This window comes from Ursus maritimus, unplaced genomic scaffold, assembly GCF_017311325.1.
Source record: "Ursus maritimus isolate PB19 unplaced genomic scaffold, ASM1731132v1 scaffold_19, whole genome shotgun sequence".
Taxonomy (NCBI): domain Eukaryota; kingdom Metazoa; phylum Chordata; class Mammalia; order Carnivora; family Ursidae; genus Ursus; species Ursus maritimus.
This window is the reverse complement of record NW_024424341.1, coordinates 3,322,249-3,391,962: the sequence shown is the minus strand read 5'-3', so window position 1 is coordinate 3,391,962 and position 69,714 is coordinate 3,322,249. Positions and strand designations below refer to the sequence as shown.

The 69,714-nt window shown below is 51.4% G+C and overlaps 2 protein-coding genes across 3 annotated transcripts; one reads left to right on the top strand and one right to left on the bottom strand.

Annotated features, from left to right (window-relative positions):
* Positions 1–23,417: 23,417 nt before the first annotated feature.
* EMC8 (ER membrane protein complex subunit 8) lies at positions 23,418–40,299 on the bottom strand. Its single transcript, XM_008702784.2, has 5 exons — positions 39,843–40,299; positions 32,230–32,306; positions 25,274–25,343; positions 24,453–24,547; positions 23,418–23,953 (listed from the first exon to the last, which is right to left on the bottom strand). Exons 1-5 carry the CDS (start codon positions 40,071–40,073, stop codon positions 23,794–23,796), a joined length of 633 nt encoding a protein of 210 aa, XP_008701006.2. The 5' UTR covers positions 40,074–40,299; the 3' UTR covers positions 23,418–23,793.
* Positions 39,770–49,019, top strand: LOC103673835. Of its 2 annotated transcripts, none has more exons than XM_040633225.1 (5): positions 39,770–39,846; positions 41,887–41,960; positions 46,783–46,950; positions 47,775–47,906; positions 48,763–49,019. In XM_040633225.1, the coding sequence occupies exons 2-5, from the start codon at positions 41,888–41,890 to the stop codon at positions 48,897–48,899; spliced, it is 510 nt and encodes a 169-aa protein (XP_040489159.1). In that variant the 5' UTR covers positions 39,770–39,846; position 41,887; the 3' UTR covers positions 48,900–49,019. The 2 variants fall into 2 exon arrangements, with proteins under 2 accessions (XP_040489159.1, XP_040489157.1); XM_040633223.1 differs by lacking the exon at positions 39,770–39,846 and adding an exon at positions 40,401–40,533.
* The last annotated feature ends 20,695 nt before the right edge of the window (positions 49,020–69,714 follow it).

The window sequence follows — 69,714 nt, the reverse complement described above, 5'->3', positions numbered from 1 at the left end:
CTCCCCCTCTGTACCTCCCCCCGCATGCGCCCTCTCTCAAATAAATAAAGTTAATTAATTAATCTATAAATTAAAAACTCCCTGATGACATTAACTGGCTGTTCCCATGGAGAACCTCGAATCTAGCGTCAGAACCCACGTGGAAGCCAGAGACTCAGGGGGCAAATCAGCCAAGTGAAGTGTATGAAGTGTGTCCAGATCCTGATTAGAACAAATCCACTGTAAAAACGTATGTGTGAGGTAGTAGTGCAAAATGGACCACAGTCTGGGTATTAGATGATATTAAGAAATTATTACGAATTTGAATGGATGTGACAGTGGTATCATTGTGCTTTTAGAAGACTTTCTCTGGGGGTGCCTGGGTGGCTCAGTTGGTTAAGCATCTGCCTTCGGCTCAAGTCATGATCTCAGGGTCCTGGGATTGAGTCCTGCATTGGGCTCCCTGCTCGGCAGACAGCCTGCTTCTTCCCTCCCTTCTGCCCCTGCTTGTGTGGTCACTCTCTATCTCAAATAAATAAATAAAATCTTTTATAAAATAATAAAAAAGAAAAGCTCTTCTCTGTTAGTGATACATATGGAAATGTATTATGAGTGAATTAGTATGAAGACTGATTTGCTCTAAAAGTGTCCGGGGAAAGGGGCGTCTGGGTGGCTCAGTTGGTTCAGTGTCTGCCTTTGGCTTGGGTTTGATTCCAGGGGTTGGGCTCCTGCTCAGCGGGGAGTCTGGTTCTCCCTCTCCCTTTGCCTCTCCCCCTGCTTGTGCACTCACTCTCTCTCCCCCTCTCAAATAAATAAGTAAAATATTTTTTAAAAAAGTGACCAGGAAAATAAAAAGATGGAAGAGAGAGGGGGGAGAGAGACAACACAATGATGGGAAATGTTGATAACTGTTGACGTTATGTGGAGACTCATTATGCTACTCTCTCTACTACTGTGTGTGTTTGCAATTTTCCAAAATAGGGGCGCCTGGCTGGCTCAGTTGGTGGATCTTGGGGTCATGAGTTCAAACTCCACATTGGGGGTAGAGATTACTTATATAAATAAATCTTGGAAAAAAAGTTATTTTTCTAAAACAAAAAGAACAAAAACAAAAACTTGGTTTTAAAAAAAGAGAGAGAGCCCACTTGGACACGGTTTTCCTGGCAGCCAGGTGAGGTGACCACTTCCAGGAACTTGGTCTAGGGTTGGGGGTGGGGGCAGGTAACGGGAAGCTGGTGGTGGGGACCTTGTGGGTTCTGGGAGGAGAGGCAGGCTCAGTGGGCTCACCTTGCACCCCCACCTGGCAGCAGCCATCACTGAAGGGGGTGGTGGACAGCCGTGAACCCGCAGACCCTGGAGACCAAGCCAGGGCAGTGGCCGCTCACCTGCCTGTGATCAGAATCACCTGGGGCTTTGGGAAAAAGCAGGTGCTGCAGCGCAGGTGTGGATTCCTTAGGTGCGGGCCTGGCGGGGCGGCTGTGAAGTCAGGCCCCCAACACCTGTCCCCCAAAGCCCTTCCTTCTCAGCCCAGAACCCCTTGGTCCGCAGAGGAAGTAGAAGAATGGCCACAACAATTTCTCCCCACTCCTCCCCTCGGGATGATTGCATGGACAGCTTCCTGGGCAGGATTCAACAAGAACTCTCAACACGGACTGCGTGCCCACCATTTGCCACGCGTGGCTCTAGGCTCTAGCGAGTGACCGAGATAGTCGAAAGCCCTCGCCCCCACGGATGTTAGAGTCTGTGTGCTGAGCGGAAACCTAAGACAGGAGGAGGCTGTGAAGGGTGGGGCTGGGGAGCTAAAACTTTGGAGAAGGTGGACAAGAAAAGGCTCTTGGAGTAAGCCCCTGGGGAGGCATCAGGAGGAAACACTTCCTGGGGATTCTGGGTTCAGCGTATGGCCCGAGGAGGGCAGAAAAGGGACGAGAGTTGTAGGACAACTTCCGCCTCCTGAAATGTCTTCTTCTCCCCTGTCCTGGCCCGGAGTGACCTCTCCCAACTTTCAGAGCCCCAAGCAAGTGTCCCTTTGCCGTCTGGAACTGCAGTCTGCCCTCGGCCCGCTGGCGAGCTTGCTGAAGGCCTATCTGTCACTAGCAGGTGAGACCCAAGAGGGCAGGAACCAGGTCCGCTTAGCTGACCGTCATATCCCCGGCCCAGTGCGACGCTCTGTACTTCAGAACCAATGAGGTTCGAATGACTGAGTGAGGAACCCCAAGTCTTCAGTAAAGAAGTAGATGCTGGAGCCCATTCCCAAAGGGAGCCATCTGCCAAAATGCCAAACCAGCACAGCTGCCTGGGGGAGCTGCAGGGGGCAGTGTCTCTTTGAGGGAGCTGTGTCCAGATACGGGGAGGAGGCTGGTTCTGTCTCCGTGGCCTGGTTCGCTGGTGCCGCTCCTCAGTGTCATGAAGAGGCAGCTCAGATGAGGGTGGCAGTGGTGACATCGGGCTGCATCAGGAGACGGGGCCAGAGGCAGTGAAGAGGAGAGCAGGTGTGGTGGCTGTCTTGGACACTTTCTGAGCCGGAAGGACATCAGGGCAGGCCTGAGGCTCAGCCGGGGGTGGGTATGGAGATCACCCCCGCTCAGGACAGCCTGTGATGTGGCAGCAGGGTGGGACGGTGGGGGCTCCTGCAGATGTGCCTCCTAGGAGACTCCACACTTGGGCCTTCCCAGTCACTGTGGCACAACCGCTCTGCATGCTGGGAGCACCACCCAGTCACAGATGGCTTTGCAGGGATCTGGGTCATCCGGCATAGGCAAGTCCGCATCAGGGGACAGCAGTCCCCGCCAGAGTCATGAGCTGCCCAAGAACCACCTGGTCAAGCCCAGGCATCCCACAGAACTGGGAGGAAATATAACGTGGCTGTTGTTTTAAGCCATTTAGTTTTGGGACATTGTGTTACACGGCAAGAGAGCCAAGAGAAGTTTCTACTGAGTGATAGACGTATCTGCATTACCGCTTTCTGTAAGCCTGGCTTTAGCCTGCTGCAGTTAGATTTATGAATTATTTCAAATGTCCAAAAAAGCATACAGCCTGAGAAAATGTACACCTACAACTTGCTATATTTGCTTAAGTTTCTGTTGCTGTTGCTACAGATATTCGAAGCCCTGTGTCCCTCTCCCCACTCTTGTTCTCTTCCCTGCCTGCCTGCAGCTGACCCTCCCTGCTGTGTGTCCTGCCTTGCAGCCCATCTCGGCGGGGGGCTTGCCTCTGGAGACACCTTGCCAGCATGGGGCACTGACGTCCCACTTTACAGATGTGGAAATGGGGCTCCGAGAGGTGGGCGGGGGCCTCTCGCATCAGGACCCTCCAGGGCAGAGTGGACGGCAGGCAGCTCTGTGTCTGGAGGAGCTTCTGTGTGCGTGTGTGTGCTCGCAGGGTGTGGCGGGATGTTGGAAATGGGAGCTCCAGGAGCGGACTGATGCCCTGGAGTTCACTCAGTGGATGGGAGAGTAGATGAGAGCCCCCTGACGAGGCCATGGGACGGGTTGTGCTATCCTCTCTCTCCCTTTTTTTTTTAAATGACAATTTTCCCTTTTATTCATTTTATATATTAAGCTAAATGCATTCTCCTTCACACAGGACACAGTGAGTGTTCTAGATATAAATAAGCACTGGCTCGACACATTCCTGCCAATTCGCGTCTTACAACGATAATTTAGTTTTCCTCAACCATCTTGAAAATTCTCTGAATAAAAGTTAAAAAAGAAACTCAGGCCCTGGGGAGACAGGCCCCAGGAGACGGGAGCTGGCGGCTGCGCGGTGGGACATCCCCATCAGTGCTGGGCTGTCTGCCCCACAGGGTCCCGCGAGAGCCCTTGCAGCTCCCAGGCTGTCAGAAGGAGCTGCAGGGGGGTTAGCCCATGGTGGGGAAGGCTGAGATGCCCCCTCCCCCACGCTCCCCCAATGCCCAGGGTCCTCCAGCCCTGATGACCAGGCTCTGTGTCACAGCTTCGTCTCCCTCGGGGGCTGACGGCTGAGGGCTGGGCTGGGAGCAGCAGTGACCGGGTCTCATCCCGGCATCCACGTGGGCATGGGGCCTTGGGGACTTGGGGAATGAGTCTCGAGCCTTCTAGGAGTTGCTGTTGGGAGCAGGGAGCAAAGTAGCGGGTCTGCAGTCCGCAAGCCCCTCCAGGCTGTGAGGCCCTATGCAGGTAGGTCACTCAGCCTTTCCCCGAAGATGGGGGGAGGAGCGCTAGCTCCCAGGTCTGCGGGAGGGTCAAACATGAGGGTGCACGTAAGCCCACTATAAACTTCAGAGAACCAGACAAGTGAGAGCTAACGCGGGCTTGGCGCTGGCTGGGTGCTGGGCACCGTGGTAAGTGGAATGACCTTCTGACGCAGACACTATAATCCCTCCTCATATGGGCAAGGGGCTGAGACCGGGAGCCGTGCCTCACTCCCCCCAGGTCTTGGGCCAGGGGTGGCAGAGCCCGGGTTTCTGCCTGGCAGTCAGGTGTCAGTCTGCTGCCCTCGGTGCACACTGTGGACCAGAGTCATCATGAGAGCGCAGGTGTCCCCGTCCCCCCCCCCCCGCCAGGGACGTTTGGGGCTGCCCGTGGGGGAAGGGCAGAAAGCCGCCCCACGAGAGCCCAGACCACCACAGCCCGCAGGCAAAGCAGCATCTGCCAACAGACAGAAAGTCACGAGATTTGATGGCCGCATCCCCAAAATCAAAACCTTCAAGAGACACCATTATAGAAATCAGCAGACTAGCCACTAACTGGAAGAACGTATTTGCAAATCGCGTACCTGAGAAAGGACTGAACACAGAAAGAAGCCTTTGGACTCGATGACAAGAAGCCAAGTAACACAATTAAGAACTTAAATTTAAGTTTAAAAATTAAATTTAAAAAAGATTTGAATACAGTCCACCAAAGATACACATATGGTCGGGAAGCACCGGAAAAAAAGCTCAAGGTCATTAGTTGTTAGGGAAATGCAAGTCAAACCCATGGTGAGATGCGGCCAGGGTGGCCTTAATAATATTAACGGGAAATAGCAGATGTCAGGTGAGGACGTGCAGCAGGTCTGACATGACCACGGGGAACGCAAGAGGTCACGGCCACGCTGGAAGATGGCTGGGAAGATTCTTAAAAACTGAAATATTCATCTACCATAGAACCTACCGATTTCACGGGAGAGGTGGAATGAAAGCCTGTGTCCACAGAGACCCGCGCACACGTGTTCACAGTGGCTTTCTTCACAACCACCCAGTGGGCGCACACACGGGGCTCCGTCCGCACAGTGGGGCGTTCCTCAGGTGCGGGGAGGAAGGAAGGAAGGAGGCACCCACTCGTGCCACAACATGGATGAACTTCAAAATCGCTATGCCGGGTGCGAGAAGCCAGATGGGAAAGGGCTCAGATCACACGCGTCTATTCACCTGAATCTTGCCAAACGGGCATGACGCAGACTGGCCGTTGCCAGGGCTGGGCCGAGAATGAGGAGGGCTGCAGACGGGCAGGTGGGGGCTGGACACTTTCTAAAGGCTATTGAACTGCACGTTGGAAGAGGTGACTTTTATGGTATGTAAAGGACACCTCATTACCTGTAATGCAACAGGGACACAGAAACACCTCGGAAGAGGCAGCACCCCCTTCCCTCCCCTGGGAACGTGGGGCCTGGAATGACCAGGCGGCCAGCAGATGCGTGAACAGGGGTCCGGCTCTGGGGCTTTTGAAAGAGTTCTGCAGGAAGTAGAGGGGAGGCTGGGGACCCTCACACCGGCAGAGAGGAGGCAAGAGGGCAAAAGGCGGGCCCTTAGAACAGCCAGGAGGGTGGGGAGAGCAGAAGGGGAATGGAAGGACGGAGAGGTGGAGGACTGTGGCCAGGAGGCAGAAGGAATCTTGCCTGGCACCTCGGGGGGTCTGCGGACAGTCACTCTGACCGGAACTCGGGCGTTAGGGGTGCTTGTGGGATTTGGCATCAAGTCCTCTGTTTCCCAGCCCGCACCTGGGCCAGCACCTCACAAGTGGCTGTCCTCTGACAGATGCTTGCGGTTTGGAGAACCAGCAAGCCCCTTGCCTCACGGAGACCGTGGGCCGGTGAGGCAGAGCTCTGCCATCATGGTGGCTCGCATGATGGGGGGCGTGGAAGCCAAGTTCAGGGGAGGAGCAGCAGATGGCAGAGTCCAGGGACAAGGCAAGGAGGTGTCTGGAGGGATGATGGCAGGAAGAGAGTGACAGCCCCACCTCGAAGGCCCTCGGGAGGCCCAGCAGAGAAGCTGAGGGGCTGAGGGAGGGGGAGCTGTGGCCGGAGGTCAGAGGGGCCAGACCCCGTGGGGCCCTGGGGGCGTGTTCTGGAGGTTGGCTTCCTGACAATGGGGAAAGGGTGATGGGTGTCCAGCAGGTGAGCAGACAGCTCAAAGAGGCGTGCTGGGGTGGGGGCCTGTGAAGTGGGTCCGGGGCTGCAGGAAAGGACAATAAACAACAAATACAATTGCTCTGCTGCAGTAGGAGAGACCAGCTCTTCATTTCCTGAGACAGAGAGCTCTCCAGGTGCAGAGGAGCAAGGACGCCCCGTCCTTTCACTCACAAGGGAGGAGGACGCGGCTCTGCACGTGTCTGCCTGAGCTCCAGGCACTTGGAGGGTCTACAGAGACCAGGTTTGCTGGCAGCCTGCGTGCAGCCGGGTGGGGGCCTGGACCATCTCCACTTCATATTCTTTGTCTCTTTGGAAACTGAATGCGGAGAATGGATGACTCAGTCCAGAGGTTAAATGTAAAAGAAAAAAAAATCCATAGGTTCTAACATACAGACAAAGCTGCAAAATAGAAGGTAATAAAAGTTCACTTAGGACATGGAAATGTGGGCGCTTGGGTGGCTCAGTCCGTGAAGCGTCTGCCTTCGCTCAGGTCATGATCCCAGGGCCCAGGAATCTAGCCCCACGTTGGGCTCCCTGCTCAGCAGGGAGTCTGCTTCTCCCTCTGCCCCTCACCCTGCTCTCGGGCTCTCTCTCACTCTCTCAAATAAATAAATAAAATCTTAAAAAAAAAAATCTCTGGAGCCAATAGTGTTTGATGGTGGGTGTGGGTGAGATTTTCATCAGTGTACTGGGTTCTGGGGTGGAACCTCGTAAGGCAGGAGATTTGGAGGCCCCAACCCGGGCCGGAGCTGAGGTCCTGAGTGTGGAGAGACAGACAGGGTGAGTCCCTGGGTAGGGGGGCAGGGACGAGATCTGTGGCCAGTGGATGGGGAGACAGAGCAGGAATCCCTGGGGGGGCAGGGATGGGATCTGTGGCCAGTGGATAGGGGAGACAGAGGAGGAATCCCTGGGGGGGACAGGGACGGGATCTGTGGCCAGTAGATGGGGTGGGGACAGGAGGAATCAAGGACCGCTCCCAGTCTTGTGCCTCCTTCAGCCCACAGGTGAGTCTGCTTTGTTGAATTAATTTCGATCTTGCCAAATTCAGGCAAACAGCAGATCTTAGAACCATCTTGAAGACAAAAAGACTGGTACTTTGTGATCTGCAGGGAATTGTGGCTCTTGATAGACATTCTCGTGCACATATCAGTATGTGCTTATAAGGACAGTAATGCCATTCATTTGAGGGCATGTCTGGGGACCTCACCTGTCCAAACCCCGAAGCCCTGTGCCAAAGACGCCCAGGGGTCAGAGGTAAGACCCAGTCCATAGGTGACACACATTTGAGTAAGTGTGGCTATTCCAGCTCAACTTGCTAGGGGTCACTTCAGAGGGGATCTAGGTGGGCGGGGGGACAGTGAGGTCAGGGAAGGACGCAGACAGCAGATGCCCTGATGCAGCAGGAGCCAATGAAAACTCCAGTATCGGAGGAGGAGAACGAAGAACTAGGAAAAGCAAGCTGGGGGCCCAGAAATGTGGCCACTGGGGACAACAGAAAGACTGGGGTCTGAGGGTGTCACCATTCAACTGTCCAGCCTCGGACCTAATGGTTACCATTTATCACAGAGAAAAGGGTAAACGTCATTGGTAAACATTTCCCGCCTAAACCTATTAAAATGTGTAAGCACTGTGTCTACTGGGGTAACATTCAGTCCCCCGAAACTTCAAGTGACACAGATTTCTTCCCAAAGCTTCCATATGGGTGAGGTTTCTGCCCATCTTTGGAAGGAGAGGGGAACCCCCCGACAATTCAGACCAGGCCCCCCATTGCTCAGGGGTAACTCTGCAGGGAGCCCAGGGCTAGAAACCTTAGGGCTCTTTGTTCCAGCCCCGCCTGGCTCAGCTGCTCTGCTGGCAGCTTCAAAGGTAACCTTTCTCAGGGCATCAAAGTGGCCCCATGGAGTGCAGGGCCTGGGCACCGTGCCCAGGGGCATTCTTCTTCCGTGAGGCCTTGGGCAGGCACAGCAGCTGGCTCACAACCCTCTACAGTGTGGCCCTGGCCTCCCGTGGGCTCGGGGACAGTGCCAGCAGGGTAGAGCGGTCACATGCCCCGGCTGGGAGGGGGATAATGGTGTTCACCGGACCCCAAAGGGACCTGAGCTGTTCTTTGGGACAGTACCTCCCTATCAGCGTGGGGCTTTTAGGGAGGCCCTGCTCAGGGGAGGCTGGCCCGGCAGAGCCCAGCCTTCTCTCCCAGCCGGTCTCCCGCAGCCCACCCTTCACTTCCTGGGGGCAGGAGGGGCAGGGAGGAAGGGAAGGGTGTCAGGGCTCTCAGGTAAGGTGGGTACCATCTGAGGAACCAGGGGTGGGGCCCGGGGGGTGGGGGGCTCGGCTACACCTCGGATGTTCCCGTCCTAAGTATCTGATTTCGTTCACTCATTCATCAGACTTGCCCTGGGCGCCTGCCACAAGGGCCGGCCAGGCATTGTGTAGGGCTGCGCTGTCCCTCAGAAATCTAATTCACGCCACAAGTGCCATCTACAGGTTTCCTAGCGCCTTGTTAAGAGAAGTAAAAAGAGGCAAAATTCGTTTTAATGGCATATTTCATTTAACCCAATTTATCAGAAAATGACCCTTTCATCACATCAATATAAAAATTATTAATAAGGGAGTTTATATTCTTTCTTTCTGTACTCAGTCTTTCAAAGGCAGAATGTATGTTACACTTAGAGGGCATCTCCGTTCAGAACAGCCACATTTTGGGGACACCAGGGTGGCTCAGTGGGTTAAGCATCTGACCCTTGATCCCAGCTCAGGTCTTGATCTCAGGGTCATGAGTTCAAACCCCTTGCTGGGCTCCATGCCAAGCACGGAGCCTACTTAAAAAAAAAAGAACAGCCACATTTTAAGTCCTCGGGAGCCACACGTGGCTGCCAGCTGCTGTGTCGGGCAGCACAGATCTAGAGATACCAAAAATAGTGACACCCGGACTTGCCCTGGAGGAGCCCACGGCCCAGTAGCACTATGGGTGGGGGGCCCGGTAGTACCGTCGGGGGCAGGTATGTAAACAGCCCATTAGGTAAATCAGAGCTGGGGGGGGGGGTGCTACAGGATGCAAGGGCAGAGGTGGTCGGTCCAGAGTCTCCTAGTGGGCTCAGGAGACGGGGTTTCTGGTCCTTGCTTTATTCCTTGGTAATGACGCCCAGTCCCTGGAGAGCTGTAGGTGCTGACCAGCATTTAAAGCCTGGATCATGAGGCAAAGCCACTGCACGCCTGCCCAACGGATGACTTGAAAGTGCTGGTTCTGGCTGGAGTGCTGAGAATTCTTCCCTGCTCATGCAATGGAAGGACCCAGGCAGTATCTGGGGAGCTTGTCCCCTGCTGCCCAGCCCCAGCACTGGGGGGCCTGTGTCCCCTGGGAGACCCACACAAGCCAGCGGGAGCAGGCAGGCGTGAGGGTGTTCACTTAGCATCACAGGTGAAACTGCGAACTAGGGACTGCTGTTTGTCAGAAGAACGGATGGACAGTCTGTAGCACGTTATGGTCATTCATGAACGACCTATTTATTTGATGGGAGATCGCACCGCAGCCAAGGGAAAAAACCAGACCTATGGGCGTCCACCCAGGAAACAAGCAAAGGCTTACTGAGCGGGGAAACATAAACTTAGACGGTATGATGTTGATGGGAACACTTTGGAAAGACAAAGCGGCATACAAGTTCACATGGCGATGCTAGTGGGCTCTAGGGAAGGGTGCCTACCAGCCTCAGATGAGTGGTTGACTCCCACAGGGGAGAGGAGGACAGAGGGGGTCTTAGCTCAACATTCAAACTCTTTTTTTTTTAAATTTTATTTATTTATTTGTCAGAGAGAGAGAATACAAGCGGGGTGAGGAGCAGAAAGAGAAGCAGATTCCCTGCTGAGCAGGAAGCCTGATGATATGGGTCCAGATCCCAGGACCCCAGGATCATGACCTGAGCCGAAGACAGACGCTTTACCAACTGAGCCACCCAGGTGTCCCTCAACATTTGAACTCTTAACAAATTCAGCAACGACAGCAAGACGCTCCTCGGTGTTGAATACAAGAGGGCATGAGAAGGTATTGTACTTGAGGTATTTCATAATAACAAATTAAAGCCCCTCTGAATTAAAAGGTGAATTAAAGAATGGCCTTGTGAAGGTCACCTGACCTCCGTGCCCTTTGGTTTCCACATCTCAAAGAGGGGATAAGAGTCCCTATGTCCCTGAGCTGATGTGGAACAAGAGTGTGGCCATACGTGACCAGTGTCTGGTAAGAGCCGCCCTGAACCCACAGAAGTTGTGAATGTTTGTTGAACGCTTACTATGCGCCCGACACTAATGAACCAGCCTAGGGGCGCCTGACGGGCTCAGTCGGTTAAGCGGCCGACTTGATTTCGGCTCAGGTCATGATCTCAGGGTCCTGGGATTGAGCCCTGTGTTGGGCTCCGTGCTTGGCGGGGAGTCTGCTTAGGCTTCTCTCCCTCTGCTCCTCCCTGTGCTCATGCTCACACACACGCTCTCTAATGAATAAATCTTGAAAAAAAAAAAAGAACTGGTCTAAGGACAAGAACATTTTACAGGTGAGGACACTGAGGCAGGGTAGCTGAGTAAGTTGCCCAGCATTACCAGCTCGTTCATGATGGAACCGGGATTTGAGCTCAGCCAGCCATTTTCAGGACTGGCATTTTCACCCCTTTCATATACTGCCTCTGATCAGTGCTGGTTTGCTTTCCTTTTCCAGAGATTGAAATCATTTTTCAAGTCCGCAGGTGCCCAGTCGCGCCCTATGCTTGGGTCCCTGGCTAATCCCTGGAGAGGCAGGTGGTGCCCGCTCTGGCTGCAGATGGCTCTCCCCGGATTGGACAAATCCACCTGGACACCGAAGAGTCACCCACCGACTTCAGCGGCCCTCCAAGCACACCGCGTTCAAAGGTGTGCACCAAGTTAACGCCAAGTTAAACGCTGCTGAGGACGTGGCCACCAGCAGCTCCACCTTTATGTTTTCCAGCTATAAAAATATTCAGCGGGATGGGGGTCCACATAGAAGGGGGGTTCTGAGTCCTAGGTCCACCTGCAAGGTGCCCTGGGGCCCCGGAGAGCAGCTCACTCCCCTGGAAGGCCTGCCCGCCTTCGCTGGAGACGGAAGGGAGTCACCACTCCCTGCTGCCTAGAGACGAAACTCCGAAGGCTTGGAGGTTCTCTGCTGGGCAGCGGGCTCTCCTACCAGCAAGCTGCTGTGCAAACAGATGAGCATCGTCTTCCTCCCGGGGCACAGCCAGCCGACAGGAGAAGAAACGAACTTTCTCTCCTGCCTGCCTCTGAATTCCTATCTCCTTCAATTTAAATTGGGACGACTCCCACTGAACTGTGGACTGGGGAGGTGAGAGGAGACACACTGGGGCTTCTTTCTCTGCTGTAACTTTCTGTAATCTTTTATTTTTTTTAAAAGATTTTATTTATTTATTCGACAGGATAGAGACAGCCAGCTAGAGAGGGGACACAAGCAGGGGGAGTGGGAGAGGAAGAAGCAGGCTCATAGCGGAGGAGCCTGACGTGGGGCTCGATCCCATAACACCGGGATCACGCCCTGAGCCGAAGGCAGACGCTTAACCGCTGTATCACCCAGGCGCCCCTGTAATCTTTACTTTAAAAAACCCCAGGGGTATATATGGCTTCTGCTCTAAGAAAATAAACACACAGATTTAAAAATTCACGAGAAGAGGTCCAGGAAAGTGCCTGGCACACCGCTGGGCACCCAGAAGGTGGTGTTAAATACTGACGGGAAGTTGCAGAGTGAGGACAAAAAGAGGGTTCCTCCCCGAAACTTGGAGAGGTCTGGAGATGGGGCAGGGGGACGAGGCTGCGTTTCCCTGCAAGCCCTGCGCTGAAGCCCCTAGCAAGGCCCCCAGCAGCACCCCCTTACCTCTAGGAGAAGAGATCAGTGGCCGTCTTGCGTCTCAGGCTGGGGATAGTAGCTCGCCCTTCTGGGATGGCCATCTGGGCTCTGGCTGCTCCCTGTCCCCTGCTGGCCTGGCCCTCTCCTGACTCTGCTCATTTGGACTAAATGCCTGGCCTTTGCAGAGAACGGAAATTATCTTTAAGCTCAGTCCTTCCAATGGCCCCCGTGACTTTCGGAAGCTTACTCTGTGCAATTAATCCCTGGCTCATATCCCCAGTTCCTGGCTTTGAGGATAGAGGGATGGGCCAATGGGAGATACAACCCACGTGGCGAAGGGAATCAAACCACGATGGGCGCCGGGGGTGGGGTGTGTTGTGGAGAGGTGGAGGACATCACCATTTCTGAAAGGCTCTCCAGGGAAGGTGGCTGTGGGACGCTTGTGGGGCTCTGGGGGCTGGCACTGGGGTCAGAAGGGGACTGGTTTATGTATAACAGAAGGGGAAATTTCTGGCAATCAGAACTGGGGTGAGCTGCCTCAAGACCCAGTGAGTGCCAGAGTCTGGGTATATCAGGCATGCTGTCACCTCGCTGGTTCACGACGGTTGACCTGATGACTTGCCAGCCTGGGAGGGAGGGTTTGCCCTTGTGAGCGGGTTGCCTGTGGCCCAGACACCAGAGCAGGCAGAGCTCAGGGAGAACGAGCAGAACACAGCCTGTGGCAGGAGGGGCATCCACACGTGGGGTGGGAGATGGTGGAGTGCTCCAAGGACGGCCACCAGAGACGCCAGAAAAGCCAGGGCGAGAAAGCAACCTGATCCCAGCCTGGGGGCTTCAACCTGAAACAGGCCTGGGTAGAGGGCAGATGAGCGCGTGGACACACAGAGACACAAGGACTTCACACGTGGCCAAGAGCTGTGGTCGGTGGTAGTGAGACCAGCCTGGCTGACAGAGCAGGGATTTCCAGGAAGCCATGGCCAAGGACAAGCCAAAGATGTTTGTTCAGGCCTGTGAGGCCCACCCGAATCCACCTGCCACTCCAGTTCTGGGAAGGCAGTGAGCAGATGGGTCTCTTTTCCTATTGTGCTCCCCAGGGCGCCACTTAGCTTCGGAGCCTTTTGGAGTGTGAATGGAAGCATCGCCACAAGGCTCTGAGCCCTTAGGAGTAGAATGTAGAGTGTTCCCAGAATTAAAGCCGCTATGGAGCCTGGAGCCCAAGGCAGTGGAGTGGCTCAGGGGGTGGGGGGCTGGGGGGGGCGGTATGCTCAGTGCTCAGCAGCCCAGGGCCCAGACCCCACCCCTACGCTGAGAAACACAGCCGTAACCAGATGCAGATCGCAGATCGGGCTGGAAGGGGCCAGACAGAGGGTCTTCTGGTCCCCACGGGAAGTCTCAGTGTTCAAGGACCTGTAACTCAGTCCAGGCAGGCCCTAAGGGGGCCCTGGGATGCCCTGGTGACTTTCCCTTCCTGCAGTTCCTTTAGGGGCCCTACAATCCCGATGCTTTAGCAAATGGCGTGCTGGGTTGTGCATCCTTGGGTAGAAATATTGCTGATGGCCGAGCTCGGCCTCTGCTCATTTTCCACGCTCCCCACTATACTTCAGATAGCATTGGTCATAACAGAGCTGATCTAGAGGACAGAAGCTGATGCAGAGTTGAACCCAAGGCCTCTGGGGTAAGCGAGGGAGCCTCGAGGCGCCTCTGGAAGCAGGAGGGAAACAGCCATGGGGCAGTTTTCCAGGCTGGTCCAGACTTTTGGAATTCTGGTGTCTCCAGGACGTTCCCAGCGCCTGCTCCGGGACAACAGACTCGGTAAGGCCTGGAGGGTCACCCAACCTAGCCTCCACCTCCTCAGCCCTTGTGACCTCAGCTGGGGTCAAAGTCCCCGTCTCAGGTGCCCTGGCTGGCAGGGGTGGTGGTGGCGGCGGCGGCAGCAGCAGCAGAGGCCAGGCCAACACCGACCCAGCTTGCTAACTGGCGACCTTATACTTCCTGCCACTGGTGCGCTGCAGGAAGGAGGCCCTGCGTCTGGGGCTTTCATATCCTCTCAGAGCCTGGGTTGCTGGGTGGCCAGGCCTGTTGAGCGGGGTGGGGCAGATCCCCAGGAAAGGCCCCGCGGCTGCACTTCCTCTTTTTAGTTGACTGGGGAGGTTTTGCCTGCCCTGGCGCAATGGAACTTTCTGCCTATTGAAAGCTCAGTGTGCCACCTCTAAAACAGTTCTCCTGGTCCTGGGAAGGCGGGGGGCGGGGGGTGCTGGCAGATCCATCCGTCAGAGGGTGGAGGTGAGCCGTGATGTGCCTGTCAGCCTGTGGCGCTCCATCCCCAGTGACTCAGCAGAACAGAGCCTGGGCTGAACTGTTTGGGGTGCTGGGGAGGTCTTGCCCCAGCTGACGGCTCTGGGGGAGTGGGGACAATAAATGACAAATTTATTCAGCTCCAGGCTTAGCCTGTGAGCCTCAATCTCCTACCCAAATTAACCCAAGGACAGTGAGACAGAAAGCCAGGCTCTATTAGGGGAGCTTGTCAGAGATGCATGTTTCCAGGCCTCTTCCCTGCAGCGTGTTTCTGGGGGTCTGGAGTGGGTCTGAGTGCCCCTGGGGGTTCAGCAAGCTGGAGCAGCTGCTGGCAGTTTCTTGGGAGAACTAGGCCATGTGGGAGGGGGCAGGAAGGGATCCCACATTTTCTCTTACGACAGGGAGCTTCTTGGTCACCAGCACGGAGGGAAACTGCACAAAAGAACGCTTCCTTTTCCTGAGGCTCTGGAATAGTCCCTCCCTGCCCCACCTCACGGAGCCTGTATAGGCAGTGTCCACACTTCCTCCATGGGGTGATGGCCAGATACCAGCTAGTCAGCTGGAACCCCGACCCCCAGGCCCAAGCCCCTTGGCTGAGGGTTCTGGCATCCACCACCAGCCTCCTCTGGCACCGACGCCCTGCTTCTCCGTGCCCACCCCAGCTCCCCCACCCAAACTCCTGGTCCTGGCTCGGTCCTGCCTCTCTGACTGCTCAGGTGGGCATCCCTCAGGGACGTCTTTCTGCCCCCGGCTTCCATCTTCTCCAGAGGGACGGCTCTTGCCTTCGAACTCAGCCCCTTCTGTCTGGGTCCACAGAAGGGTACCTGAGGCCCTGGCTGGTTGGGGCCTAAGTGGTGCGCTGCTTGGGAGACACATTTGGGAAGGGAGCCAAGGGACCCCTTGCTGAAAAGGGGAAAATATGCAGGTAAGTCCTAACTTACTTTTGGGGTCCTGGGTTTCTCCCCATCTGCTTTGCTCTCCTGGTTCCCCAACCAAAACACACTCTCCTCTTCTCTGCGACCAGCCTCCCCACTCGCCTGGGAGAAGCCCTGCCTCAGTTTCCCTCTGCCAAGGCACAAGTGGTGGCACAGCACGTGGCTGGGTCTGCAGGTGCGTCAGCCCACCTGGATCACCACGCTCCTGTAATTATGGAGAACACCCCCCCGCCCCTTCCTGGGGCTCCAGCCAGCACAGAGCCAGCTCATAAAGGCGCCCCAGGTCTCCGGGACTGAGGAGTCGTTGTGGAAACTACCTCTTAGCACAGAAGTAATTTAGCGGAGAGCTTGACCACGGGGCAGCCATTTTACCAGCAGGATCTGCAAATGACTTTGAGCTCCTCAGAAGGCAGGAGCTGAGTAAATTCCAGGCATTATGGATGATTAAGAGAACAATTCCACTCTGGAAAGACTAGCTCAGAGCTGCAGGGCAGGACGGGGAGGAGGCTGGGATGGCGGGGCGGCAGGCCACGGGAGTCATCTTCCTTGAAGATCTGCAGAGGTCAACGCCCTATGTCGGCGAGGAGAAACCCAGCTGAAGCCTGCACCCTGTAACTGCTGCTCCCCGTTTGCCTGGGCCAGGTATTGAAGCGGAGTCTCGGGCACACATGACCCCAGGACCGAAGAAGATGGAGGTGGCTGTGTCTTTGGAGGAGATCTGGCCCCAAGTCACAGCTGTGTGACGGTGTCTGGGGACGGCCAGGGTATTTGAGCTGGGCACTCGTAGAGGATTCTGCTTCCTGACACTTCCTTCCCGTTAAGAAACGGACTCCTGTGCTTTCAGTTTGCTTCTGGGTGATACTAGTTGAGCACATTTTCATATGTTTATTGGCCATCTCGGTATCTTCTTTTGGGAAATGCCCAATCAGTTGGGTTGTCAAACTATTCTGAAAAAGTGATCTGTAATTTTTAGTGTATTTGGATGGATATATCGAAGTTTTTTGTGCAGTGACTGTGTTATAAGTATCTTCTCCTGCCCTGGGCCACCCTGATTATGATTTTTGAGGAACAGAAGTTCTTGATTTCAATGTAGTACAATCGATTCATACATCCTATTTAAACATGTTTGCCAAGCCCAGGTCATGAGTATATTCTTGTGTGACTTTCTGGAAGCTGTGTCATTTTGCTTTTCATATTAAGACCAATAATCCATGAGACACCAGTGTACACCACAGAAATGTCTACAATTAAAGACCCACAACACCCAGTGTCGGTGAAACGGGACAGCTCACACGCTGACAATACGTCCCTAAAACCTGCACACACGCACCGACAGCAGGTTCACCGCTACACGTAATCCTGAGACAAACATGCACGAAAGGGCCCGAACAAGAGTGTGAATGGCAGCGCTGTCTGTGTCAGCCCACATGTCCACCAACAGTGACAGGTACCCACAGTGGGGTTCTTTGATACTGTTATTTACACAGGAATGGAAAAACTGCTACACACGACGATGTGAATGAGTCTCAGACACAATTAGGGTGTGTACTGTAAACCTGCATTTCTGCCACGCTCAGAAGTCAGGCAGTCCTAATCCAGGGCGTGAGCACGAGGGACTCTGGGGCGTCGGTAGTGTTCTGAAAAGTCTCTCTCTCCCTCTCTCTCTATTTATACCTAAAAGTTTTATTTATATGACAGAGAGCACAAGCAGGGGGAGCAGCAGGCAGAGGGAGAGGGAGAGGCAGGCTCCCCACTGAGCGAGGAGCTGGAAGGTGGACTCGGTCCCAGGACCCTGGGATCATGACCTGAGCTGAAGACAGACACTTCACTGACTGAGCCACCAGAGGCCCTACATATATATATAGGGGCCTGAGCAGAGGGAGAGGGATAAGCAGACTCGTCGCTGAGCGCAGAGCCCAACGTGGGGTTCGATCCTACCACCCTGAGATCATGACCTGGACCAGAGCCGAAATCAGATGCTCAATTGACCGAGCCACCCGGGCGCCCCTAAGAGTCTATGTTTTGAGACAGGAGCCTGTCTACTTCGTTCACTTTGTGAAGATGCACTGAGCTACACATTTGTGATTTGTACTCTTTTCCGTATACGTTGTACTTCAATAAATACCTTTCATTAAAACAAAAAAACTCTTGCCAAATATGTCTCAGATGGGGATACAGAGAATTTAGGACATGAATGTAAGTGGGCAATGTATGGGTTCCAGAAATAATGAATTACAATCCTATAAAAGTGTTTCATGGCACATCTCTTTCAAAAAATTTAAATCTAGGACTTCAGAATTCCAAAATACAGAGCTCTGACATTTAGGGAGAAGTGATCAGAAAGATATTCAGAAAATGGCGAGACTTCAGACAATTTTGCTTTTTCGGTTTGTGCCTTTTCTATAGGTCTCTGTGTGCGTGTCCTGATATGCAGGGACAAGGACGGGGCTCCTGGGACACGAGAGTCTCACTATTGAGGCGGGAACAGAAAGCAAACTGAGGACAAAGCAGAAGCTGACACCCCACAACCCCCCCCCCCATATATGTGATTGATATTCCTCAGGCACTCCTGGCTGCCCTAAAGCTAAGGAAAGGAAAAACAAACAATTAACTAAGAGATCACAATCCTGCAAGACCTGAGTCTCCCTCAGTTTACACATGTCCTAGTGATTTATAAGGAAGAAGCTTTCTTATCAATTCCTAACTTCCAGAGATCCATAATTCATGAAGACCTAACATCATCCTTCCCTCCATAAAACTGAGGGAGGCTGAGGCAGAAGGAAATATAAATAAAATTGAATTTCCTTACTATCTACAGCCCATGGACAAGTCCTTGAAACAGGCAGTGACATTCCTCTAGGGACTCAATTGCCTGGATGTCAATACTTTGCTAAGGGCAAAAGGCAGTCCTAGCCTGAGGACCCCCCTTCCTGTAAGTCTAATGTATAAAAATTCCTTTGGAAACTTCCTTTATCTCTAAACCCCCCAAGATACGTGTTGGCCATCATCCCCCAAGCATATGGCCCACCCAGATACATGTGAAGGGTCTCATGATTCAGGCTTTATCAAATGATAATTTAATACCATTTCCCAACAAAAGCTAAAGGTCCTGGAAATTTTGCTTCCAAAATTCCTTCGAGACTGACGCTATCCCAAAACCCCTCCCAACTTGAAAGTATATAATGGGCCACTCCTCATGACCCTGGTGCAGCTCCTTCTGCCCACGGGTCCCATCCCCGTGCTTTAACAAACCACCATTTTGCACCAAAGACTCCTCAACAATTCCTTCTTGGTTGTTGGCTCCAGACTCCACCCCACTAACCTCACCTATATTCAAAACTACATCACTATGAAGTTGCCTCCTAGAAGTGGGAAGCACAGGACTGGAGATCAAACTTGAAAATTAAAGACGTGTGAGACCCCTCAGAAGGCAGAAGTGTAAGACAGTGACCTTGCTCTACCATCCTGGGTCTAAGGTTCTGAGATGGTTCCAAAGCTGGGAGTCGGCCTCAGTCTTCTTGTACTGCCCAGATGGGAAGCACACATGTCATGCATCCTGTGTGCAATCCATTTTAAAAGAGAAATCAATCAAAGAGCCTCCTGCTGCGACGGAGTTCGCGCAGGAGCCCGGGTTCTGCCAGCCTGAGCCCATGCAGCCGCGGAGCTCGCAGCGGCTGCCTTTCGCATTTAGCAGTTGCAGAGAGGTCAGCGGGATGGTCCAGTGCCTCAGGCCCTGGCTGTCTGGGTACCACTGGATGAATCGCTGGATTTCTGTGGATCTGAAATTCCTCGTGGTAAAGCACAGGTTTCGGTCAGAGACTAGGGTTTTTAAAACTGTGGCTTGAATCTACTGACTAAAATGTCAACTTCCGGGCCCAGAATCGCAATGAATTAGAATGCTTGGGGTTCGGGCCGCTTGGGTGGCTCAGTGGGTGAAGCGTCTGCCTTAGGCTCAGGTCATGATCCTGGGGTGCTGGGATCTGGACCCATATCATCGGGCTTCCTGCTCAGCAGGAGTCTGCTTCTCCCTCTCCCTCTCCCTCCCCCCTCCTCCCTGCTTGTGCTGGCTCTCTTTCTCAAATAAGCTCTTAAGAATACTTGGGGTCTGGGCCCAGGGATCTGCACACATTTCCTAATATTTTACTTGCATTTACACCTTCTACCTCTTAAAAGCTCTTCCAAGTTCTTTTCATCTCAATATCCAGAACATTAAAGGTGCCCAGGTGATCCCTGCAGATCTGACTGCTTTCTACCTTGTCTTTGTGGAGGAGGGGCAGGAGAATGGTGGAAAGGAGTGACTACGTTTCTTCCTGATTTTCTGCTGTGAGCATACACTGACGTCACAGTAAGGAGGAAAATGTGTTAGCACCAGGGTGGGGGCAGGAAGTCCAGGGGGAGTGGGAAAGAGGTCTCCCAGGAGAGGGGCTGCACCTGAAGCCCTCGCCTCCCCTTCCCTTCTCCTCTGGTCTGTCTCAGGCAGATGCGCGTGAGCACCTGGGCCCTGGTTCCCACTGGTAAAATGCAGATGACACCCTGAAGCATCACAGGGTAGCTGGGCAGGTGAATGTAAAGGAAAGGTGTTGTGGAGATGTGAGGTGTGGTTATCTTTTGAGACGGGAGGCTTTCATTCATTCACCCAGTCATTCGATGACCGCACACGGACGTCTACTACAAGTAAGTACTTAGTTCCTTCTCGGTCTGGCCTGGAAGGGTTAAAACATTAGCAGTGAAGAACTCCCTTCAATGGAGACCTAACGTGCTCCTCGAAGTGCTAGCACATACACTCTTCCCTCTGGTCTTCATGACACTCTTGCAGACAGGCATTATCACCTCAGGTTTCAGACAAGACACGAGAGACAACGTGCTCACAGCCGCAGAGCTGAGGCGGTGAGGCTGGGATTCACACCTGGCCCTCGGACGACTTACTACCACACACCTCCTCCCATCAGCGGGGATCAGACGCTGCTGCATTTTGGAGTTACTGAGGAAGCGGGGAGTGAGGTGCTGCCGGAGGCAACAGGAAGATTCTCCTTTCTGAGAAAATCCAGTGCTGAGAAATGAGCAACTTGTCCTTAGTAACGAGGCCAATGAGGAGAAGGGGACCTGGAGGGTACCGAATCCTGCCCACCTTAGGCTTCACTTTGTCCGAGGTGCCCGAGGTGCACCCAGGGTCCTTGGCAAACTGGCCAGTGTCCTGCTTTGGGACAGACTCCCCAGCGACTGTGGGCCGTGCCAGGCCAGGAGGCTTGCCCACGGAACTTCACAATTATTCTGAAATGCAATTATTTACAGGTTTGTTAATGGTATCTGGAACGTTTGTTTGGACAGCACTAAATATAGTTTACATTATTCTGCTTTGCAAGGCAACACAAGTTTGGGCCAAAAGTTTCCTCCAGTCAAATTCAAGTGGATGCTTTGCTGGCACTCGTCACACTGCTTTAAAAGCAAAAGACTAAGAACACAATTCTTGGCAGTTCTAAAGCTGGATGAGGTCTCATATTCTAAAGAAAAATCTTCAGATCACAGTAAGGAAATGTCCACCCCAAGATGTTAATCCGTAAGGAAAAAAAACAGATCCTTGGAAGAACAGCAATTTACTCTAAGAAATAGCAAAGTTGATCAGATTTTGCATCCCATTCAAAGATGATCTTAGGCATTTTAAGAAGACACAAGTAAAAATTATGAGGATAAAAATAGTTGAGTCACCCCCTGGATTCTGAAGCACACGGAAGTGAAGTCAGATTACTATGGCGCCTACCTGAGAGTTGGCAGGGGGAACACAAACCAACATTTTCTGCCAGGCCTTCTAAATTGGAGAAAAAAATCCAATGTTTACAAAGCACTGAGTTGATGGAAAGCCTCAAGGAATGTCAATTAGTAAAACGGAAGTCAACCTTTATACTCAGCTCTCTTCACTAAAATGGCTAAAAACGCCCGCAGGGTATGGAGATGGAACCTGGTGGCTATTTTTCTTGCATCGACCTTCCTTGATGTCATGAAGTGGGTAAGACGGATACAATACCACAAAGGGGCAGTTTCAGAAGCAAGTATTTTTCCTTAATAGCTAGGAATCACTATATGCAGGAATAATAGGTTTTCCAAGTATATTTGAGAAATAAGCTGTTCAAAATTACACAAGGACTTTTTACACTAAGGTGGCTTAAAAATACCAGATCCTGGGAAAACAGACTTGAAAATCTAAATTGCTCAAGATTTCTAAGTTGTTTTCCATTCTAAATCAACCTAATTTAATTAGAATTAGCAAGGCCAATTTCCCCCTACAAGCGTGCTGCTTTTGTTAGGTGGGAAGTTCCTGACTACTTTCCAGGTTCAGTGTCCTCAGTTCTTAAAGGTGACCGTGGTTAGAAATAGAAATGACATTTTTATCTGTTGATAATTTATCTGTCCCGCTCATTTCTTACTGGATGGGTGCCACAGAAGAGACAAGGTCCACCAGAATGATTCTGAGCATGTGGCTGGCTCTGAGGGGCAGCTCCACACACACCCCTATGCCCCCTGATCCCTTTGATTCAAGTGAGAAAGAACTATTTAGGAACATTTTGATGGACAAAGATTTTTTCAGTATACAAATATACTTTGTGTCAGTTCTTTAAGTCTTTTCTATAAAACGGCAGAGTATGACTAGGAATGTGCAGCTACCTGGCAGGTTCTCACTTTCATCCCCGGGAGGGAAACAGGAAGCTGGTTCTCAGGACCAGGAAACCTGCAGCCCAGAGACCACACAGTGAAGCCTGGAGGCAAGAGGCAGGGGAGAATAGTACAGGCTTCTGCTGTTTTACATGGACATAGGAGCTGCCACCTGCACTTTGGAAATGCTTTAATTTTTTTAAAGATACATTCTTCCTTTTGGAATATTTAACATGCATTCTTCTGAAAACATTAAGCCTGACTCAGCCATAGAAAGGGAACCTGGTTCTAGGCCGAAATCGGAACTGGAAGGTGGCACAACGTTCCTGGGAAGCCGGTGGGAAAAACAAGTACAGGAATTCCAGAGAGAGGTGAAAATGAGGGAAAACGAGTTGGTCTTTAAAATGCCTCCCAAACTAGCCTTAGCCACACCTTCATTCTGAATAGCTCTGCCAGCTGCCCTTGACCTTGGGCTGCAGGTAGCACACGCTCATTTTAATCCCAGGAAAAGCGCATTTCTTTGTGGTAAATGCTGGAGGTGATCCTTCTCCCTTTCTGAAGCACACAAAAGCCCAGTGGGGGCGAGACTGCTCATTGCACTCCATCTGTGACGGGCTGGGCGTCTGAGGTGAGAGAGGGGAGGAAGACGGAGCACGCTGACCCATCACCCCTCCATCCGTGTCCTGACACCAAGTAACACCAGCTTCAAAAATTACAGGGAAGATGTGTTTGAAGAAAGGGCAGAGAAAAGGACTCATCTAGGAAAGAAAGCAGTGCAGCAGAACCACAAAGTCTCCCCATCATCTCCCAGGACTGCGTTAAAAAGCCTGACCCAGTGTTCCAACTATACACATTACACAGTACTCTGTAAAACCTGGGAAGTCTAAGTTTTACTTGGCTTTTGTTGCTTCAAATACAAAAGAAACAATTGTTTTGAGGACACAGATTAGAACCATTTAAGATAATCATGAAGTGAGTTAGGAGTTGGGACTGATTTTTGCTTTTTAAAGATCTTAACGCAGTTCCATTTTCCCTGTTCGGATTCCGTAGGTTTGCGAGCTTTCTGGTTGCTTGAGAAGCATTACACTATTCTCCCATCCAAGTCCCCGTTACGAGTGGCGTCTGTTTTTACCCTTAACGATGGAGGTTTCTCAGGCAACAGTGGCATTATTCCCACTGTGTAGTCGCGGCAGCTACGTGAGCCCGACCGGCGTGGGGCAGCGCTGTTCACAGCCACAGCCTCCCGACACTGAACGGCGGCTCGCAGCGCGCGCCTGCTCCCGGGACTGGACGACAGGAACCCAAACAGGATGAAAACTCACAAACACTCATGCAAGTATAATATCTGGGCTTTTTTCTTTTTTTCTTTTAAAGGTAGTTCACAAACCTTAAAAAGTATTCTCTCCAGATTATAAAAGGTTAAAACTGTTTAATAGGAACAATCTGGGACAAGCAGAAACAGCTTTGACTTGGAGGATTAGAGCAACATAGAACTGGGAAGGACTCCACAGGGACGGTCAGATTGGGACAGTCTGCACCTCTTCTAGAGTAGAAAGATGGCTGATGGACATTCTGCCCTCTGTCAGGGCACATGCCATCTTGGAAAACTGTCAGCTTTCCAGACAGGCTAGCAGAGATCTTATTTACATTTAAAAATAGCTTTCTTCTTCAGTGTAGTGGAAATGCCCAGAGACCAGTCACTAAAAGCCCTCCCTAGCACAGATGCAGAACAGCTTTATTGATCTCTGGGTTTGTCCAGTCATTCCGAATGTCATCCAGGTGGTTATCGAAATCCACAAGTGTTTCGTAGGACCGGCTGTCCAGGAGTGACGCTGAGATCCTCTGGGCCTCTGGCCAGTCTTCACAGTAATCACTATGAGGTGAAATAGGAGAGATCAGCCTCTCAGCGAAAAACAGATGGCTTTCCAACAGAGTAAAGAGAAAACTGGCCACACAAACAGTGGTATAAAGGAAAACAATTGTGAATGCTAGCAAACACGCATGTTTCAAACACACAGAGACGTGCATAAAGAATATGCAGCATGGTTAAGAAATGAAAGAGACCCCCTCCAAATGAAAATCTGAAGAAGCTAGAGGGGGATGGTGGAGGCCTTCCGAGTGATTATAAATGACCAAAGCAAACGCCTGAGAGTGGCGCCCTGGGGCGGGGGGCAGAAGACTCGAGCGTAACACTCAGGCTGTCTCAGGAGCCAGGAAGCATGCATGATTTCTGTATGAGGTTTGTACACTGCCCTGGAGAATATGTCAACTTAAAAACAGAAGGCCGGGGCCAGTGTCCCTGTGGGCGCTGGGTGCCTGGGAACAGCCCCCAGCATACTGCACAGAGGTCATCGCAAGAGCATGGCACTCACTAGTGTGGGTCCCTGCACCGCCATCTGTTTTCATGGTGTTCGTACACGTGGATCGTAGGCACCACACAGTCCATCGTAAACTTAGTGTTGTCTACCTGCGCACAAGACAAAGGATGCACTCGTGAACAGAGCTAACAAAGAGCTGACAACCGGCACGTTTCTGGAAATCCTCAGGTACTTCCTCGTGGCGCAGACAGAAATCCGCCTCATAGTGCGCAGACACTGCAAATCCGACGCGTGCAATCACACCTCAAGTGTGGTCTAAGGTTCCCTGTGTGTTATGCAGAATAAATGCTAAGTACCACAATTTTTCCAAGTGGAACTTCTGAATATTACTTCTTCCCTCCCTGTTAGAATTCTGTCTGAACTGAGCCTGTGTAATAAGGCTTTTGATGTTTGCTACTGTCTACCTGACTTCTTCCTTCCCTGTGGGCTGTTGGCTAATTCAGCGGCTTTCACACTTGAGCGTGCGTCAGAATCAGCCTGAAGCTTATTAAAGCAGCCTGCTGGGCCCTGAGAATCTGCACTTCTGACAAGTTCCCAAGTGGTGCGGATGCTGCTGGCACAGAACCCCACTTTGAGAACCGCTGAGCGGAGCCCCCACTCCCTACCCGCCATGGAGACGTGGCGCGTGCCGTGGCTGCCGTGGCATTCACACTGCGCCTGTGATTCAGCAACTCTGAGTCTGCAGCCGGGAGGAGACCACAGAGGGCAGCACTGGCCTGCTGGAGCGTCTGCAGAAACCACTCATGGGATAAAGCTCCATGTCAGCGAGAGATGCTCGGCAACAGAAAGCACGACGGCACCCAAGAGGGACTCACCATGATGAGAGCCGTATCGCTGAAGCCCTCGGCGATTCTGGAAGCCACTTTCTCGGCGACCTGGTTTGGACTGCAAAAGACGCGGCAGTGAGTTGACTGCAAACCAGCTTCTGCCATCTTGCACGGTCTCCCTACAGAAGGGCTAACAAGCACTGATACAAAGGGGAGCGCCAATAACCTGTGTGCTCCTCATGCTTGTTAGAGCGGCTCTGGGTCACTGCAGTGGGCTCCAAGGACTTGTGCCAAGGACAGGGAATGCCGTGAGGGCAACAGGGAGCACAGTGCAAAGCAGGTCTGTGCGTTCTGTAAGAGGCATCTTCTAAACAGAAAGGCTCCCTGGAACCCCACAGAGAGCACCCCTTGAGGCCGCAGATCCCCACTGCGCGCACCCACCCACCCTCTGAGCTCCAAGCTAGACGCCTCTTGGGCCAGCTGCTCCATCGCACACTTGCAAAGGGACTCTGTCTACCTCTTAGCTGCTGGCAATCGACCCATTTGACTTTTAATTTTGAAAATCCCTAGGCCATTCCAAATCTTCTCCATGCTTGCCAGGCTTCAATCATGGGCTCTGGCCCATCCCAACCTTGATAAATGACGACTTGCAAACCAGAGAGACTCCCACATCATCCCTGTGCTACCCCCCACCCCCAGCTATTTTTTGATCCTATCTCAGGCAGAGGCCTCCTCGCGTCCACAGGCCCCTCACGTACGCCTCCTCCTCGGGGGCCTCCTTTATGTTCTCTCCTCCCAGTGGCCCCTGCTCTGGTGCCAAATTTGAGCCAGTCTCTCCCTTCTTAGGAAAAGCATTACTTAACTGGATCCCCTTAGCCCCTGTCCAACCTCACTCCTTTCAACCATGTTTCTTAAACTTTAATACACCTTAATCTTTAATAAGCTGACAGTCCTGACCCTTGGTGCCACTTTGTCACCACACTGCAATCTGGCGCTCTGCCAAGCACCCCCACCATCCCTGGCCACCCAGCTGGAGCCTCCTGTGTCCAGGCAGCCAGCAGCTTCTCTGATTTGCCACTCTTCTTTGGTCCCTCCCCAGGTGCTGCAGACCCTCTCCCTGCCACCTCCTCGGTTCACCCTGCCATCCGCTGTGTTCAGGCGATCACTCCACGCTTGGGTTTCTAAAATTGCTTCCTAACCGGTCTCAGTTTCTAGGCTCTTTTTATTTCATGTATCCTGAAACCTCTCTTTAGATCAATTTTCCTAAAATGAAATTTCCATCCTGTTCCCTGCTGCTCACCACTGCTTGTGATCTAACAGCCCACTGTTCACGGCCTGGGAGATCCAGGCCCTTCTCCGTGTGGACCTAGCTACCGTTCCTACTCAAAGAAGTCCTTTGCGCGTCTTAAATTTCAGTGGAATGGTCTCCAGACTGTCTCCTTCACACGCTCCTCCCTCTCACTCACACTGTTCCCTGTTTGGGATAGCCTTTCATGTTGGTTTCTGCTTCCTAAATCGCTTCCCATCTTTAATGCCCACAAAACACCATCCTCTATGGGAGGTTTTGCCAAACTGCCTCAGAAGGGATCCACTGGTCCTGTCTCTACGTCCTGTTTATTCCTAAAGGGCTTTAACACCTAATCCTGGGCACGCAGTTGTCTTTTTGTGCATCTTATCTTCCTAGCACAATGAGAGCCTCAGCTTTTTGAAGCAAGGACCAATCCAAGTATATTTTAACAGCCATAAAGATACATTGATAACTGTGGGTTTACTTAAGGAAACACACTATACAATTATGCTGTGATCGAGCTGGAAAAAAAAGGGCAGATTAGTATGTTTTATGAAAATGAACTATTTTATCTAATTATTCTATTTTTATGTTCAAAATTGAGACTCTGTAGTGATGTGCTGATTATAAGTCTGCAGGATTAGGAAAAATGAAACAACAAAGCAGCGTCAAAGAGAAAGGGCCCCAGGGGCTCCTGTCCCCCAGGCCACCATGGAAAGCTCTTTAAGGGACAGCAGAACTGCGCTGTGTTTACCAGGAGCCGGCAGGCGCGCGGTTCCCATGGCTCAGAAGGCGAATGGCAAGGAGCAGGACTGGAGCCATGGAGGCCTGCCTGTTCATCCACGAAATGTGGATGACACACACTGGTGTCCCTAGCTCACTCACACCTTATGTGCAAAGGGAAAAGAAGTCAGTACGTGCATAAAGCATCTGCCATAAAGAAACTTAGAAAACTATCATCCTAACATTTATGATGATCATGGTAGCTGGTGACTTTTATCAGGAAGGGCGCCAAGAAACATTCACTAAATACAAGAACTACCACTTCAGATGCCCAAGAACTCAAATTTAAAAAAAAATTTTTTTTTAAAGATTTTATTTATTTATTTGAGAGAGAGAGAACATGAGCAGGGGCGGGGAGGGACAGAAGGAGAGGGAGAAGCAGACTCCCCACCGAGCAGGGAGCCTGATGTGGGGCTCAATCCCAGGATCCCGGGATCATGACCCGAGCCGAAGGCAGATTTAACCGACTGAGCCACCCAATGCCCCTACATTCTTTTCAAAAAGGTTTAAAAAATTGTAGTTAATAAACCGAAAAAGTATTTGAAAGAACCGCCAATTTTGTTTGCATTTTTTGGTATTATGCACTTCGTCTCATTACCTCGCCCAGCCCTAACTGCATTCCTAATGTAGGACTGTCATATTATGTCAGTAAGGTCACTACTTGGCTTACTAGACTGTGTCTACTCTTTGTTCCTGTGAAGACTCAGTGGTCAAATAAAACTGAAGGCACCTGGACAAAGAGACCACTTTGCCCATCACCTGCCCAAACAGCACAAAGCTAGGCATGTGCTTGAACTGAGGTCTCCATTCTTGATTTAAAAGCTTTTTATTGAGTGTCTAACCTCAGACCACGGCGCTGTGCCTGGTACTGACATTTACCCACGCGAAATGCAAATCACAAAGCAAAACCCCAGCAATTAGGAAGTGCTATAATAAAACCTGACATAATGACCTGAAGTTTAGTAAATAAGCAAAACTGTTACAAGCACCTTACATTTCTTTTTATAACATAAAATATTCACTGATCTTTTTTTAAACTTTTTCCTACGCTGTACTTTTCATCTCTGTGACTCATTTACAAGGGAAGTTTGTACTTCTTAATCCCCTTGACCTATTTCCCCCCTCTCCCCTCACACCTCCCATCTGGCGACCTGTCTGTAGTTAATGGCCTTTTTAATTTAATTAATTATGTCTATTTCAAAGATTTTTACTTTTAAGTAATCTCTACACCCAACGTGGGGCCTGAACTCACAAGCACACGTTCCACCGACGGAGCCAGCCAGGCACCCCAAGAATCGGTTTGTTTTTTAGATTCCACATATAGGTGAAATCATATGGTATTGTCTTTCTCTTGTCTTGACTTACCTCACTTAGCTCAACACCCTGTAGGTCCATCCATATTGTCAAAAACGGCAGCAAGATCTTGTTTCAGGGCTGAGTACTAGTCTATGTACACACACACCCGTCTTCCATGTCCGTTCATGCACGGACGGTCCCGGGGGCTGCTTCCATGTCTTGGCTGTTATAAAGAGTGCTATGACAAGCACAGGGGTGCATATATCTTCTAATTAGTGTTTCCATTCTCATTTTCTTTGGTTAAATATCCATTAGTGGAATTAGTGGATCATATGATATTTCTATTTTTAACTTTTTGGGGAACCTCCATACTGTTTTCCACAGAGGTTGAACCAATTTGTGCTCCTACCAACAGTGCAGAGGATTCCTTTTTCTCCATGTCCTCACCCACACTTGGTATTTCTTGTGTTTTTGATTCTAGCCATTCTGACTGGTGCGTGGGGACATCTCACTGTGGTTTTGATAGGTATTTCTCTGATGATCAGTGGTGCTGAGCTTCCTCTCTCTCGCGTCTCTTGGGCTATCTGTCTGTCTTCTTTGGAAAAAGGTCTATTCAGGTACTCTGTCCATTTTTTATTGTTTGCTTTTTGTGGATGTTGAGTTGTGTAAGTTCTTTATGTATTTTCGATATTGACCCCTTATGGGATATATCACTTGCACACATCTTCTCCCACTCACTAGCCTGCCTTTTTGTTTTGATGATGGTTTCCTTTGGCATGCAAAAGCTTTTTATTTTGGTGTAGTCCCAATAGTTTGTTTGAATGATCCTTTTTTGAAAAAAGTAACCATAGCACTAGTAACAGTACCAGCCCCTACTTTGAAACAAGCACAAAGCTAAACATGGTGTATGTTGCTTCACTTTGTCCTCAAGACCAATTTCTGAGGCATGAGCTTTTACTACCATTTTATAGATAGGACCACTGAGGCCCAAGAGGTAAATCAGTAAGTCACCTACCATTTGAATCCACGTCTACTTGGTTCTAAGGCTCAAGTTGTCAGACACTATTAATCAGCTGATTTTTTAAAAAGATTTTATTTGTCAGAGAGAGAGAGAACACACGCAGGGGGAGCGGCAGGCAGAGGGAGAAGCAGGTTCCCCACTGAGCAAGGAGCCTGATGTGGGGCTCGATCCCAGGACCCCGGGATCATAACCTGAGCTGAAAGCAGACACTTAAACAACTGAGCCACCCAGGTGTCCCAATCAGCTGATATTTCTAAAAGAAGAGCAAATTTTTAGCTAAGTCTGGCTGAGAGAGAAGTGAAGTTTCTCCAGGTAGAGGCAAATAATACTGAAGAAGGAAATTAGCATAATCTCAGCTCCTGAGCTTCCAAGCTGTGTGGCCTTTGTGCAGTGACCATCTCTGGCTAGACTTTCTTCACCTCAGTGTCCTTGTGAGGGTTAGACAGGATGACGCCAGTAAATCCTAACATAGCAATGGCACACACACACTGTGAGGATTGAATCCCCAAGTCCAGCAGAGATTCATCAGAAGGGCCTCAAGGGTGACTGGGCACTCTTGTCCCCCAGCTCATATATAATCCCCCTACAGACAAGGGCCTGTTAGTAGGCAGTTAAACACAGACATTGATGGGGGAATGCAAAACCCCTGAGCAGAGCAGATGAAGGAACCAGGAAAGTCTAGAAGTTCTGAGCAGCATAAAAATTCTCTGGGTAGGAGAATTCTGGGCTGGGCTGGGCTGGAATGAGGTCCAAATAGAGGCAGGAAGACGGAGGCAAATGAGGCACACAGGTGAGAGCCATGCACATACATCTGGGGCAACCGCATGAGGTGGGGATTTGGGGTGCGGTGGGAGGAAAGGGAGGCATCTACACTCGACAAACTGGTGCCGTTACCTCCTGCCTGGTCTCCTCGCCTTTCTGCAAGAGCAGCTGCGGCCAAGAACTGCTCGGTTCAGGGAACCCTCCTTCCAAGGACAGCTCCCCAGCACTTAGAAAGTGGAGTTCAAAAGTCCACCCGGTGTCTACCTCACGCTGCTCCCTCTCCGGACGCTCTTCCCTCCTGCTCTCCACGCGTGCACCTGACAAGACCCTGCCCGCCCCTGGGCATTCAAATGACACATCTCCCTGAGGGCTTCTCTGGTCGTCCTAAAGGAGGAGTTCCTCACTGCTCTTGCAGTCACAGCCTGCGCACCACCCTCAGGGCATGTGGCCCCCAGTCTGGCACTGCAGTCCTGGGCTGGCAACAGCTTTCATGTTCATTCCAGCAACCTGAGGGCAAAGGCCAAGAGTGTTTAGCTTTTGCTCAGCAAAGCCTGGCCCGGGGTCAGTCTTTCATGTAACAAAGCCCAACACCGACAAGGGCCCTGTGAACAGGCTCTGGATCAGAGATGGCGGCGCAGCCATGGAGTCATCTGTGTGCGGGCGGCGGACAGAATCAAATGGACAGGGGGTCCTAGAGGGAGCGAGGCTGGTAAGAGTACTGGGTCCTGCGATCACAGACGCCCTGTGTGTGTTCCTCCAAACAGGGCCTTTAACAGGGGTCGTTTGGAGCCCAGCATTTCGCCAGTTACCCTGCCTCCTTCTGAGTCCTGACGGGTGCATTTGCGCTGTGTCGACAGCAGCACTCAGGCACCAGCTTACTGTGTATTTCCAAACACACTACTGAGTCTAGCCGCTCGTCTATGCTGAGCAAGTACTCAGAACCCCAGGTGGTGTTCTGGTCTGGGGTCCTCCACAGCAGCCCCCAGCTGCCTGGACACTGGAGTCAGATGGCTCTATCTGACAGCGTGAGGAGAGCATGAGAGGGCCGTGCAGACCACCTCCCACCTGCTCCTGACTTCTGGCCGGAGGAAATCACAAGGAGGTCAGGGTGGCCAATCTTCTGGGGCTTTCCCTGTCTGGTCATACACAGCAGGGTGGCTGCTCGACTTCTCCCAAAACCAAAAGGCAGGGCTTCCTCTGAGGTGGACATCTTTGCCGCACTCCTCCCTCCCCGTCCCTTCAGGCCCAGGGATGGTACCGCCTTCTGTCATAGCACTACCCTCTGTGGGTACATACTTCCCAGACCTCAGGAAACAACCCACTGATGAGCCCTCCTCAAATCATCCGAATTCCAGGGTGTGATCGGCTTTTCTGTTGAGACAGAGACTAAGGCAGAACGAAAACAAAGTTCTCAGCTTTGCTCAGTGAGAACCAGAGGCCCACATGAAGGAAGCTGCCAGCATTATATCTTCATCATGGTATCAGACCCTAAGAGCACCAAATCTAAGTTGTTTTATTTGTCCCCAAAGAAAGCACTATTCTTTCCTAATGCTCTGCCCTACACCATTCCTAGCTGGGACAGAAATCAGAGGCCCCTGACCATTGCTTTCATTTTATGAACTCCCTTCAGGCAAAATAAAGAAGATACAAAACACAATCCCGAACTAATTTAAATGATGGAATTTCTGTTGTTTGGAATTATCCACACCACAGTTCCCCACAAACACCATAAACAAGCACAAAGGCGGGGAGAAGTTTTGTTCTCACAGAGCCTACAGAAGGTCAAAAGGCACATCAGAGATGGTGTGTCCCATGATCATGCTTTCAGACCACAGGGTTCTTGCATAGACATACCTGGCATCCTTGACTCGTTCATTAGCTTGATAATAACCAGCAATCACATAGCTATTATCTTTGCACCATGAATCAATCTGAAAGAGAAACAGAAATTGGGAAGAAAAGATGAATGATTTTCCCTTAAATATCACCTCTCAATAAACACAGGAGACACTGCCCCACTACCCCCCAATGCTGGGACAAGACACAGTATAATCCCTGAATCCTCTTCCCCAGGAGAAAGGTCACACCAGCTTACTGTCCACGATCTGTGGGAGGCCACAGAAAACACAGGAGAATGTGGCCTCACCCTCACTGAGGGGCCCCAGTGCCCACACACACTGTACCGGTGCAGCACCGTGGGGAGGTGGGGCCATCTTTATCCACCTGCTCTTAAGATATAAAGAATAGAGGCAGTCAGGGGCTTGAGCAAGCCTTCAGCTCACTGAAGTCAATCCTTCACAGATAAGCAAACTAAAGCTCAGAGCTGCCCTAAGTTTGCGCAGCCAGAGAGCAGAACCAGAATGGGGACCTCGGTCTCTTGAAACTAAGTCTTGTTATATTATATTTAAACTTCTGTATTCCTAGCAACAAACCATGAGAACCATTTCGTGCCAGTGTATGGGCTAAACAGGCACACAGATGTGTACACAGGCGTGCATACACACTCTCTCTCCCACTCAATTCCCTGTCAAAGTTTTTGTCCGTTTTATAATGCCACTCTTCCCGCATAAGATTTAGCTTTCTGCCATTATTAAAAACAACAAAAGGTCATCCTAACTGTTTTGCCATAATGGAATTTTAATAATATACTGCGATAAATTCTATTCTCAGTTTTCAGAAGAGGAAATAAAATTAATCCTGATTTTCTATAGCAAATTAACTAGTTAAAAATACTCTTCTTTTCTTTTTTAAAAAACACAGCTGTATTGCTTTTTTTCTTGAATTCTGGTTTGGGACTCAGCGGTGTTCCCTATGACTAAAAGCAGACTTCCCAGAGGGTTACAGTCCAAGGTTCCCTGGCTTGCACAAGGATTAGAATAATAATTCTGGCCTCCTAAGAGCTCGCGAATTACCATATTGGGTCAAAACCAAGGCTCATTGAACCAATTAGATGTTTTGGTCATCCACCCAAAAGATTAGGGCTATGTCTCCAAAATATTTACAATGGCTCTTTTCACTGTAACTTTGCTACAAATTACTCGGAAATCACTTACATTTTGCTTCTATCACCTCTTAAAGGAATGGGTTCCAGAAACTTTCTGCTGCTGCTTTAAGTGGCAATTTCTTTCCTTTTCCTCTAAACCTGTCTCTTTGTAGCACCAAAGGTCATAGCCTAGCTCTAAAATCTGGCATCTGCCCCACTCCCTGACCTCAAACCCACAGATCAGCCTCCCCTTTAGCACAGCCCTCAGCCTTTGCTTCTACTCAAAGACCAGCGTCTTGAGTGTGTCCTCGCTGACCTCTTGGGCATCCCTCTCCTGGCTCTCTGGTGAGGCTTGTCCTTTTATCCAGAGTCAGAACTAAAGAGAAGTCTGAAATGGGTCAGCATAAGGGTGCCTGGGTAGCTCAGTTGGTTAAGCACGTCTGCCTTCAGTTCAGGTTCTGATCTTAGGGTCCTGGGATTAAACCCCGCATGGCACCTTCTGCTCAGCAAGGAGTCTGCTTCTTCCTCTGTGCTCTCTCTCCCTCTCTCTCAAATAAATAAAAATTTTAAAATAAACAGACAGATATATAGATAGATGAGTCAGTAGGGCTGATTCCTTCTGGAAGCTCTAGGGCAGAATCCGCTCCTTGTCTCGTCCACCATCTAGAGGTCACCCACATTCCTTGGCCAGTGGCCACATCACTCTGACCTCTGCTTCCATTGTCACATCTCCTTTCTCTGACCTCGCCTTTCCTATCTCCTTCTAAGACCCCTTGTAATTACATGGGGCTCATCAGATAATCCAGGTTCATCTTCCCGCCTCAAGATCCTTATCTTAATCTCATCTGCAAAGTACCTTTGCCAAGTAAGGTCAGGTAGTCATGGGTTCCAAGCATTAGGATGCGGATGTTCTGGGGGACCATTTTTGGCTGACTACAGGTACATTTAATATAATAAGGATTATTACTTGCTGCTGTTCTGACCACTCCAAGAGCTGTCTTTAGTGAGCACTCTAAGCTGCTTCCAGATCCTTTCCTGGGCTGGAGGCAACAGTTCAAGACTTGTACCCCAGCAGATGCACATGGTATCACCCTGCATCTATGCTCAGGGAGCACAGAAAGTACCCGATGTGAAGGTGATTCTTGTGACAAACATAAGGGCCTAACCAATTCCAGCAGAAAAATAGTGTCATGACCTTGAACTTCTAGAACTCTCTGAAGAGACTGTCCCAAAACCAAACCAGGTCACAAGAGCTCTGGCTTGGTTTTAAAAGTTTTGAATGATTCAAACAAGGACAACCAAGTTAACTGTAAGGATTTTTTTTTTTTTAAGATTAATTTTAGAGACAGCAAGCGAGTGTGCATGAGCAGTGGGAGGGGCAGAGGGAAAGAATCCCCAAGTAGACTCCCCACTGAGCGTGGAACTGTGGGGCTTGATCCCACAACCCATGAGATCATGACCTGGGCCGAAACCAAGAGCTGGAGCTTAACCAACTGAGCCAGCCAGGCTCCCCTGAAAGGATGCTTGTGATGGGCATGTACAGCAAGTCCACAGCTGTCCAGATAGACACACAACTGAAACATGAAAAACACAAACGGGTGGATGTAGAACTGACTGAGGACTCCCACCAGGCACCAGAGCCCGCAGAGGTCAGGTGAACAAGTTTTCAATAAGATGGAAGCATTTTCTTCGATACTTTCCAAAGTGGAACCGGACCTCATTGGGTGAGAGTGACTGGGAGTGGGGTCCAAGTCGGTAAGCAGACAGCGAGCAGAGTGAGCGGGGGAGGCAAGGATGGAGTGGGCAGGTCTTGAGGGGCTTCAGAATCCTGCAGAAAGCCCAAAGAGCTCATTAATGAAAAGCTTTAGTGGATTTAAGAGGCAGCTTGCTCAGTCAAGTCAATTTGTGCCCAAGTGGGACAGGTCAAGGCAAAAGAATGAGCAGCTGTCCGAGTCTCTGCAAATCCATTTTGCACCTTCCCTGCTCTCCTGCCGCACACCCTGTGAACAATCCAAACAAAGGCCGCAGTTCAGGACCGACATCTGAAACCTGATGCCAAGTTAGTACAACTGACTCTGCATATAAGGTCCAAATTTCACATTTGCTTCGTGGTTTCTTTTGCCTTCCAGAGGGGAAGGAGGACACTTTTACCGTGCATAAGCCCGCCACCCTCTGTCCAGTGCCTTTCTGGCTCATTCCATCTCAGATACACAAGAGAACTACTAAAGGCACCAGGCCGTACTCGTTCATTCCCAGTTCAGCTCTGCACAAAGAAACCAGCTTCTTTCTGCAAACCTGCCAGCATTTGCACGTGTGACACTGTAATTTTCAAAGCACCATTACCAACCTCATGTGACTACGCCATCGCCACAAAGCAGGTAAGAGAGAACTGGTAAGAGCCACTCTGAGGAGGGCGTCACTCCCACACTTGTCACTTAAAAGCTGAGGGTGTCTGTGAGCCTTGCTGTCTGCAGCAACAAGAAGGTCTTGGGAGACTAAGGAGAGGGCTTGCTGGATTCACTGAGAAGAAAAGCTCCCTCCCAAGTGGGATGCTGGTTTTTCTATGGAACAGGAAGGAGCTGGAGCCATGTAAAGAAGAGTTCTGGAGGTAAATGGGATGGGAAGAGGGTGAAATTCAGAGGGAAGAACCGAAAAGAGGACCCAGAGCAGCTGTCTCCCTCTCCCAGGCTAGCACGTGAAAGTTCTGGAGATAACACGGGGCAGAACAAGTAGGGGGCCTAGGAAAGAACTAGAAGGTAGCAGCCCATGCACATGAGCACAGAGAAGTCACACACACGGAGGCAGCAGAAAGAATTCTGGGCCGAAATCAAGGTGATCAGACCAAGTGGCAAATAAGAACGTCATCTTGGTAGAATGTAATCAAAAGCTACTCCACAGAACCAGGTATCAACGAGAGGAAAAGGACAAAAAGGGATTACAGAAACAGCAGATCTATGCTAATTTTCCTGCTAACATTTTATGGGTTTTTGCTATTAGAAATAATTCCGTCACTACCTACGTCAAAGGGTTATAAGGATAAAATACAGGCATAAGTACTTAAAAAAAACAAAAAAACAAAAAGCACCCAGAAATGCAAGGATTTTTATTTTTAAAATGGAAAATTATAATGAAAAGCTTTTCAAAGGAATCTGATGCTGCCCTTTGATGGACTGCATATCAAGTCACTCTTTCCCCCTTACTAAAAATAACTATAATATGAAATTCCTCGAATAGAAAAAAGCCATGAAAATAAAGCCTCATTTATACAGTTTCATGGATTTAGAAGCCTTAGTAAAATCACATCTACCATAGCTGATATACTGATAAACTACGGCTCCAATATGCTGAGCTTTTTCATTGCCTTCACGTTATAACGTTGCTAAGTCAAAAGCTGAATGGGACAAACATAAATACCTTAATTGTAATAAAAATTTTTCAGATGGGGGCACCTGGGTGGCCCAGTCGGTTAAGTGTCCAACCCTTCATCTCACTCAGCTCAGGTCTTGATCTCAGGGTTGTGAGCTCAAGCCCTGAGTTGGGCTCCATGCTGGGTGTGGAGCGCACTTAAAAAAAAAAAAAAGTTGCAGAGACTGTAGTTTGGACTTAACTTTGCAGGACCGGTGCCTCTAACACTGATGGGCAAGTCTCAGGAAGTGCTGCAAGCTAAGAATAAGGGCTGAAGGAGTGACATGGGGGAGCAAGACCAAAACAGGGCCTCATGTAGTGCCCCTCTCCCTTAACAGGATGATGGCAGTGGGCCATTTTAAGAGTCAAGGTCTCCTCTGGGCATCTTCCCTCCTTAGGAAGTGGTTTGGGAGGCAGCTCTGCTCCTCAGGGAAAATTCATGTAAAGGTAACTCTAATACAGTTGTTTATAGTTCATATTTTTAATTCCCTCAAGTATTGCATTTATACCTTATAATAGTAACATAACGCTTTAACTCTATAAAGGTACTTAAGAATGAGAAGTGGTAGTAGTAATTTGACAATTCCAACTAAGGTTCAAGTTTGTCTTTAAGATGCTTAGATATTTCTGGAAAGATTTCAAATGGATTTAATGCAACACACCTCTCCCCTCTGGCTACTCCCCGGCTAGCTTGCCCGACTCTTCTTCCAACCACCCCGCAGAAACACAGTTCCTCAGGCTTCTGTCCATAGCTCCCTCCGCATTCCACATGCTGCCCTGCCAATATGGCCTGCTCTCCAGCTTCAACAGTCATTTAAGAAGCTACCGATTCTCAATCTGTGACTCCGGCCCATCCATCTTTTAAACTCCAGACCCATTTTTCAACGTTCAACACCACATCATCATTTCCCCCTCAATAAATGGTACCACTGTCGTCCAATGCATAAATCAGACACTGAGGTGTCTCCCTTGTTTCCTTCTATGTCCACATATGATTAGTCACCAAGTCCTGGGGATTCTTACTCCTGATTCCCTCTGACCTGTCTCCTCTGCATCCACACTGCACTCAGTGTAGGCCACCTCTCTGCCTCTGGTCTTGTATGCACTCTGTCTCCTTGCTGCAGGCTGGAGTGATCACTCTGGGATACAAATCCAGCTGTGCACCTCTCCTCCAGTGGCTTCCCTTTGTCCTCATGATGCTGCCCCAACTTCTTTGTGTGATCTGCAAGTTGCTGTATGATCAATCTGTCCACTGCTCACCTCTCTCTGCCCCTGGTCCCTTTACACTCTAGCCGCCCTCCCCTTTTCTCCTGGTCTTTGCAAACATTGGTCCCTTTGCCTTGAATGCTCTCCCTTCACCTCTCCCTACCCACCCCTCTACCCCCCATTACTATGGCTGGCCCTCTGTGTCACTCCTTGCATGTCCATTTCTCCAGGCAGCCTGTCTCTCCCCACTCTGGAAGCCTGGGTTAGCTATGTACCTCTCACCACTTTCTGCTTGAGCCCACATATAGCACTTATTCTTTGGTATTGTACTTTCTGCTTCCTGTAAGTTCAAGTGCTAAGCAGGAGTTGTGATTCACAGCCATAGCCCTCCCCCAGCACAGGCCTGGCCCACTGTTGGAAAACTGAATAATCCTGCATTAATGCTCCTGGTAAATCTAGTTCCCTGCAAGCTGATTACACTTCACATATCCAATCACCCTGCAATTCTCCTGAGAACAAAGTAATTAAGGCAGTTGGATGAAAAAATTTGCATTAAAACATACACATGCACACCCTAGTGATGATTTGGTACTGACAGCACATTTCTTCAAGAGCAAAAATGACCGATTTTCTAAATATCTACGTCTCACTCATGTCCTCTCCAGAGATGATAAAGATGAAATTCATACAATGGCTGGCTTAGTTTAACAGGCACTCAAAGATGTGCCCAGTAACCTTAGGGCAGGACCGTTTGCCCCTGGGTACTTCCTGCTTACATGGGTGTCATAATTAGGTGAATTATGAAACTGGTTCATTTCACTTTGTGTGAAGTACAGACAAAGGATCTCTACCTACACCTCACACTTATTACTTTTTCTATGAACTTTTTTTTAGGATAATAGCTTATATTTAAGTGAAAAGTGAACAGTATCTCAACTCAGGTACTGAGGCAGCTCTGAAGTTACAGTTTATGTTCCCCTGATTTTAACAACTCGGTGGAACTTACAAGTGGCCTTTTTTCCTTCCACCGATCACCAATACCCAGAAGCCACTGTCCAGAACTCAGTTACCAGCCAGCTGATCTGTATGCTAAAACTCTCCCCTACGCACTGCAATAAAGCAGTGTTCCAGTAGACACCTCAGAGCGGTGGCTGAAAGGTCTTTCTAATGTCACAGGGAGTTTTTAGCGTTTGAAACCCTGGATGCATTCTAGGTGGCGCCTGGCTGGCTCAGTCGGTGGAGCGCGCGACTCTTGATCTCGAGGTGCTGAGTTCGAGCCCCACGCTGGGCACAGTGCTTACTTAAAATAAGTAAGTAAACTTAACCCCAAGCTGCAATGCAGCTAAATCATTAGCGGGGACGGGAACATTCTCCTTACGCAGCGCTCACGCACACTCAAGGGGACCAGCGCCCGCCACGTCAACGCTACCTTCCTAAACGTGTCTTGACTCTGGGGGTGCGGAGTACTAAGGTCCCTAGAACCACAGCGTCTACACCCGCGGCAGACCAGATAGGTGCTCGGTGACGGTGCGCGGGAACAAAGCTCCAGCGTCTAAGTCCCCACACATCCAAATCCCCGACAGAAACGCTGCGGAGCCACGGCCCCCCTTAGCGGCGGCTTATTTCTAAAAACGCTACGCGTTTAAGGAAGTGAACGTGACTCATTACCTAACGCGCCCCTAAGAGCACCCGCCACGGCCTGTGCTCCATCAGATGCCCCGTGCGGAGCATTCCCCCCGCGCCCGCGGGGCACGCGGTCCCTCTCGTCACGGCGACCGCAGCGGGGGGGGCGCGTCCAGCTAGGACGGACCGGAAGCCAATGTCCTCACCCGCAGACTCCGAGAGGAGGGGAGGCCACCCTTCCCGCACTTACCAGGGTAAGGGCCACCTCCAGCATGGGGGCGAGGGCCAGGGTGCCGTGGAAGAGGGGGATACAGTCCACGAAGAGGGTGTGGTGGGCGCCCGGGCCTCCCAGGGGCAGGTGCTCCTTGCGCGGCTTCTGCTTCTCGGCCACCAGCAGTCCGTTGACGGCGCAGTGGGGGTACTTGGCGCCGTGCAGCACCATTTTGCAGTAAGCCTGGGTGGTCAGCTTCACCCCGGGCATGCTGAGCCCGGCAGGGCCCCGGAGGCCCCGGCACCGGCTGAGGCCTGGATCTCAGCCCGGCCGTGCGGCGCCTCAGCGGAGAAGCGGGAGGAGGCGGCGGCTGTCTGGCCCGGCCCCGAGGCCCGCGGCGGCCCACAAAGGCCCGGCCCGACTGCGGGCTCCTCACACAACGACTCCCACCCGGGAAAAGCCGACGCGCCCGCCTCAATCTCCCCTCGCACTTCTGGCCGGGCGCCGCCGTAAAGCGGTGTCTCGGCGCCGCCGTAAAGCGCTCCGGCCCGGCTTTTTACGACGCTCGCGGCCCTTCCCTGCATCCGCTCGGGTGACCTCCGGCGCGGCCGGGTCCTCCTCGATCCCGTGGTGCTCCGCGCGCGGTCTCGCTCTCTTCCGGTCGCCGGCAGCCGGGGCATAGAGGGCGGTCGCGGCGGTCGCGGCAGGCAGCGGCGGGTGGCAGCGGCAGGTGAGCGGGCGGCGGGCTGCAGGTGGCCCCAGTTGCGGGGTTGCGTAGGGCCAGGGGCCCGGAGCCAGCGGGCGAGTGTGCGCGCGGCTCGGCGCCCTGGCGCCAGGAGGGAGCGGTGGTTGCGCCTCGAAGTCCGGTGACATTGAGGCCGGCTGGCGGGGGCTCGGGGCTCGGGGGCCGCCGGGTCGCGGCCTATGTGTCGCCACGTAGCATACAGCCCGGCTGCATCTGCGCCACCCCGGCCGCGGGCTGGGTTCGGGCTCTGACCTTGGAGCGCCCGCTGGCCGAGGGCGGGGCCCGGGGTCCGCGCCGCAGCCTAGGCCCGCAGCCCTCCAGCGACGGCTTGCGCGACCGGCCCGGGCTTAACGGGGCTGCGGGAGAGGCGCTCCGCCTCCCGGCCCCGAACCCGCCCAGCGTCCGCCCACGCGCGGGCCAGGCCCAGGGAGAGAAGACGCGGGGTTCGAGCGAGTTCAGCCCTGACGTTATGCTTCTATTTTGTTCTGCCTCAAAGGGGGTATTTTCCGAATGCGTTCGGAGTCCCTTTCGTCGTCAACAGTCCCCTGAAAGGGTCAGTTTTAAAGTAAGGGGGAGCTACGGGAAAAGGGCCCGAAGCTGGAACGACCCAGGTGAGAGGTGGGTCATCCAGGTCATGCGTTGTCCGCAGGGACTGGAAGTGGACCAGGCCGTATTTGCAGCCTTTCTGGCTGATGTCCCTTCCTATCCTACGCGCATACTAGGTTTTTTTTTTTTTTAAAGATTTTATTTATTTGACAGAGATAGAGACAGCCAGCGAGAGAGGGAACACAAGCAGGGGGAGTGGGAGAAGAATAAGCAGGCTCACAGCAGAGGAGCCTGATGTGGGGCTCTATCCCACAACACCGGGATCACGCCCTGAGCCGAAGGCAGACGCTTAACCGCTGTGCCACTCAGGCGCCCCTGCATACTAGGTTTTTAATCAAATACTCAATTGCGTGGGGTGCATGCCGGTCGCTTTGAGCTGTTTATTCTTTTTCTCCAAACAGTAGAGCCCATCATGGCAGCCCAGCACTGTAGGGTTTCTAGCTTTTTCAGTCTTATTAGAAGTACTTCTTGTTTTTTTAAGAAAACCAGTTTTCTACTAATTTCCTGTAGTGTGTATATGTTATGGTATTTAGTTTATAATGAAGGTCTGCAAAAACATGTCGACTGCTAAGAAAAGCCTCATTTAAGATTATTTTGTGGATTCAGAGTCAGTAAGGAAAAATGGATCATTTCTCCCCGGGGGGGGGGGGGCATAAAAAAGGAACATGCACTGGAATTCCTGATAGGTGTCTGCCCTCATTCATGGAGAAGGTGTACGTTTTTATCTTTCAGAATGTTGGCTACCAGAGTGTTTAGCCTAATTGGCAAGCGAGCAATTTCCACCTCAGTGTGTCTACGAGCACATGGTAAGTGTAACTTTTCTTTTAAATGGGCTGAGCTAATTTCATTTTGCTCCCACTGCGTGTAAGCCCTTGTGCTGGGGTTTCAAACACAGACAGCCTAAGGTGGGCTGAGATCCTGATTCCGCCGTTGTGGGACTTCAGGGGGAGGTAAAAATATTTTAATAGGGTATACTTCTGGATTACAGAATGTTTATGAATTGTATTGAATACTAGTCTGGATCTTTGTTTATGTTGCTATTCTTTCCCCCCTTTACCTTCCCTTCCCCTTTTTTTCAGGTTCAAGTTCCACCCCTTTCAAGAGATCTCCACCATACTTGACTTTAATAATCTCTTCTCCCCCCACCCCAAAAAAAAACACCTAACCAGTTTTCTTCAGTACCGTTTACATTATTGGGGCAATGGAAGGGAAGGAGTTGGACTTCCTAGCCTGACCAGAATTCAGTCTCATTTTTGTCTTGGACGAGCTACTTACGTGCAGGAATCTGTTTTCTCACCTGAAATATTTGTAAAGAGCTTAGTTCAGTGTCTGGTTTTGCATTCATCGAGCATCTTTGTACCAGACATTGGTAGGCACTGAGAATAAAAAGAGTATGAAATGGAATCTTTCCACAGGACGTTTGCTATCGGGAGAGGGACAGATACATGAAAGCAGTGTTTGAGTGAGTGACAGCCCCTGAGGAGAAACATTTAGCCTGGACCGGGGTTTAGGAATGGTTTCTGGAGGAGAGACTTCACTGTGCCAAAGGATTAGTAGGTTTAACCTTATCAGGTTTTTTTTACTTTTTAAAGATTTTATCTATCTATCTATCTATCTATCTATCTATCTATTTATCTATCTATCTAAGAGAGAGCATGTGCACAAGTGGGGAAGGGGCAGAGGCAGAGGGAGAAGCAGACTTCCCACCGAGCAAGGAGCCTGATGTGGGTCTTGATCCCAGGACACCAGGATCATGACCTGAGCCAAAAGCAGATGCTTAACTGACTGAGCCACCCAGCGCCCCAGACCTCATAGGTTTAACTTCATATTCAGACGGCTGTGGCATTCCATACAGAGGGAAAGCAAGCAAAAGGACAAAATGCAAATTTGAATGGCAGGTTGTGTTAGTGAGGGGTCAAGTGCAAGGCTTGAGCAGTGATAATGAACTTGGAGAGCAAGGTTTATGTATCTTGGGGCTCAATAATCAGTAACTGCTTTATGTGTGAATTTTTCCTTGAAATTGTGTCCTTGAATTGCTAATACTGTTGTGCTACATTTTGCTCTATTCCTTAAATTGCCCAGGATAACACTGTGGACACACATAATTTTATTTATTTTATTTCTTAAGATTTTATTTTATTTTGAGAGTGAGTTAGCAAGAGAGAGAGCGAGAAGCAGGCTCCCTGCTGATCAGAGAGCCCAACACAGGGCTCAGTCCCAGGACCCTGGGATCATGACCTGAGCCGAAGGCAGACGCTTAACTGGCTGAGCCATCCAGGTGCCTGACACAGATCATTTTAGTAAGAGTATCGTTGAAATATTTGTCATTTAAATGAGTAAGTAATAAAAGTTTGTTGTGTAACTATTACATATGGAAAGAAATACTTCTTCATTAAAAGCCTAGGAAGTCATTTATGACAGATTATATTTTGTTTCTATTTTGGCTTCGCTTACATGTTTTCTTAGCTTTTTTCTTTGTTTAATTTAGTTTGAGGTGCAATTTATGGAAAGTAAAATGTATTCTTTCTAGGTGTAATGTTCTGTGTATTTTGATAAGCTCACCCGGTTGTGAAACAGTGGCTCCAGTCAGGAGCTACAACATCTCCCCCCGCCCCCCCAAAGTTCCTTCGTGTCCCTTTGGTCATTCTGGTTTTTTATAAGAAGCCAGCTTCTTTCTCCTTATGGCGGCATTGGCTGTAGCTTATTCTTAGGTCTGGTTGGGCAGAGGAAATGAAATAGTTCCTTTCTGGTATTCTTCGGTGGCTTCTCGAGCCTAGTAAGATCTGGAACTAGCCTTCCGGATGTCATCACACCGTACCTAAGCAAACAGCATACCCAAACCAGCCCTCCCGGGTTGCTCAGCGTCCCAGCCCCCAGTGTTATGGTTCCTCTCAGGCAGCAGGCTGCTGCTTCTGCCTCAGCTCCAGAGCTGTGGGTGGGAGCTTTTTTCTCCTCGTCAGCTTCAGTGCAAACGTTATTTTAGAATATCCTTTCCTCGCCACCCGTTGCGAAGATGCTGCTTGTCCTACATCACCCTGCTTTGTCTTGGCTTCGAGCAGTGACGTACTACGGTTTGTCCGTATCGTCTGCCTTTGCTTCTAGAGTGCAAGCTCTGTGAGGCTGACCACCTGCCTCTCCTTCGTTGCCATGTCTTCACGCAGTGGGCAGATGGCGAGCACTGCAGTCTGTTGAGCAAGTCTTACTCTTTCGTTTTTAACTTTTAGTCATGCAGGCAGGTCGTACCTGAATACACAAACTGGTTCCACATAAAGTAGTGACGCCGGAGCATTGCTGGCGGCCACCACGGTGTTGGATTGAGGGGGCAGCTCCCGTTCCCTGGACTGCCTCAGCAGAGGCTCTGAGAAACCCAGCGGAGGACAGAGATGACAGGGTGCTCACAGGGATGCAAAAGTCTCTTCTCTGTCTCTCTCTCTAAAAGCAATGCTTGGTATGCTAGCCTTGTGGGGTATAGAGGACCAGGTCCGAAGTGCTGAAGAACCCCTGGCAGCCCTGGGACCCCAGCTCGGCCATTCTCGTTCTAGAAAATGAAATTTTATGCTGACGGTGCTCCAAGGTTATGAGCATTTGCATTTTTATTACTTGTTTTATTGAGATAATTCACTCAGCCCATTGAAAGTGTGCACGTCAGTGGTTTTCTGTTTAGTCCCCAAGTCCCCAGGTTGTGTCCTAACCACTAGAGTCAGGTTTAGAATGTTCTCATTACCCTTTTACCTCTGTTTTTAGTAACTAACATGTGAGTTGAGTGCTAGTGTACAGCTACTCTTTTTAGTCCACTCGTGTTAATAGAACTTCAGAATTTTAAAATGGGAAAATAATTCTAGTCATTTCCACCTTAAATTGTTTGGGGATAAGCTCGAGTATTTTAGGTATGATAGTCATTTGCCTGGCAAAGATAAGCATCTAGAGAAATTCTACTTTGCTTGACGTGAAATGATATATTTCACTACTGTTAACATGACTTGGGAGAATTTAATCATTGGTGCTAAGCTAGTGAAAGTGAAGTGTTTTTGTAGGACTTTGTATTTCCAGACCAGTTTGGATCACAAAATTTTCTTGCAGATGTAGAATAGAATTGAAAAAGCATTTCTTGCAAATGTTAAAATTTTCTTGCAGGTATAGGATAGAATTGAAAAAGCAGCTTTCAGCAGCTTTATTTAGGAAAACCCCTAAATAAAAGTAAAGCTATTCCTTTCTTTTCTGCTCTCTGAACCATTTTCCTCTTTCCTTGACTAATCCCCAAATACATGCTTGTTTTAAGGCACTGAAATTTCTTTTTTTTTTTTTTAATAATGATTTTTTTTATTATATTATGTTAGTCACCATACAGTACATCCCCGGTTTCCGATGTAAGGCTCGATGATTCATTAGTTGTGTATAACACCCAGTGCACCATGCAATACGTGCCCTCCTTACTACCCATCACCGGTCTATCCCATTCCCCCACCCCCCTCCCCTCTGAGGCCCTCAGTTTGTTTCCCAGAGTCCATAGTCTCTCATGGTTCATTCCCCCTTCTGATTACCCCCCCTTTCTTTATCCCTTTCTTCCCCTACCGATCATCCTAGTTCTTATGTTCCATAGATGAGAGAAATCATACGATAGTTGTCTTTCTCTGCTTGACTTATTTCACTTAGCATTATCTCCTCCAGTGTAAGGCACTGAAATTTCTATCTCTGTGATCAGAAATCCCCATTTTTGTCCTCTCTCCACTGACAACAACTGGGGTTTACTCTGCCAGGAGTTTGTGTTCAGTTGCATGTATGTGTGAGGACACACACGGTTTACAGTCTTAGGAAAAGAGCAAGCCCTGTGTTCTGTGATCGCCGGGTACACGACTTTCCATGTTGAGCACAGGAATCTGCTTTACTCCCCTGCCCGTTGGGTCTTGTTTCCTGCTGCATATGCGCCCACCTCCGTTTCCCTTCCTCTGCTGCGCCTTTTTCCCCCGAGCCCTTGCTCCATAATTTCTGCTTCACATGTCTGTCTGCATCGTGTCCCGCTTCTATCGTGTGAGCACCAGTGATCTTTGTTCACTGATCTCAGCTGTCTGCAGCCGCGGTCAGCATGTAGTAGGCGCTCAGTAAACGTGGACGTGTGAATGAGTGGCTCCATGATACGGCCGTGGAGGCCGTTGCTTTCAGCCTCTAGTGGACACAGGTCATGTGTTTTTGTTGTAATGAACAGTGCCGTATGTCTGTTTCTGACCTTTGAACACTTGTTTCTTTTATGAGTTTTCTGTTGTTTTTGCTTTTCCTCCTTAGTGTGAGTCTCTTGCAGAAGAGCCTTCATCGAGTCTAGTAGGGCGTCCTGGGAGGCCTTGTGTGCCCTCCGAGTGGCACCGCTAGCCGCGGGCAGTGCCGCCTCCGGGCAGCCGCCCCGGCACGTGCGTGTTGGCCGTGATGAAGTGCTGCTGCTGCCCCTCGTTCTGCCGTCTGGCCACGCAGGACAGCCTGCTCGCTCATCCTTCCGACAGTCCCTGAGCTGCTTGAAACGTGGCTGCAGCTCGCCGGGATAACTGAGGTCTTCAGGGTGTACTTGCCTGTACTCGTTTTGCTTTGTAACTCTGACCCTATGTGAATATTCACATATTTGTCCACCGTGTTTTGTAGGAAGCGTTGTGAAGAGCGAAGACTACGCTCTCCCGAGTTACGTCGACCGGCGCGACTATCCCCTGCCCGACGTGGCCCACGTCAGGGACCTCTCTGCCAGCCAGAAGGCCTTGAAGGAGAAGGAGAAGGCTCCCTGGAGCAGCCTCTCCATTGATGAAAAAGTTGAATGTGGGTATTGAAGCAGGAGTGTGGGCAAACCGTGGAGAGATATTTTTTTTTTTTTTTTTAAGATTTTATTTATTTGAGAGAGAGAGATAGCCAGCGAGAGAGGGAACACAGCAAGGGGAGTGGGAGAGGAAGAAGCAGGCTCCTAGCGGACGAGCCTGATGTGGGGCTCGATCCCAGAATGCCGGGATCACGCCCTGAGCCAAAGGCAGACGCTTAACCGCTGTGCCACCCAGGCGCCCCCGTGGAGAGAGAATTTTGACCAATTTCTGGGCTGTGAGCTGGAGGGTGCTGCCCGGAGACCAGCGTGCTCGGGAAGCCCGGTGTGCTGTGTCCTGCGGGGTTGTTCCAGGGCCCTGGCTCTGTGGGCTGGCTGCACCTCTGCCCTGGCCCCTCTGTCTGTGCTCAGGGGGCTCTGGTCCCCAGGGGGAGCATAGACATGGATGCAGAGTGGCCAGGCAGGGGTCAGTAGGGTGTGGAGCGTGTGGGTGCAGCTTCTTGGCACCTTTGCCGAGTAGGACTGGATTTGCTGTAACTTCTTGATGGAACACAGCACAGCAAGATGCTGTCCCTTGGGAAAGGGGAGTGAAAGTTATGGGATTGTGCGGATACTATGCTGTAATCTAAAGAAGAAAGAATTCACTGTGGGTTTTTTTGCCCAAAGCAGACTCATTGCGTTTTCTTCCCTTCATCATGCCTTGTACGCATGTGTGAGCACGTGCATGCGTGCTTTGTCCCTTGGCTATGTTGTTGGAGAAATAGCAGAGCCCTGCAGAGGAGGGGCGCAGCCGCCCTCACTCCGACAAATGCCTGTGCTCTCTCCCCAGTGTACCGCATGAAGTTCAACGAGAGCTTTGCTGAAATGAACAGGAGCACGAATGAGTGGAAGACAGTTGTGGGCACCGCCATGTTCTTCATCGGCTTCACTGCTCTCATTCTGATTTGGGAGAAGCACTATGGTGAGTCAGGAGGGGATGTAGGCCTGGTGTCTTGGGTCGCAACCACTAAGACCTGGATTGGGTCTAGCGCCCATGAGTGGATTGTGGGTGCCTGCGCACAAGGCAGGCACTTCCGTCCTGGGATCTATCCCAAGATTGTTCACTAGGTTTGGGAAACCAGCTCATATTAACGGAAGCGTGAGTGACCCTGACTTACGGCAGGTTGTGCTCGGTAGTGAACGGCCTCCCCGCTTTGTATGGCTCTCTATTGACTCACCAGACAGTTATCAAAAGGTGGCGTAGTGAAGGTTTGAGCAAGGAGAAGGGCACGGATTCTCATCGATGGGCTATTTCAGTTGTCTGGGGGCTGCATCTCAAGAAGCAGAATCCTGGGTCTTCAGACCTCACAGTTTCTGCTTAGACAGTGTCGGGTCGCACATTCTTTGCTGCCTCTCTCGGTTCTTTGTGTGCAGACAGAATGGGTTTTTCCCGTTCCAGTGATAATCCTGTACTTGTGGTCTGCGTGGACATGGCTCATTCATGCTTATGTATTTGATCTCACTCGTCTAGTCGCTTTTGGCTGTTGGTGCCCTGCGCTAGCCTGTAGGCCCCGTTGTCTGCATCCTACGGAGAATGCTTTCTGCTCTCAGCTTGTATTTTATTGCTAACTCTTATCAACATAGGAATAGTATGGAGAGTTGTCGGTGCCCAGAATTCAAAGCCTGTATGTGTGTTCGGGTATTGGTGCTGAGTGGCAGATGGCTTCACTAGCCTGGCGGCCGGTGTGTGGTGTTGGGGAAGACCTGACCTGAATGGCCCGTGGGCTTAGAAAGGACCCGTCAGGACGGTTGTCTCATGAGATTGTTTTGGGCTTTAGTGTACGGCCCCGTCCCGCACACCTTGGAAGAGGAGTGGGTGGCCAAGCAGACCAAGAGGATGCTCGACATGAAGGTCAGCCCGATCCAGGGCTTCTCGGCCAAGTGGGACTACGACAAGAACGAGTGGAAGAAGTAGAGGGCCACCGCTCTCCCACCTGAGCCCCACCTTGTTCAGCCGCCTCCATGCAGCTCAGCATCCTCGCTGGAAACCGTTCTGCGGCAACACCAGTGCTAATAAACGAGCAGTCTACGTGAACTCCTTTGTGGTCGGTTCTTTGACAACTAAATGAAAGTACCTGTTGTTTGAAACAGCTCCCAAGTGTCGGACGTGAATATATTTTGGGTATAAATGAAATGGCAAGAATAAATTGTTTAAGGGGATAGCATATAAAAGCTAAAAATGTAGGGTCCTGTGATGTGAGATGTTTGGTTTTTGATGAGATTTTTAGGAATGTAAAATCCATTACGGAAGCTGGAACAACAAATGTCCCCATGGCTAGTTTTCTTCTGGGGACCCCCCCCCCCTTTTGAACGGGTCAGTGTTGTTTAGAGTGGGTGGCTGCAAGCCTGGGAAGGGCAGGCTGAGTTCTGAGCTCCTGGACTGAGGTCTGACTGATGGACTTGGTTCCCTGGCCACTCTCAGCCTTTTAATCTAGAAGGAACAGTGGGGCCAGTGCCAGGGAAGGAGCGTCATGCTGGCCCCAGCAGGCTCCCTGTGGGCTCGCATCCCAGTGCCTGCTGCTCTCCCACCTGCTCTGCACGTTCGGTCCCCTCACTGATCTCTGGAGACCCTGTCTGGAGCAGCAAAAGAATCCTCAAACAGCCTGTGTGATGGGCTGCACAGAGGGCAGGCAGAGGGGTCTCCCAGCAGCCTTCATGTAGGGGTGTGCCGACAGTGGGAGGTGGCCTTTGAGCAGTCCAGCGGTAACTAGGAGGGGAAGTTGGCCTCTAGAGCTTGACCAGAGGCTGTCACAGGAAGTAGGCCTTTGGTAGTAAGAAGGCTGAAACTGACCAACTTAAAATTCAGAGCAGGTTAAATAAAGCCCTTGATGGTAGTGTCTTCCTGCTGCTTTTGAAGTGTCCTGGCTCCCTCCTCCTCAAGGGCCCTTCCGACTTCCTGGGAGGCCCTCCCCACCTTGGGGAAGGGGGATGCTGGGATCTGCAGGGCATGGGAGTCTGGCTGTGAGGGCCAGTATGTGGGGCCGGTGTGGCCTCTGCATGGCCTCCCCTACAAAACTCAGGCCTCCTGCGAGGTGGTATCATTTTCATTTCCTTTCCAGGGTGGGCTTGTATGCGGCTGAGGTGTCTCACCTGGCCCAAGATCACAACTGGCCACCACTTGGCTCTTCTGACCCTTAAATGACCACTGATGGAGCACGTACCTAGGCCATTCACGTCAAGGCCATTGTCCCTCTTCAGAACAACCCTGAGAGGAAGGGCCCCTTATCCTGGTTTAGATGATGGAGCTGAATGGGTCCAGAGGTGGGGGGTTTTGCCTGAGGGAACACAAGAATGTTGCAGACTGTTCGAAGGTCCCATTGACCCCCAAACTCTCCTACCCTGGAATAGCTCCAAACAGTCTCCCTGAACTCGGGGACTTTCCATGGGGTAACCAAGCTTTCCCTGGCCTTCCCTTACCATGTAGGAACCTGCTCTCTTCAGCTTGCTAAGGGGATTACCACTTGTACATCAGTGTCAGGTCCCAAAATGTGACTATGGAGTTCTGTTCTCTGTGTCCTTGTTCCTTCTTTGTACTATAGTGGGAATTCAGGAGGGAGCTGGGTTCATGCTAGATTCAGTCCATGATCCTTCTGCCAGAGGTCGTCTTGACCATGGCTTGATCATCTGCATGTTGTGGGGTTTAACAGTGGATGTGACCCTCGGAGCCCTTACCCTTATGGGGCTTGCAGAAACACTGAGGACAAGTAAAGCAAGGCGCAGAATGGGAAGATTTAATAATGTTCCTCAGGACTGATGGAGAGGGGATTGGGGTGGGGGTGGGAACAGGTTGGGGTTGGTTGGGGGAGAGCACACTGAGGACATCGTGTGAGCTGAGACTAGAAGACGGCCAAAATGAGTGAAGGTGCAGGTGGCGGGTGGAGACATTTCCAGACTTGAGGGTCTGTGGACGAAGGCCCAGGGGAGGACAGAGCTGAAAGCCCATCAATGGGCCAAAGCGCTCTGGTGGAGAGGAAGGAAGCTGGGAGAGGTCTCTGGGAAACACCTGGGAGGACAGTGGAACAGCCCACAACTTGGCTTCTTGGAGGCCAGAGGCGTCCCTGTGCCTCTAGGAGTGGGGCTCCCGATAGGCCTAGGCGCTTGGTCTCCATGTGGGGCCACGTGCAGAGCCCCTGCTCCGCTTCTCCTCACCTAACGCTGGGAGAGCGCCTTGCCATTGAAAATGCGCCTTGTCCCTTTTGACTATGATTTTTACGTCTCAGTGCTCACCTTGTTACTAGCTGGCAGGTTTTTACCCTGCATAATTTAAAACTCATTCCCTGCAAAGAGACCACCAATAGCAAACTTGTCAAACACAACCCTGGAAGCCAGAAGGCAATGGAACAATAGTTTCCTCTAGAATGATATCATTAGCTAAACTATTGCAAAGAGCAGGGAAAAGGGTCTTTACAGGTGAAGATTATGAGCTTTTATCACTAACCGGCCTTTGTTGAGAGAAGTGTTGAAGGGCATAGTCTGAGAAGAAGGAAATTGAACTCCGAAGGAAGGAGTGAGCTGTACGGTGGAAGGGCCAAGGACCTGGAAACCGTGAAGGCAAGTCTGCCCAAATGCTGGCTGAATGGGACAGTGACCACAGTGACGACCAATTCTGGGGACAAGTGGTTGAAAGCAAGGGGAAGGGGTTCTAGGAAGATGAAGCCTATGGCAACATTTTGAATTTCTGTGAATCTCCACACAAAACAAAGTAACTAGAGAGCAAAGCCAAAAACCATACTGACAATATCTATCAAAAAATGAGGCGAGGAGGTATTTCCATCCCAATGATGGTGAGTGGAAGACAGAAGTTATGAATATCAACTGTGGCTCCGTGAGCAGTCAGCTTCCTGTCTGCTTCCTGTCTGCTCCTGTGTCCTATCTACTTCCTGTGTCCTATCTACTGCCTGTTTCCTATGTCCTCTTTCCTACTTCCTGTGTCCTATCTGCTTCCTGTCTGTTTCCTGTGTCCTGTCTGTACCCTACTTCCTGTAACCTATCTGCTTCCTGTCTGCCCCTGTCACCTGTCTGCTTCCTGGGTCCTGTGTCCTGTCTACTTTCTGTGTCCTGTTTCTTGTCCGCTCCTGTTAACCTGTCTGCTTCCTGTCTTCTCCCTGTGTCCTATCTGTTTCCTGTCTGTTCCTGTCACCTGTTTGCTTGCTTCCTGTCTGCTTCCTGTTTGTTTCCTATTTCCTGTATGCTTCCTGTTTGTTTCCTTTGTCCTGTCTGCTTCCTGTGCCCTGTCTGCTCCATGTGTCCTGTTTCCTATCTGTTCCTGTCACCTCTTTGCTTCCTGTCTGCTTCCTGTCTGCTTCCTGTGTCCTGTCTGCTTCCTATATCCTATCAGCTTCCTGTCTGCTCCTGTCACCTGTCTGCTTCCTGTTTGTTTCCTATTTCCTGTATGCTTCCTGTTTGTTTCCTTTGTCCTGTCTGCTTCCTGTGGCCTGTCTGCTTCCTGTGTCCTATCTGCTTCCTGTCTGCTTCCTGTCTGCTTCTGTCACCTGTCTGCTTCCTGTGTCCTATCTGCTTCCTATCTGCTCCTGTCACCTGTCTGCTTCCTGTCTGCTTCCTATGTCCTATCTGCTTCCCGTCTGTTCCTGTTACCTGTCTGCTTCCTGTCTGCTTCCTATGTCCTATCTGCTTCCCGTCTGCTCCTGTTACCTGTCTGCTTCCTGTGTCCTATCTGCTTCCTATCTGCTCCTGTCACTTGTCTGCTTCCTGTCTGCTTCCTATGTCCTATCTGCTTCCTGTCTGCTCCTGTTACCTGTCTGCTGCCTGTCTGCTCCCTGTGTCCTGTTTCCTATCTGTTCCTGTCACCTGTCTGCTTCCTGTGTCCTGTCTGCTTCTGGTCAGCTTGCGGTTGGCTTCTTTGTACTTCTTGTGTGTCACCCAGCATGCGCCTTCAAACCCAGCCGTGGTTGTTCTTTTTGTCACAGCAGCTCAGTCTGGTTCTGAGTTGTTCTCATGCACGCAGGATCAGCCCAGCAGTTCTTCCAGAAGCCCTGGTCCAGGTGAACAGTGGCACGCCGCAAGGCCTGGGATGTCGAGGGGTTTCTGTGTGCCCTCCTGTCAGCTCAGAGGCTGTCAGGTAGGGCTTTGAGGAGCCTGAGGCATCCTGAGTCCCACGGGGTGTCACAGTGCTCTCCAAAAGGGAGTGTCACCATGGGGAGGCATGGTCTTTTTTAAAAATTTTTTTGAAAAGAGCAATCAAATAAGTTGAATGTGTACTTTTAATGTATCTTTGATGTTGGTATTTGAAGGGAAAAAGATATTATTAGGTTATGAGGAAGTACCTAGCACTGAATTTTTTGATAGGGACTCTTAGAAACCCTTTTGAATTTCTCTGAAGTCTTCTCGGTCCTTTAAAATGCTTCAGAAGTTGATGCCAACATTACCTTACTGTATCTGACTTCCCTTCAGAGCTTCGGGTCTCCCCTAGGTGCAATGACTTCCCAGTACTATTCCTGCAGTTTTCAGACATGTCAGATGCTGACTCACTCCACGGATGGCCTAAGCCCTGGACCCCACAGAGGCTGGTGAGGGGTTGAGGGTGCTGCCACCAACCCGGTCCTGGCCCTGGCATCATTTCCTCATAGCAGCTGGGAGTTATTTACTCCATTTTACCAACTAAGGGATGGGGGCCCAGAGGGGTTCAGTGACTTGGCCAAGGTCACACAGCCAGTAAAGACAGTGCTGGGATTCACACCCCAGATGGTTTGCGCCAGACTCTAGTCAATGCCCGCTGTGCTGCTGTCTTTGCTTGTGTGCTTTATAGAACTCCTGGCACACAGTAGTTGCTCAGGAAATGTTTACTGAATAAACCTGTCCAAGCCCGAGGACGAGTCAACCTTAAGGATCTTTTCAAATGATTTCCTCATGTTTCTGTAGCAGCCACCACTTCCCTGCCCCCAAACCAAACCAGAAGTCAACACTGAGATCAGCCATGCTTGGTGGTCTCCAACTGACCAATTACGTCGCAGCAGCTGAGCCTCTCTTCCCTGACCTGTCCCGCAGGCAGCACCTGGTCTTGGGATGGATTCCGTTGGAATCCCATTCCCTCCATACGCATCTAGGCGGCCACTGCTGGCTTTCATCCAGTGTGTGGGTAGGGCAGTCCTCGCCGGTGAGGGTGGAAGGCAGCACGATCATCCTTGGGGGATTTCAGGCCCCCTGTAAATCCAATGGACACCCCGGCTGGTACTCTCGAAAATGCACGCGTTGAGGTCCGGGCCCAGTCATTGCTAGTCTGAGGCAGCTGTGAGGATGAGGGTGACCAGCTTGTCCTGGTTTGCCCTGGACCTTTGCAGTTTTAGCTCAGAGGCTCTGCATCCCTAAGGCTGTCAGTTGCATTATGTGGTAGGGCAAGTGGGGTGTCCTGACGAAACCTGATCAGGAAGCACAGGAGATGTCCTTGCAGGCAACCTACACATCCTGGAGCCCCTTGGTCCCGGGGTGACCGGGAGGGTTGTCTGGCTGCAGAGCCACGTTGAGAGCAAGCGTCTCTCCCAAGGACGCTGAACTTTATGAGGAAGTTCACGGTGTCCCTCAGCCTGGGCTGCAAGGTAGAGTCACTTGGCAACCATTTGAAGGCACTGAGGCGTGGACCTCACTCTAGGAATCTCTGCAGGGTTTCTGTGTGCCCCAGGTGACTCAAGTGCAGGTTTAAACCACTGCATTCATTCCCAGGTAGCCTGGATAACGGGTTGGATCCACAGAACTCAGCCCCAACCCAGGGTTCTTAAACCAGGATCTCTAGGGGAGCCAATGTGGGGTAAACAAGCCCACAAGTGCTCTTGAGGCACCACCTCACCCCAAACGAGCCTGTTAACCAAGGGGGGAGCCCAGCTGCTGAAATGGGAGGGTGGTCTTCAATGCAAGGTCCCCACACTGATACACGGTCTCCCCCAAAAGCAGGCACACCTTCAGAGCTGGCTGTCATACCCCATGTGAACACCAGGTGGCATCCAGGCTCCGTGCTTTTCTTGGAGCCCCCGGAGGCTGGCTCTGAGTTTAAAAATGTTTTCCCCTTGTCAAACTTGTCTCCTGAAAAGTTGGAGAATTTGTGCAATCTGAATTATTGGACAGTGGCCTGACCTGTCCTACTGGGCGTGATGTTCCTTTAAAAGTCTTGTGTCTGGTGAACATTCGCGGGTATTTTGTAGTTTGCTCCACCACCCTGCTGTATTTGTTTGAAAATGGAAATAATTATTTCCACAAATTGCGAGTGAAATTGACCCCCTAGGGAAATGCACTGGCTTTGGCAGGCTTCTCAGTGCCGCCCACCTCAGGGGTGCAGCCCCCCCGTGTGGCTTGAGGAGCTCAGATCCACGTGCGGCCCGGGCAGGGGAGGAAACGAGATTGACGTGCTCCCCCTTTGCTCTTTTCCTCATCAATGCCAAACTTCTGCGAGGGGGAGGATGGGACCCCTGTTCTCGGGGCTCATGTGAGAAGCATTTTCATCTGCTCAGTAAATCCCAGTTTACTTCTGAACACGTGTCATTATCAAATTATCCACGAACCGCTTTCTATTTACACGCTCTGAGGGTGTCTGTTATGTAACAGAGCTGAAAAACATCATGTAAAAAACTCACTTTAGAAATGGGGAAACAGAAACTCAGGGAGCTGGGTGGTTTGAAGTGGGGGAGCCAGGCTCTGAGTAGAGTTCTGGTTGGCCCAGTGGCCTGCGTGAGTGCCCTGCCTCTTCCTGCCTGTTGTCACCCTCTGAACGGGGTGTAGCAGAAGGATGGTGGCCCCTGGGCAGCCGGGAGGGTTCCAGAGCCAATCTGCAGACTCTGGCCACACATCACAGCTCCCTAAATGCCAGCTGACGGCATCCTCAGGGGCTCCTGGAATGGACAGTGCTGCTTCATGACCCAGTGTCTGTCGAGGACGACGATGTGGCCCATGTGCTGGGAACACCGGGGTTTTACGGGGAAAATGAAGTTTCCAGAGACCTTTTCAGGACCTTCTCACTTTGACATCTTTTGGCTCTCAGCATAAAGTCACTGAGTCCAGGCTCAACCTCCTTGCCCTCCTGAGCACAGAGCAGTGCACAAGCTGCCGTCAGGGCCTTGCCCTTCTCCCCCCCCGCCCCCTCCCCCGGCCCCAGCACCACCAGGAGAAAGAGGCATTTTCTTCAGAGTGTTTAACTGCTTGGGTTCATGCTTCTTGCCCTGTGCTCTGGACCTCCGGATGTATGTGGGGTGGCCTGAGGGGGTTGGAGTGTGTGTGGTTAGTATCTCAAAAGCCACAGGAATAAACAGGGTATGTTTTCTTAGGGCATCATTTTCACTCAAAGTTTTGGAAATAAGTTCTTCTTGTTTATAAGTAAAGCAAACATGGATATACCATAGAATGGAATGAAAAGCTTAAGTCAATTTCAAAAATAAAACACATGACTTCAAAGAGATTTGCATGGTGGCCAGTTTGAACTGCCCTTGGAGGGGTTTTTCTCCTCTGCTTAAAGCAACTTGAAGAATAAGTCCATGAACAACATGCATTTCTTCAGTACATACTATATACCAGACACTGTGCTAGACACTGAGGGAGCCAGGAAATGGGAGACACTGCTCTTGCTTGTGAAGATCTCATGTCTAGAGAGGATCTTAGCTTCACCATCATCACCACCACCATCATCACCACCATCACACATCATCATCACCATCACCACCATCATCATCACCATCACCATCATCATTACCACCATCACCATCACAATCACTATCACTATCACCATCACACCATCATTACCGCCACCATCACCATCATCACCATCACCACCATCATCATCACCATCCTCATTACCACCATCACCATCTTCATCACTGTCACCATCACACCGTCATCACTACCACCATTATCACCACCACCATCACTACCACCATCATCACCACCATCATCATCACCACCACCATTATTACCACCATCACCACCACCATCATCATCATCACAGTTATCACCATTATCATCACCATCATCACCACCACCACCATCACTATTACCATCACACCATCATCACCACCATCACCACCGCCATCATCATCACCATCGCCACCACCACCACCATTATTACCACCATCATCATCATTCTCATCACCATCACCTTCTTCTGAATCTTCATAAACTCCAAAACCTGTCTGTTTTGTTTTGCTTTGTAACCCCAGTTTCTTTTCTTTCTTTTTTTTTAAAGATTTTATTTATTTATTTGACAGAGATAGAGACAGCCAGCGAGAGAGGGAACACAAGCAGGGGGAGTGGGAGAGGAAGAAGCAGGCTCATGGCGGAGGAGCCCGATGTGGGGCTCGATCCCATAACGCCGGGATCACGCCCTGAGCCGAAGGCAGACGCTTAACGACTGTGCCACCCAGGCGCCCCTGTAACCCCAGTTTCTAAGATATAACCTGACACATATTAAGTATTCAGTAAGTGTTTACTAAATGGGTGCTTGGACATGGTACCATCAAGCTGACTTCTATGTTGTGTATTATCTCAGTTACTGCTCACTGCAGTCCTATGAGGTAGGAAGTACATTTATCGGTTCCCAGTGGGGACACTGAGAGAGGTTGAACAACTTCCAGAGGCTGTATGCCAAGTAGATTGTGGAGTCAGGATCTAAACCTGGGTCTGTCTGACTGCAGTGCTTGGGTGTTCCACCTTGAACCATGTGGACTGAAGATCCTGGCACAGCCATCAGATTGGACCTGAGCTGAGAGGGCATGAGCCTGTGAGGCTGGCTTGGTCGGGGGTGGTTTTGAGTTAGCTTCTCCATTGGATACTGAGACAATCCAGTGCCCAGATACCAGAGAGCACCAGCTGGAGTAGACCACATGTGTCCAGAAGGTGTGACAGCAGGGGATTTAGGCAGCAAATGTCTGGGATTCTCGGCCAGTAGCCATGTTGGCTCCTGGTGCCACCCAGGTGTTTCTGCACACAGTGTAGCTGTGCTGGGCTGGAGGGGGTCTTGTGGGGTTTTCCCTTTGATCAGGAGTTTGCTGGGATCACCTGTAAAGCAGACTCACGAGGCTGCCTTGGAGGACTTTCCCAGCCATTAGGGTCACCACTTCCTCAAACCTTCCCAAGGCCCCATCGGAAAACACCAGGTTGGGATCCTCACGTGTCTGGGAGAGCCACTGTTCCGGGGCCGCAGGGAGATGGGCTGGGAGGACTGAGGACCGTGTCGGGTGCCTGGATGAACTGTTGGGTCATAGCCTGATGTCGGGGTCAGACAGAGTATGAATGTCCTGTGGCTATTGAAACAAGGTAGTCCAGACTGGGGGCTTAAAACAACAGGAATTTACTATTTCCCTGTTCCAGGGGGGAGAAGTCCAGAATCAAGGTGTGGGCAGGGCCGTGCTTCCTCCAGAGGTTGTAGGGGAGGACTCTTCCTGCCTCTTGCTGCTCCTGGTGGCTCCTGGCATTCTTGGGTTTGTGGCTGTGGCGCTTCGGTCTCTCACCCCATCGTCATGTGACCTGTGTCTGTCCAATTTCCTTCTCCTTTCCCTTGTAAGGACCCCTGGCATTGGGTTTATGGCCCACCTCAGTCCAGTGTGACATCTGCAAGGACCCTATTTCCAAAGGAGGTCACACGGGTGCCGGGGTTAGGACTCCAACAGCTTCAACACACCTTCCCGGGGGACACAATTCAACCCCACAGCAGGCTCTCCCTGCAGATGGCACCAGGCTGGCTGCTCTCGCCCACAACTGGTCACAATAAACTGCCAGAGAGCTTGAGCTTGTCTAAGGAGCTAGCCTATTTCCGAGTGCAGGGAACGGACAGTTATCGCCTCTGCCCTGTGCTACGACCCCTTCCTCATAGCACCACTTGGAGTTCTGCGGGTGACTCATCACCCCTCGGGCTGGGGCTGGGTGTGGGGCCTGGCCTGAGCCCACCCAAGCATCCCAGTCCTCTGCCAGAGGGATTGTCCATGGACGGGCACGTGACCCGCCTTGGTGCCCTGGATTCCAGGACTTCTGCTGGAGAGACTGGGGGAAAGTGCTTCCTTCTGCTGCACGTGAAGCAGCAACGGAGTGAACCTGGACCCGCTGGGGAGCCCGGGTGGGGAGAGCCCACCTGACGACAATGCCCACAGAGGAACAGGAGCCCAAGATGGAGAGAGATTGGGCTTTCGGGTGTGATTTGAGCCCTGGATTCAGCCTCACCTGAGCCCAGCTGCTCCTGGACCTTTTGGTTGCATGAGCCAATAAATTCCTTTTTTCCCCTTTATTTGCTCCAGGCAGTTTAAGTTGGGTGTGTGTTTTTTGTTTGTTTGGTTGTTTTTTTTTTTGTCATTTGTAAGAGAAAGAACCCAACTGAAACCCACAGGTTCAAAGACTTGGAGTCAGCACCCTCTTTGGGAATCCAACAAAAGCTAAGACTCCTTTCCCCAGAAGCCTGGATGAGCACACAGAATTGGGCCTGCAATCACTCTGATAGGCTCCATGGGTCTCTTTCATGGACCGAAATACCAGGAACCTCAAGCTGAAACTATCTGCAAAAAATGCTAAAAAGTTCTTGGATGCCACGCTGGAGTTGTTCCTGGTTCTGAGATCAGAGAAGACAGAACCCCATGCAGGGGTCTGTCTGCCTCCCAGACTGATGGGAACCTGTGGCAGTGTGGGGAATCTGCACATTCCCCTCCTGTTCTACTCGGCTCCTCCCCTTTCCCACCCTCAGCCACCTTGAGGTTCCCTGCCTGCCTCCCTGGGGCGGGGAGATAGGTATGACCAGACGGTGTGTGTGTGTGGGGGGGGCGTTGTCCACACTGGGAGAGGTGGGCACGGGGTCTGGGCGCAGGGTCCAACACAGCTTCTGAGGATGTGCATGGCAGCACTGTTTACAAAAGAGAAAGAGACAGGAAACAAGCCGTGTTTATCAAGAGGGGAATGGAGAAATGAATGTGGCACATGCCACACTTGGTATAGAAGCCTCAGGTCCGTGAGTACCAGCAGGGAAGGTCTCAGAGCCCCACAGCGCAGGGACGGGGAGCTAGGTGTGACGTCCTTCTCCCTGGGGCAGTTGTTAAGGCGGTCACGCCAACCTCGTGGAACCTCCACCTGCGGGGAAGGACACGACGTGGGTGTGTGGGAGTGTGCAGCTGCAGGACAGGGGCTTCCCCAGGAAGGTGCGGAGGGGTCTGCAGGACAAAGGGCTGCACTCTCTCTGTGGGTGAAGTTCTTTCTAGAGTCTGAAGCAGACACAGGAAAACTCCACTCCAGGGTCTGCTCTGTGTGTCACCATGAATTCTCCATGAAGCCTGGGCTCAGAGGCCCCAGCAGACCTCAGGCTTCACTCGCACACTTGTACACACACAATGTGCACACATGTTTAAGCACACACACACACACACACACACACATTGTACACATTGTAATGCTCATGGACACAGGAATGTGAGCACACACGAACAACACACGATGCTATGTGCATACACACGTACACACACGCACGGGCACACAGTGCACACACGCTCAAGCACACACACACACATGCAAACACAGTGCATGTGGACATGGACATGGGAATGTGAGCACACATGAACAATACCCACATGCTATGTGCACACACACGCACGTGCACACACAACATGTACATGCACAGGGCTACAGGAATATGTACATACACGAACCGTGCACACACGCACACACACACGTACGTGCACGCACATGCATGCACACTGAGTACCGGCAGCTTTATGTAAGTCTCCAAACCCCTTCGGCATGGATCCACCTCAGGATCTCCTGGTTATATCGCTTTCCTCGCCTTAGTCAGTGTGGGTGGGTTTCTGTCGCTTGTGGCTGAAGACCCCGGCTTTAATATCCTTCGTGGTATCGACTTAGGGACCTCATACCTCCCAGCTGCAGCTCTGGCCTACCCTCCCCGTGTGGTGGATAAAAAGCTCAGGTTTCGCGAGGTGGGCTGTGCAGGCGGAGACAACAGCCCGCGACCCGTGCGAGTGTGGCTGTGCTCGTGGAAACGGAGCGCTGGTCACTGGCCACGAAACCCTCCATGGGATTTTTGAAATCATAACATAACTAGGGACTGCAGCAGCTGAATGCCGAGCTATNNCTGTTGCAAGTGATTTATATATTTTTATCCATTTGCAGAGAACAGATCTTTCAGATGTTAACCCAGTAAAGATCCCTGTGGGTCTCAGAATCAGATGCTTCAGATGTCTGAGCAGCCTGAAATAGGTTTTCCTTGCGCTTGAAAACACATCGGATTCCTCCACTCCCTATCGCTGTAGGAGCTCGGTCAATGGCCCCCCTGGAGGGGGCGCCGTGTGTGTGTGTGTGTGTGTGTGTGTGTGTGTGTGTGTGTGTGTGGTGGAGGGGGGGGGAGCAGCCTGGGAGGCCTGTCCGCAGGGCTCAGCTCAGCCCGAGGGACTGTGGTGTGGCCTTCCGCACAGCTGCGACCCCGTGGTCAGGAAGGGGCTTGCTTTGTTTTCGTTTTGTCTTCAGGGCACTTGAATCCTGAGGCTGTGTCTTGGAGTAAGTAGTGGGGCCCAGGGTCTCTGATGCAAAAAGCAGCCGCCGCTTGGCCAATATTCTTCTGAGTACGGACTCGGTGTTGCAGAAGAAGTCAATATGGTTGGGTGTTTTCTTTGTTTTGTTCAAAATTATAAAATACTTCAATCTACAAAACCGTATAAAGGACAATACAGCGAACCCAGTGGACCCGTCCTCTGGTGTAAGAAATAAAACATTACCTGGAACCCCTTCCCAGTCACCCACTCCATCCCCCAGAAGGCACGCTCTCTTCATGCAGGTGTTTTTCCCTGTGGGCATTATCCCCTTGCAATTTCCTTCCAGAAGGGGTGAACTCAGGAACGATTCTTCACTTTTCCAAAGGACCCTTGAGCCCCCTGCACCTGTAGCCTTCCTTCCTTGTGGCCTTGGAGGCGCTTGGGCCCTGGGGGCCATGCAGGGTGGACCCTCGTGGGTGAGTGGTCCTGGTTCTGGTCGATCTCCTGCCGGCCTGACCCAGGTCAGCTGTGTCACCTCCCTAGCCGGCCGCAGCTTCCTCATCTAGACACCCAGGGTCACAGCTGGCCCACCCCGAGGGCGGTCGGGAGGACCGCACAGGCTAGCTCCCTTCCCTGAGCGGCAGTAAATACTAGGGGTTGTTATTATTATGCAACCTCCAGACACATTCGGGGACCCTTTCTCAGGGAGACAGAGGAGGGGAGTTGCTTCCACCTTGTTCTTGGGGCATATGGTGCTTGTCCCACCCCCTCGGCTGGACCATCATAGCCTCTTCACAAACAGACAGGCCTGGACTCCTTCCCCAAAATAAAAAAGCAAAAGAAAGGGGTTTCTTCACAAGCTGTTTAGCAACTCAGGGAGGGAAAAAACAATCAGAGACGTGGAAACAGCTCTGGGGGGGTCCGGCGTGCAGGGTGCCGGCGCTTCCCTGCGGCGAGCCCACAGAGCCGCCTGGACCCCACACTGCAGGAGCTGCACCCGCTGGGGAAAAGGGGAACAGGAAAAGCATGGCGGGTTGAGCAACTCAGAGCCCAGATTGGGGCCGAGCAACCACAGCCCGTGGATGCTGCAGCTGCCTGGCGTTTGCACAGGAAGCGCCCCCACGCCGGGGCAGGTGGGCCCCTCTGTGCACGGTGGGCACCTTGGGGTCCCACATGCTGCAAGGGCCCAGCTTCCAGGGCCAGGGGCTGTGGCTCATGCCGTAAGCCAGAGGATTAGACAGACGGGGCCCCCGGGTGCCCTCAGCCCGCAGCTCAGCCTGCCTCTCCCAAGAAGCCCCCAGACTCTCCTGAAGTTTATCACCTCATCACCGCACCCTCCTTGTATCTTGCTTTTTCACATCCTCTCCCCTGTGACTACCTTGGGGTATATGCAGACCCGTTCTAACACTGCGCAGGTAACTCCATCCGAGAGAGCTGAGAAAAGGAAGAATTGACCCATTATCCTGCCACCCGAACACCATAGCTAATGTAATTGCTGTCTGTTTCCTTCCAGACTTTTTCCCCTAATGCATATTTCTGCCTATGGTTTAAATACTGTACAGGCATCCATAATCTCACGACCATTTGTCCATGTGGTTTTACATACCCTCATCACCCCTGGGGACTTGGACTGTTGTTTTATTAGTAAGTTTAAAAAAAATTTTTTTTAAAGATTTTATTTATTTATTTGACAGAGAGATAGCGAGCACAAGCAGGGGGAGCGGGAGAGGGAGAAGCGGGTTCCCCTCTGAGCAGGGAACCCGATGTGGGACTCGATCCCAGGACCCTGAGATCATGACCTGAGCTGAAGGCAGATGCTTAACCAACTGAGCCACTCAGGTGCCCCTATTAGTAAGTTTTAAAAAAAGTGTTTTAGTATGGAAAAGTTTCAAACACACACAAAAGTGGAGTGAGTCCTACGAGAAATCTCCGTGTCCATCATCCAGTTTCTATGATTATCAGCGTGTAGTGTAACCGCCCTGGTATTTTTCTTACTGTGGTAGGATATATAAAAGATAAAAGTTACATTTTAACCAGTTTTAAGTGTACAGTTGTGTGGCATTAAGTATGTCTATAGTGTTGTGCAAACATCACTCCAGAACTTGCCCATCTCCCCAAACAGAAACTCTGTCCCATTAATGAGGAGCTCCCCATATCTCCCTCCCCCAACCCCTGGGAGCCCCTATGCTACTCTCTGCCTTGATGAATTTGACTACCTAGTGCCTCGTATAAGTGGAATAAGAATGATAGTTGACCTTTTGGGACTGGCTTCTTTCACTCAGCGTGATGTTTTCAAGATTCATGCATCAGTCACGAGTTCTTTGTCACGGCTGAACAATATTCCATTATATGTGTACGCCATGTTTTATCCATTTATCCATTATGTCTAAATGCTTAGAGGTGCAAACTTTAAGAAAAAAATCACAGCAATGCAATTATTCCATCCAGACAAGTTAACGACAAATCCTTTGTATCACCTGGTATCCAGGCAGCACTCAGATGTCTGATTTTCTCGCGAACGTCTTTCTAAAGTTGTTGTGCTTGAATTAGGGTCTAAAACGTTTGATGTGCTCCTTAAGGCTGCCTTGTCCTTCTCTTTCTCTCTCATCGTTTATTTGTCGAAGAGACTGCGTTGTCATCCCGTGGAGTGTCTTACGGGCTAGAGTTGGATGGCATGTCTCCCGTGTCCTTCCGATGTGCCCTTCTGTGCCCCAGAGCTGGACCTGACTCGGGCTGGCAGGGTGCTTCCGAGGGGGCCGTGTCCCTCCCGCCGCGTGTAGCAGCAGGCGCTCCCGTCCGCCCATCAAGTCGAGGCTTCTTCGGCTTTCTTTCTTTCTCCTGTATGTTTATTGTTACTGTTTATTTCAAAACCATTCCAAGCTCACAGAAACGTACTTCAAAGAATATTTCGAAGAACTCATGTGTACCCTTTGTCCAGGGACCCCATGCACATTTCCCACTAGGTGGGACCCCCGTTCCAGTCACGTGTTCCGTGCGGTGAGCCCAGTTCAGGGCCACTCATTGACCAGTCTTCAACGTGGAGATTCTTGGGCTTTTCCTTGGCATTTGCAGCCTCGACACATTTGGTATTATAGACCAGTCTTGTCAAATGCCTCTCAATTCGGATTTGTCTGATGTTTCCTCACGAGGGAATGAGAGCTATGCATTCTGGCTGGAAAATCACAGGTTTCTTCTCAGGGCACCCTACTGGGGGGGGGGGGGATGCAGGGTGATTTGTCCAGGCCGGTGGCATTAGCGTTGCTCTCTTGATTACGATGCTGTCTGCTAGGTCTCCCCATTATGAAGTCACTTCCCCATCTTTGTATTTGGTAAGTCTTTTGGGGGGAGATACTTTGAAACCATGTAAAATCCAGCTCCCCGCCCCTCTTTCATGAATCTTAGTACCCTTGAGTGTTTATTGTTTTAATTAATCATTGCTGTTAGGATTGCCAAATGGTGATTTTTTAATTCCATTGTTCTGTATAGTTGTTGGCATTCTCCTGTAAGGAAGAGCTTCCTTTTCTCTTACACTCATTCATTTATTCCAGTCACATCTGTGGGTTCCTTTCCTCCCTCCCTCCCTCCCTCCCCCTTCCTTCTTATTTCTTTCAGAGAGAGAGATAGAGAGAACAAGAGAGAAAGAGCATGAGCAGGGCAGGGGGTGGGGGAAGGGGGAGGGGCAGAGGGAGAAGCAGACTCCTCACTGAGCAGGAAGCCCAGTGCGGGGCTTGATCCTAGGACTCCAAGATCATGACCTGAGCCAAAGGCAGATACTTAACTTACCGAGCCATCCCGGCCCCCATGGGTTCCTATTCTATTCAAAGCCACACTCTGTTGCTATCACTATTTGTTTTCATCCTCAACTACACATGTGTTTCTATAAACTGCTCTTGTCACTCAACATTCTGTGATGGAGCTTGTCCCATGCACAGCAGGACCTTGGACACCTCGCTCCTTCAAAGTATGGCTGTGTTCTCTGTGACAATTCTATTGACAGTCCCTTCATCTGCCTCCAATTCCCCCAACAACACTGCAAGGATATCCTTTGTACAGGGACCCCATTCCCTCGTGGGCAGCATTCTCTTTTAGGAAGCTCACCTTGCTAGAAATTTCTTCCTTCTTTTGAACCCAAATGTACCTTCTTGCGTTTCCATGCTGCCCTTCCCCCCACCCCCCCAGGGTCTCAGTTCTGCTTGCAGGAGCCATGGGGCTCTGAAGTCAGATCTGAAGCTCGTCCACCCTGCAGGTCACGGAATGGGTGGAAGACGCCTTGGGTCCCCAGCCTCCCTTCTCCGAGTGCAGCCTGGGGTTCCTCCAGCTGCCCTCCATCCATGGCCTCCGGCGCCTTGCCAGCCCCACTTGTCACAGCCCGGTCTGTGTGCACGATGTCTGGAGTGAGCGCAGGCCTCCCTGTGGCCCGACTGGAGGGGACCTGCAGGCCTGTGTGCTCCCTTCTGTCGGGCGCCAGGCCCTCCTGCCCGATGCTGCTGATGCTGCTGCGTTTGGCAGCCACCCTCGCGGCTGAGCAGCTCAACGTCCAGTTGGCAGGAGCCCTGTCCGCCGGCTTGAGCCCTGTGTCTGCTGTGCAGATGGCCGCTCATGAGGCCCTTTTGTGTCCTTCCCCAGCCTCGCTCTCATCACAGTCCTGGGAACCGGTGCTACATCCACATTTACAGATGAGGACGTGAGCCCTCTGTGGCGTTATGCCAGAGGTCCCCATGCAGGTGGGCACCCCCACGTTAGGACGGTGTGCCAGGGCCCTTGGTCCGAAACTCATTTCAAAGGATTCGGGGGGAGGGTGTGGGAGGCAGAACCTAGGAGAAGAGTTCAGGAGCCTAGGCTGGGAGCAGAGGAGCAGGGGCAAGGGAAGGGAGAAATTTCCGGAACCACAGGAGGGAGGGTGATGTCTCCATCAGGTCTCTCTCAGAGGAGCAGTGATCCTTGGGGAAGAGATGCAGCGAGTCGTACAAGGGAGGGGCAGTGGATAGATGCCACCAGCCCTGTCCTCCCTCCCTCCAGTCTCCTTACTTGGCTCCCCACTAGCTGGCTCCTGAGACCGGGGAGGTTTGCCAATGGGGCCACCCAGGCTGGCCTTCCGCAGGTGGGAAGGAGAGGATGGAAAGTGGGTCTGGGGAGGCAGATGGAAGATTCTGGCACAGAGGCTTAGTGGATTGCCTGAGGTCTGCGGTGGGACTCGGGGTGGCTAACACCTGGTTCTAGAGATGGGTCTCAGCTCATTCCCCTTTTCTCTCCTTTCTCTTCTCCCCCAACCACGTGTGCTCTTTGCATCCCAGACACACAGAGCTCTGTGCATGCGGACTTAGGGCTCTGTGCATGTGGGCTAGTCCCGTCACCCAGCCCCCTCGCTGCGCCTCCCCCACGGTGAGAGAGTGCTACCCTCTGCGGTGGAGCAGGTGCTCAGGGAGGCTGTCCTCCAGACCTGCCTGGGGAACGTCTCCACTCCGGGGGGCTGGCCGCTGCTCCTCCTCAGCACACGCTTGTCTGGAAGGAGCCCACTCTTCCGATGGATGGTGTTTTCCTACAGATCAGGTGGGGGGAGGCTCCACTTAATTTATTCTCCTGCTTGATCTGCCTCACTGGCAAATGGAAATAGCGTCGGGCTGATTATCAGTTAGCTAGGTTTGGCTGTATGGAAGGAAGGTAGGAAGGCAGGAGGAAGGGAGGATGGGAAGCGAAAGAGGAAAGAAGGGAAAGAAGGAAGGAGGAATAGGGAAATAAATGAGAAAAACCGTTCTTTCACTAGACAGATCGTTTCTCTCCCATATATTAAAAAAAGAAAACTCCAGAGGTAGGAGCTCCAGTCTGGTATGGCTGCTGCATCCTCAAGTCTCCCACTCTGCTGTTCCCTCATTCCTAGCACAGTGCCTCAGGGTCAAATATGGCTGCTCAGGTTCCAGCCATCAAGTCTGCATTCCAGCCGGCAAGAAGAAGAAAGGGGGAGACAGAGCCACCCCCTTTTTGCTTTGAGGAGAATGCATGGAAGGAATGAAGTACACTTCAGCTTACATTTCATTTGCTTAAAAAATAGCTTCTTTTGTTGAAAAACACTTCTGCAAGGATGCATGCCAGATTTTAACTGTGGGTACCTCTGGGGATTGGGATGGGTGGTGCTCCTGATTTTTGTCTGATGATAAACTCCACCCTTGCCAGGAGGTGGATCCACGAGGGTGCGGCTGGGTCCAAGCTAGTGGGAATGAGGAGCTGTACGAGGCAAGGAGAACAAGAAGCATTCTCCGTGGGGGAGACAGGTGGACCTAAGCCTTGCCAAGGCTGTTGTACGGGAAAGGAGCTAGGAACTCGGCTGGCTGTGGGCCCTGGATGGACGGTCTGGGGCAGATTTCAGCTCCATGTGGTAAAGCACTCTGACGACAGAAGTTTTTGGTAAAGCGACGCGATTGGTTCCCCCAGCTGTCCTCTCGCGCAGCTCTCCAAGCCTCTGTACCCCGAAGCTGAGCAGAGGTGGGCAGCAGTCCGTGGCCCCACCCACGTCCACAGCTGGCAGGTGGCAGGGCCAGGACTGGAACCCGGGCAGTCTTGCTGGGGACTGGCACGGCCATTTGGCCAACTGGACTGGCATAGAAACACACAGGCAAAAGGTCAGATGTGATTTCCACACCCACCTAGCTCAGAGGGCCGCACTGAGGGTGTTGGCAGAGTGAAGAAAGACCGGCTTCCACAGTGCAGGGAGGGACTCAGCCCGCTGTGGAGCTGGGAGGAGGGAGAGCCCCAGAGGCCACTCTCTTCAGGAGGAGCCCAGGGCAGTGGGGGGTCAGCTCCGCCCACGGTGCTCCTGCGGGCCCACCGCCATAGCTGCCTGTCCGTTTATCGCAGGAGGGGAGGCCCAGATGTCTCAGCAGCGGCTGTCTGGCCCTGAGCCTGCCAAGACACTGTTTACGGCTCAGCTTCCCGTGCAGACCTCTCTAGAGGGGGAGACTGCAGGTACTTTGACAAGCACATGCCCATCCCATGACTCCCCGACCATTCAGTGCCGAGAAGTGCGCGTCTCCTGTTCCAGTCTAGCAAGTTGCGGTCTGTACTTGTTCTGCATCTTTGAGACCAGCAAACCCCCTGGAGCCAGATTACTGGGACAAGGGGACAAATGCCACCCCAAAAGACCTTCTGGAGAGGACCACCTGCTGTCCATCCCCCCCACCCTAGGGTCCACATTCCAGATCCTTCTCTGCAGGGGCAGGTGCTGCCCGTTGGGTGTCGGGTTGGGGCTTGGGATTCTGGCTGTGGAAACTGCTTGCCAGGCTTGCCCCAGATTTCTGGAAGGTGGGGTGTCCCTTACAGGTACTGACGTTCCAGTAAGGGCTCAGCCAGGGAAAGCTATGGCAGCCGAGTCCTCACCTCCGTGGGCCTGTCTTCTCCGCAGACTCGAGCAGCCCTTAGCGCCTGCACGCAGGGAGGTGCTGATGTGGAGCGGAGAGGAGGGAAGCCAGTTCTGGAGGGAAACCAGGTGGCATCTCTGGGCTTCTGGGCCCTTCCCCTGAGCCCCCTTTTGCTGTGCAGTAGAGAGCATTGGTTCAGAAGCCAGAAGGGGTCCGGGAGCTCATCCAAAGCAATCTCTCGTTGGACTGATGAGCAGAACCCAGCCCGGTACCTGCTGTGGCTCCTTCTTGCAGGGGTGTGCTGGCAGATTTTAGCAACTAGCAGGCCGGGAGGGTGGAAAGCCCTGATTTCCTAGCGCTGGCCCACCCCCGTGCGGTAGATGTTCCCACCGTGGCCCAAGCTACCCACATGTGTCACTGAACGTGGCCTTCGAAAGAAGTGAGCCCTACCCCGCACTGTTCCTCGTGGTCTAGAGGCCCCTAATCTGCGAGGGCCACTTACTCTCTCACTCTCCGTGGGCGTGGGTGGGGGAGAAATTACTCCCTACCCCAGGGAAGCTACCAGCAAAGGGTCCTTCAGGAAGTTTCAAATGTGTCTCTGGACGAAAGATCCTGCTGCCCGTGAGGACCCATGGCACACAGGAGACCGGGCAGGACAGCACGGAGGTCTGAAGCTACCCCAGGACGGCCCTGTGTTGTAGGAAGCGGCCCCAGGGGCTGCACCATTGGGCCTCCAGGGTTTGGAAGGCACTGTCTGGGCCGCAGCGGCCCCGCTGACGCTCGGGGATCACAGCCCCCCGTCGGAGGCGCTGGCAGAATCCCACGGAGTCAAATGCCTGTAAAGCTGTCCGCTCTGCAGCTTCCTTCAAAGGTTGCTGTTGGAAGAGGCTGGGAGGCTGGGAGGCTCGCGCGGCACCAGCGGCTC

What these genes read in the sequence shown, in the direction of transcription:
- EMC8 (XM_008702784.2), bottom strand. Translation starts at nt 40,073, where the DNA reads ATGCCCGGGGTGAAGCTGACCACCCAGGCTTACTGCAAAATGGTGCTG. An exon ending in TGGAGGTGGCCCTTACCCTG is followed by an intron (nt 32,307 to 39,842) that starts GTAAGTGCGGGA and finishes TTTCTCTTTCAG; the next exon opens with ATTGATTCATGGTGCAAAGA. An exon ending in GCGATACGGCTCTCATCATG is followed by an intron (nt 24,548 to 25,273) that starts GTGAGTCCCTCT and finishes TCTTGTGCGCAG; the next exon opens with GTAGACAACACTAAGTTTAC.
- LOC103673835 (XM_040633225.1), top strand. Translation starts at nt 41,888, where the DNA reads ATGTTGGCTACCAGAGTGTTTAGCCTAATTGGCAAGCGAGCAATTTCC. An exon ending in AGTGTGTCTACGAGCACATG is followed by an intron (nt 41,961 to 46,782) that starts GTAAGTGTAACT and finishes CGTGTTTTGTAG; the next exon opens with GAAGCGTTGTGAAGAGCGAA. An exon ending in GATTTGGGAGAAGCACTATG is followed by an intron (nt 47,907 to 48,762) that starts GTGAGTCAGGAG and finishes TTTGGGCTTTAG; the next exon opens with TGTACGGCCCCGTCCCGCAC.